Below are 72,089 nucleotides of genomic sequence, written 5' to 3'. Positions count from 1 at the left end.
CACGCCATGGATATGTGCTTACAAGGTTTGGTGCCAGTTGGCACCATGCATTTCCTGCTTTGTTTCAGCTATAGCTTCCTCGAGCGTCCATGGTGTGCTATAGATGGGCTCTGCACACACGGCGCAAGCGCGTACGAGTAAATGCGTCAGTATGCACCACAATATACGCCCATCCGCGAGCAGTGTTTGAGGCACTGTAGATGAATTTTTGAGTCATCTCTGTCTCTCTGACCGAGCGCGAGATGTGGGGACTTCGGCACTCGAAACTATATAAATGACTCGAAGCTTCACGGCGTGCAGAGCCGTGGTGGTTCTACAAAGGTTGATCCATCGACGACGACTTCTGGAGGAGGCCACAAGCCTGGCGGGAAGACGACTTCTGGGGGAGGTCACAAGCCTGGCGAGAAGACGACCTCTGGGCATGCTCCAACCCATGGTGGAAAGACCATAAGACCCGGACCTATCGTGAGAAATCCAGGCACACTGGAGCCCGGTCACCATACCAGTGTTGCCCCCAGAGGACCGACCCATAAACCTACGACTACTACTCCACCTCCAGTCATCGGTTTGTATCTGTCCGGACATTGTACAGCAAGCAAGGTTTTCTGACGCTGTGGGGACGAGTATACAAAGTAGCATAAACGCGTCCTCGAAAAAACAATGATACATTCTTTAGGCTGTCTAAAACATATTTAAATAATCTATAGTCTGTCTAAATCAACTTTTGTAAGGACAGATGCAAAAAAAAGTGGGGACCCGAGAACTTTTTCATAACAAGATGTAAAAGGGCGCTTTTTATGTACCTATGTTTTTGCGTCTTTATGTCTTATACCGCCGAAGAAATATCAAAGCATCCTCCTGTAGCATTTTGAGGCAAATGAACTACGTAATCGCTGGTAGATGATGGGCTCTGGTGTTATGCGCATTGTAGTTTCTGTAAACACTTGTTCCCGAGCTTCCTGTCCCTCTCTTGCCTCCCATTCCCCATTCAGGTGTAGTGTAAAAACTTGAAGATATTCTCGTGAGTCTTCCCGTATCTCTCGCATTTCATATTTCTCTATTTTGCTTGCACTGTATATAACTGATGCCATGAACAACATATAATTTTATCCTTAAGAACAAGCCTATTTTCTAATGTTCATGGGCCCTCCACCACCCCGCGTTGAAAGACGAGGGGGTGGTTTTCTCCTTTCTTTCGCTATTGTTCACACAAACAATGCATCCTCCTCACCCCTTACTTCTTAAAAGCAAGTGAACAATGTCAGCAATATGCGCTATAGCCTATCAAGTTTTAAAGCTTCAACCTCTTTTCTCCTCTTTATCCCTTCCCCAGTGCAGGGTAGCAAACCGGATGTGCGTCTGGTTAACCTCCCTGCCTTTCCTTGTATCTTTATCTCTCTCTCTCTCTCTCGGCTAGATGCTGTTAGCACCGCTTGCGCAGTTTTAAACAAACCAAATGAAGTGTTAATCGATCCATCTATCGCGCACGATATTCGTGCGAGAAAAGAAAGAACAGATGAACGACTGCTTAGCGAAATAGTGTAGGAGACAAATGACACTTTATATTTCACGTATATGAACCAATCGAGAGAATGTACGCTATAAACGTCACGGGAACTGCTGTCTGCGTCACAGAAGTGCACAAGAAGGATAATAAATATCAGGAGAGAATAATGCACTTGCTTATTTTTTGTATTTTGGCAGCCGGGTTAGTGGTCCTTTAACGGAACCCTCAACACTGCTTCAACTAGCTATAGAATAGATTTGCTACAGGCACTCGTGAATTCACCTTGCCTCGTGAATTCACTGCTGTAAAATGTTTTAGAATGCGCCCCCAACAAGCGGAGTTAGAGTTATCGCATGCTGCAATTGCATTCTCTCTTCTCTCGCCCCAATGAAAGCGCTGGAAGCTAAGCAGGGAGGGATGGCATGGAGAAAGCAGGCATGTCGCGCGCGCCTCACGACTATGAGCACTTTTTTCTTTTTTTTTCTTTCAATACGCGGCTTCTCAGTGGGATGGCAGGCGTGTGTGTGAACAAGTCGCGGCCTCCCGCGGCGATCTCTGTAACGACTGAGCGCGCCATGTTTAATTCAGCCAATTGCTCAACCAATGGCTGTGACGCGTGAATAATGAGCATCTTCCGTCATTTGTCAAGAGAAGAGAAAGCAATTCTTTGAATTTGAGAATTCAAAAGGAGTTCCAGATTGCGTGCTCCGCTATATTACGCTGGCGTGTATTCTGGTAGACTTGATGCCTTCAGGTATTAGAGAAAGATTATTGGTGAGCTGCCAGTTTGTGATATGATTACTTGCCACGTGACGCCCACTGGCTGACAAAGTGTGTTCTACCCTCAGCGTCGTGGCTACTAGTGGCACTGGAATTTTTTAGAGTTGAATGTACCTATATGCCCCATGATGTGGACGGGGTACGCCTGCCGCTGTAGCTCAGGTGGTAGAGTGTTACAAATTACTTGCCAGCGCAAGGAATTTTTCCTTCTGCTTTTCTTTCTGCCGGTTTAGATTACATTTACTAGATGTAACATTCCGCATACTATATTTAAACTTTTGTCTATTAGTTCTTGCTAATATTGAGTCTGACAGACACGATTCCTAAAATTTCCCCTTCTGTCCTTTAACACGAAAAGGTTTACTTCAAACACGGGTCTGTGTGTTCACGGAGGTTGATGTTGCTGAGATATCTCTGACACGTTGGCAAGCCGCTTTCGCTAGGAATACGTCAAATGTTGGGACCAGCAGACTTTTGCTCTCACGAGATGTTTTATCATGAGACATTTTTGTGGTCCACAGTCCTTCATTGTTGCGCTTAATGGTAATATGGCCCCCACTTTCAATCATAGTACTATTTTGTTTCGGTGCGCATTTGCACATTTCAGCTAATAGAACTTTCAGAATTGTTCTTGCCCCGCCGCGGTGGTCTAGTGGCTAAGGTACTCGGCAGCTGACCCGCAGGTCGCGGGTTCGAATCCCAGCTGCGGCGGCTGCGTTTCCGATGGAGGCGGAAACGTTGTAGGCCCGCGCGCTCAGATTTCGGTGAACGTTAAAGAACCCCAGGTAGTCGAAATTTCCGGAGCCCTCCACTACGGCGTCTCTCATAATCATATGGTGGTTTTAGGACGTTAAACCCCAAATATCAAATTGTTCTTGTAGAAGTAGGGACACGAATTTTGGTGCATTGTTTTAAATGAGAAGCCCAGTGTCGCATACTCTAAAAAGAGTACCGTTACACTTAACAATACACACACACATACATACATACATACATACATACATACATACATACATACATACATACATATAAAAACTTTAATAGAACAATGTATTGAATATATTCTGACTACTGTTAACCTAAACTATTGATTTCGATTTTGGTAAGGATGCGGTGGCTTTGAACTGACATGTTAACAGAAGTCTGACGTCATTAAAATACTGCAACTCACCACACACTAGCAATAGTTGTCATGTTGCTGTCAGTCACAGGTGCTTCACCTAAGCAACGATGAGTTAATTGCCATCCGGAGACCCTGACAGCAATTTAGGCGATTCGGGCGTCATGCAGGGCGCAGACTTCGAAGCCTAGTTAACTGTCCTTACTTGTGATAATGTACGTTGAGATAGGGCATGGTTGCAGATGTTTGCAGGAGAAACCTTTGGAGTAAATGTTTGATACGTGTTGTCCCTCTCAGTTGTGTGGGGGAGAGTGTTGATAGCGCACACAATGGAAATGAAACTGCCCTTTTTGAGATAGCTCCAAACCATGTTAGTACTTGTTTAATGTGATGTCTGATGGTCCACGCATCTTGTAAACCGGAGGGTATTTTCGTTGAAGTGAGCTAAAGTTGCACGTAGTTGAAGCCTTTGAGCTTCCAAAGACGGGCACGGACATACATGTTCCCCAAAGCCGTCAGTGCTCTAGATGGTATCGCCAGAACGTTCTCATGCATGTCAAAGCATGTCAGTACTCTTCTATTGCGATGTCCCATGGTCCGCGCATCTTGTCAACTGTGAGGGCATTTTCGGTGAAGTAAGCTAAAGTTGCATGCTGTTCAAGTCTTTGATCTTCCAAAGAGGGGCACTAACATCCATGTTCCCGAAAGCCGTCAGTTCACTAGACGGTATCGGCCGTAAAACGCTTGCTTGCTTGCTTCTATATATGCATGGGCGAATGCTACACGAAGACACAGATGTAGGTTGGCTAATCGGCCAGGTGTAGGGAGGCCAGTTGTCACAATATTTGAGGTGGTATAGTTATGTGGAATGTACGAATAGAACAGAGGTCAGCGGTATAGACTTTTTTACCAGTGATTTCTGCGCTGAAATCAGTTCTTTTGTCCCTGCACGTATTTCTTTCAAAAATGCGCAAGAAATTTGCTCCAGATATTGTTGACAAGATTTACTGGGCATGGAGCTCCTAAAAAAAAACTGTAGGAACGTAGTTAACAGGGCTCATTCATATGAATGTATTGTCATCACAGCGTGAAAAACAAACAAAACCGCAAACCTGATGAAACACAGCAACTCGAGCAACCGCTCACTTTCAATTGAAGCGTTAGTTTTACAAAGAGGCACTTATGAGGAAATACCCGAAATCACGTAGAGCACGTGCAAGAAATTTTTTTACACTATGCCTACAATGAATCCCCTAAATTTCTACACGTAACTAAGCCTCGCCCTCGCATGTTTGCCAGAAATGCACTCGCCGTTCAACGGAAATGGAAGACCAAAATGTGTAATGTGAACGAAATTGCATAAAAATACATATTGGTGCCTGCAGAAGTGAGTGACTCCTGTTTTGCCATCTTGTGCAGCGACAAAGATGCCCCTCGTGTGCACAGTGAGCAGCGTGGGCAGCGCACAAATCCTGCTGCCTCAGTTGCATGTGTGCTCTTACGTCTTCTTCACGCACGTCATGTCGAGGAACAAACGCCTGTACGCCTCGGATGGCAGTGGGGCATTTCAGGACTTCGCTCGCGCCATAGAAGCGTCTGGTGGCTACACTGGTGGAATCTCCTTTGACATGCGGTAAGTGAGCATAAGACGTTCGGAAAATACCTTTTGAACCCCCCGAAAGTACCATCGACAGCATGAAGACAAAGTATTCATGATTAAAAAGAAGCAGGACAGCGGATAAAGCTATATGGACGTACACTCAGACATATAATAACGCTGTTTGTCTGCGCTCGCTTGTTTCTGTTTGATAGTCCATCGTTTTTTGCACTGTTATATTTTTTGATCATAGAAAACCAACTGGCCTGATTTAATGCACTCGACATGTAATTCAAAACATAATTTTTCTTTAAAGTGTTTCGGTTCTGACGTGATCGCGCATGGTGATCTATATGACAAGAACACCTGTAGATTATATCGTCAAATGTAGTTCGTCACGTACCATGGCGTCATGCGATGATGTTATTGCTTGACGTGGTTCTTTGGTCAAAAGTAGGCTCATCACGGAGGCAGTGCGAGAAGCTGCCCGGCGAGGTGCAGGTAGCTTGCTTGGCCATCGATCCAAGAGGCAATGCAAAACGCCGATGAGCACCGAAAGCCTTCGGAGGAGAAAGGGGCAGGATAAAATGGTTTTCCCCCTCTAGTATTTTCAGGCGTATGTATGAGGAACATTGAGTCTTTCTTAACATGGCTCTCGTACGACTGTTATATGTCACAATGACACAATATAGGCTACTTTTTTTTATTCGTTATCAAAATCAAAAGTTGGTGCGACGCAAAATGTTCGATAAAGACTAGCGGTGCCTTGAACATTTCATTCGATGCCGGAATCAACCGCAGTAGCTTTACAGAGAAAAACATACAGGCACACACCAACTTTTCATGCATGAGAAATGGCTTAGGCCTTCTTTTTCGCAATAGGCGGCCATAAGTACGAAAGTTGTTAAATAGGCGCGGCGTTTTGAGGAGTGCAGTTATGCTTCAGGAGCACAATGAGCTGCACTCTGTATGGTGATAAGCCACAGTAAGTCGATTTAGAGTTTGCAAGTTTTCATATGCATATAAAGTGGAAATACAAGCGGAACCTCTTTGTGCCCAGGTACGGCATCAACGAAAAAACTGGGGCAGCCTTACTGCCTACTGCCTTGGAGGAGACCCGCACTGAACTGCTCGAACTGTACAACAAGAGCAACATCAAACACTACGGCATCCTCAATTGCATCACAATGCCAGGTCTTATGAGCTATCTCGTGGCGGTTATGCCCAGCACGTTTTCGGTGAGAAGTATAGTCATGCCTGTCGACACGCACAAGGACAATCGTTTCTTACTTGTTTCCGCTGTTTTTGCCAGCTTTTCTGATATTTATTTTCCTGTGTGTGCAGTGTACCAAATCACTAGTGGTAATTAACAATACTTGTGCCTAATTGGCTATGGTAAAATCTATCTTATTGTAGCAAGTGGCTATATATTATTCTTATTTCATCAAAAGCATATTCTTGAGTTTTCAAAGAAGAAACACCTTAAAGTGTCGTCATTATTATTTTCATAATAATTCTTCGCCTATCCTAGGTCTACTGCAGGCTGAACGCCTCTGCCAACGATCTCTAATTTACTATATGTAGAGCAAACTACATACATTTACACCAGCGAATTTATCAATTCACCTCTTTGAACAGGGTAATGAATGATAAAAACACACTCACTGCCAGAACGAGCCTTTATACGCTGTTTTGTCCGAGTCCATTGCGGTGGATTAGCGATTACGGCACTAGGCTGCAGACAGGATGGCCGTGAGGTCGATCCCAGTCGCAGTGGTCTTGTTTCGATGAAAGCAAAATGCTACAGGCCTGTAGGCGTGGGTTCAGGTGTACATTACGTAATCATAGGTAGCCAATACTTCTGGAGCCATTTAATACGGTGCCTTTATTATTCATATCCTTGTTTTGGTATTCACTACTTCAAGACCTATAAAACATGGCGTCTAAAAACTTGTACAGCGGAACAAGCCAAACGAATGATGCCTAGTTTTGAAATCTTTCACGAAGTTTCATTACAGTTCTAATTCACGAATCGTGGTACGCTGTTCTTTTAAACTGAACAGGGCGTATACTGAAAGGCCTCTGAATTCCTTCGGGTGTTTTTCAATTGTTGATTACTTGCTCAGCGCGAGTAAATAGGAGCTAAAATTTGTAGTATAGTGGAGCCACCGTAAAAAAACAACTTCTTGAAAGAATTTCCTTTTCAAATAAACGAGACGTGCAACTTGCACCAGCTCATATATGAAGCCATTTAAAGTTCTTCAAATGAAAACAGAGAAGCAGGGTAATTGAATAATTTACTTATCAGCAGCCTTTCTACCACAGTGGATTATGAAACTCAAATTCAACTCAGAATAAGGCACTTTGTCTCTTATGCAAGAAAACACCACGAACAATGAGGTGCTTGCATTATGGCAATGTAATGAAGAAGAAGTAGATCGGTGCAAGGACAGCAACATCGAGTGCGCAGCAGAGGCTAAAGTGCTACTGCACTGTGCACAGTACTGCAAACTATAGCTCAACAGATCTAGTGAAATGAATCATTTTATTACAGTAACGCTATAATTACAAGATTTACCACCCGTAAAAAATAATGTCGTTAGGATTTCAAGTATGTATACTTGTGTACTGCTGCGTCGTTTCATTTACCATAATCCACACTGCCATCAACTACAAAAATGAGCTATTTTTATTAGGAAACAATGTAGTCAAATCTATAAAGCTTCGGTTGCTACCTACGGCAACTTGATTTTTCTTCCTCCGCAATCCTTTCCCAATTACAGTTCAACAGTTAAAGCATCCATATACTTTGGCATAAACGTCTCTTGCCCTCTCTTTCTTGTGATTTGGTTAGGTGGCATTGACATTCACAGTTTATGATGTCGCATAACTTACTGCTTTCGTCGCAACGTCCAAGCCAGAGCTGGACATGGAAATGACTCGTGCGCCGTGCGTCTTTTTTCACATGTGCAGAAAATGAGATCGCTGCAGGGAGGCGACCCGAACAGTGTGATTGTCTTGGCCTTTGGCGCATTCCAAGTCAACGTCTCTTCTGACTGGACAATGTATTATCGGCGGTACTTCCAGGAACTTGGAAAGTGAGGACATCACGCACGTTTGTTTAGAGGTGTTCGATTTGCAGAATTACGTTCCGCAAAACGATGTGCTATAGTTTTTCAGTGTACAGTCAAAAGTCCTAATAACGAAATTATCGCCCTTCGCAAGTCGTTTTGTTAATGAAATTGGTCATTCCGTAGAATCAAGACGGAAACTTTTTTTGTCCTTCTAAATGCAGAACTTTAATCAACCGTCATTGTTTAAAGCTATCAAGCACCGGACCCGACAAGAACAAACCCATACAAATCACACCACATCCAACCCGCCTGTAGTGATTTATTTACGCTGATATACTTAAGACATCAGGAAGCAGGCGCAGGGAAGCCCTAGCTACCGACGCTAGCTTGCTTTATTCATGAGTTTTAATTCTTTTTGGCCGAGCGCTATCGACCAATGCTATTTCTTATTAGCTGAGTGCTTCCACACACGCCTACTGCAGCCGTTAAATTAGTACAAACTTCAATGACTTCCCCTTTCGTCTTGTTACAATTAACACGTATCATATATGCTTATTCAAACACTGCACACTTCTGTGTACCTGCTTCCATGAAAGTTGTGCAGATTTACCCAAGCAGTCACTTGTTTCTTTTTTTCAGTGACGAATTTTATTGAGGAACAGGAGTGTGTAGTACACGGAGGGGTGGCTGGCAGGTCACTGAGAGCATGATCACTCAATGTGCCACTACAACGCGGCATGCTTTGGGAAAGCAGATGGGGGGGGGGGGGGGTGATGAGTAAAATATACCATGGGATGAAAACTTTCAAAGCCCCGGCATTCTTTGCAGGACAGCAGAAAAGTACGCATATAATTGGCCAGTCAGATGTTAGCCATTATTTCAATGCACAGATATGTAGTACAATTGTCGAATGACGCACACAGCTTAAGCAACGGCGTACTCTTACTAGCCGTCATCCTCGCTACCGTACAAATGGCGCATATACGGCCAGCCTCAGCGGCGTCGAACTACACCTGGTTGCTACCATCGCCTCCGCACTCCTATAGGCTGAAACAAAAACTTAAGAAAAGTGAAATGAATGTGGCGTTTCAAGTCGTCCCTCTCGTTCCGTGCCTACTACGCTTTTTAGGCGAGAGCAGTTCACTTGGTTGATTTCCTCTACTCTCGGCGGCGTGAAAGTGCTCTAGCTCGTTCTGCCACTGTGTGACGGTGGTAGAGCGAGGGTGGTCTGAACGAGTACATATACTCCGGTTGGAGCCCCAAAATATGCTGACACACTCTGGCAAACGAGTTTATGAGTGATCCTGCCCTCTCAACGAAAATCGCCGTACAATTGTAACTTACCGACATCGAAAAGCGAACGCGGCGTCAGGGCCCATTCCGCAAGCAAGGATCGAAATCGGCCTGCTTCGGAAACAGGTCAGGTGGATGCAGGTCAGTCACGTAAAGCCCTGACGGTCTGCCGATATGCCAGGATGCGGAGAAATCAAGGGATGCTTTTGCGAGTAGACGGATCGAGAAAGTTGCAAACAGACCATCAGGGTAGTGAGGTCACCGTAGCCTCTAGCATTATGTGGTGCGTACGAACGCTATTGATCTGCAGTCCGGTGTTCCCTTCATGTACACGGCGTGCAGCATGGTCAAAGTAAAAGCATTACAGTGGCAAGGATGCCCAGACGTTTTTAATGCGACAACGTTACAGCGTTGACTCGGAGAAAAACCGGTCTCTCTTTAAATTAAGAAGAATTAACTTTCGAGGCTGTTTCAAGAAAGCACTTCGTTTAGGTGGGTTTGCTGACCACATTTTTTCACTAATGCTTACGTATGAGACCTTAAAATCCCACGGATATTTATCGGGGAATGACATTTTCTGGGTTTGATGGAAAACTGTAAATTAAGCTTGGTTATATCTAGTTCTAGATTTAAATCCGGTAAGACTTCTCTTTGGAGTTTAATTGAGCTTGGAAGTTCACCCAGGTTCAGAGTCGCAACCATGCTCTTTCTTTTTTTTGCCTTCCATGTGTTTATATGGTCGTCCTTTATGAAAGGGAACACACGAACGCGTGGCCGGCACTCTGCGGAGGCTGCCTACAGCACCATCAACCGACAAGTGAAGAAAGCACGTTCGCTTTTGGCGTCCTCTATTGCCAAGCAATGTAACGAGTCATGGCCAGTAGACAAGCGCTGCTAGATTACCTTCCCTTCCTCCGCGCGTGGTGAGTGATATCGGGCGATTACTGCTGCTTGCGCCGTAGCCGAGCACAGCGTTTGATATTTGATACGATGGCAGTGGACTACGCTAGGCGTGAGCAGAGAGCAAGTGCAATCTCTCAGCGCTTGTCTACCCGCCATCACTCGCTATAATTATGTTTAGGGGCGAAACAGAGAAGTTTATTGCAAACTGGTAACAACATTTCAGGTGAGTACAACCGTCTGGTGTAACAAAATCACTTGAAAAAACTACTTTTGGTGGCACCCGTTCGTCCCTCGTGGCCGTAGTAGTAGTGTGTAACAAGCATAAATTTTGACCTCCAAGGTGGTGCCGGTGAGAAATTTCTTCTGTGCGTTGTTTAACAATAAAAGATAGTGCTCAATGTACATGCCAATGGCTGCTAAGGGGGAATGAGAGACAGGAGAATCCGGCTTTTAGTTAACGCGCACGCTGCGAATTTTTTATTGTTCAACAACGCATAGAATACACGAAAGGTTTGCAACGTTATACTCGCTAGGCGTAACCTGCTAGGTTTCAGAAAGGTTTAACGAGCGTCGGGCCACAGTGCCATGAATACAGTGAACTAGTATATACCATTAACTTGAGGTGGTTAAAGGTGGAAAGTAGACACGAAGCGCAAGCCGTGAGAAAGTGTGCGTGTGCCTCCTCTCGTTGAGTCCTTGGAATGTCCGCTGGATGGCGGTGCTTCTATATGAGGAATATATGATGAAAAGATGCGAAATTGTTGTACTTGGAGTGTTGAATAGGTGGACGAATGGACACAGAGACAGATGGAGGATGGACGCACGGATGTCTACACGGACGAATGGACGCATGGACGAGCGCAGGCGCGGATGCATGGAAGAAAGCAGTGACGGACGCACAGATGAACGTGCGGGCGCATGAACAAACACACGCACGGACGGGTGGATGGACGCACGGGCGGCCACACAGACGCACGCATACATGGACGGAAGCAAGAACGAACAAACAGACGGATGCTTCGTCCCACTATCCATCATTCTCTCCGTGGATATGCTGTTATTTTTTTCCAACAGATGGCGCTGAAAAGGAACGTGTTTTCTTTTGCTGTCGGTATATTGTGCTGTAGGCAGCCACTGCAGAGCGCAGGCCACGCGTTCGCGTGTTCTCTTTCATAAAAAACGACAGTGTACAACTGTTTGTCTTACCAAAAAAAAAGAATTATATAGACAGCGAATTTTTTAAGCAGTGTTCTTCAGCAGCGATTTGAATTCAATCGAAGAATAATAAGAAATTCCGCATGATTCAATTTGAGCTTATTGATTTAAGTTCGCTTTTTTTATGTTAGCAATGAGCTGTTGATTCTCTTGAACTTACTGCTGTTCGCAGGACAGGTAGAGGCATCCTACGCCGAGGTTTTTCCGCATGTTACTTATGTCATCCGGAAATAGATGTAGTGAAAAGCTGTCTGTACGTAGGACCCCTTATTCTTTCATTAATTGATCATCATGTACGAAACTTCAAGTCAACGCTGTGCCATGCCTTCTTACAGCGCCTGATCTTCTCATTTATTTCAGAAAAAGTAGCAGCAAAAGGCGAAATCTTCCAGGGTAGAAAAGCTGTGATTGCTCTGTTACGTTTGACAATGAATTGAGTGCCGCCAAAAGCATAAATACTACTGTGCACGTAATTAGGAAACGTGCAAGAAGCAGCAATTTACAGGTGTAGCAGATTAAGTGTACTGTTAAGAAGGCAAATGTGGCGTACTGGTATTTCAACAACATATCTAAAACGTTTTGACTACCCCAGACAAAGAGCCTACAATGAATTTAGGAGCATTACGCATAGCTGTCAGTGTACCGGTAAACAATCAACTTATTACGGAAAAAAGTTTGATTTTGTTTTTTCTTAGGGTACACTAAAATACATCATGCAAAATTTTAGAATTACCTCGGGCAGAGAACCGTCATAAAACTGTGGTGCATTAAGCATAACTCCTCTTAACTAAAACAGCATTCCAGTAAACACTAAACTTATGAGACCACAAAGTTTGATTCCGGTTTTGTATTTTTTTCTTCTCATTTCTGCTACAAAGCTGGAAAGAACGGAATGTGCTTAAATGAGGAGCATGACGAATCGTTATTATTCATTGGTTATTCAGATCTTACTTTTCTGTATTGTAGTTAGAGGAAACTCAGTGTGCTAAGTGCATGTTTTCGATGTGTCGATAGTGGCGTTCTTTGTTCATCTCGTAATCTGTCAAACACGCTCTCTCTCTCTCTCTCACACACACACACACACACACACGCACACGCGCACGCGAACGCACACACACATACACACACACACACGCACGAACACAAACAAACAAACAAACAAACCAACAAACAAACTCAAGCGTTCCTTCCGAGAGCACTTTTAGGTTGACAAATATGCTGTTATTTCTTTCTGCTTTCCTACCATCTCAATGACAAACAGCTACGACGTGGATATCCTGATCGCGGTTACCAGTGAAGAGGGTCAGATAGGAGACAAGGTCTGCTACGCCGCACCGACGAGCGTCTGGAACACTACAAACTCCAACTTCTCCTCTATCGTGAGTACCCGCAAAATTTTCCTTGCTGCCGATGAATAACAACAAAAAACCCTACGTTTAGCATGTAATCTGTCCTACAGAGTCGTATTACGCCTGTTTATTCGGTGAATAATCGCCAAGAATAAATAGTACCTACGGCACACGCACTATCCAGCGCACTTTGAAGATCGCATTGTGCACTTTCAGGATGGGGTATTCATGATCTTTTTTGGTTTTTATTTTTTGAGCGAAGACGAGCAAACGCACACTGGTAGGCGAAACTAGACAAGTGGCAATGGTTTTCCCTCAAGCGCACAATGGTCTATGTGATGAAACACGCAATGCCTCAAACGGTAGATCGAAGAGGCCACGTTTTTCGGCCTCTGCCTATGATTGTCGCTATATTTGTGCTTGAACACTTTTGTAGCTCTGACTTTTTATAAGCTTTTATGTTGCTAGTTTTATTGAGGGGAAAGTAGGCTGGGCTCACCATGTTTCCATATTGCCACCATTGATGAATGAGCCAATGGCTCATACTCGTTTTGGGGCCGTGAAGAAGAAGAGAACATTTTGGTTGCTCTGGTTTAGGTGAACTCCTGACTGTAGGTCTTGTTTTGCTCGTGACATTACTGATGGAGGTGCTGGGTAGACCTGAATAAGAGCAACCAAAATGTTCTCTTCTTCTTCGTGGACCCAAAAAGAGTATGAGCCACAGGGGCTCGTTCATCAATGGTGGCAATATGTTCTTATACAAAGTTCAGTACAGCGGAAAAAAAAAATATTTGAGAACAACAATCCTGGCACTCGAATATCTTTTGGTATTCGTGGATAATACGGTTCCCAGGCGATCTCCAATTATTCTTCTTTTGTGCGAGTACCTTCCTTACACATATTCAAACGAGTTATGCCGCCAACGCGGGTTCCAGTTCCAAGGGTACTTTCAGCTTGGACATTATCGCCTTCGCAGGAGAGGCATTCCAAGCTGCTCCTCGACTCGCAGCATTACCCGAGAAGCAGTCTGTACGTGGGCCTTTCGTTCGAAATGGGAGTCAATTTGTACAAGCTGACGCATAATGATACTGCAATAAAGGATGCTCTATTTGCTCCGTGCGATCAGTACACGCAAGTCGGATATGAGCAGGTAAGTGTAAAGAGCCTGCTTGACACGGTCGAGCCGCTGATGGCATATGACAGCGCTGTAATAGTAAAGCGATCCCCACATATGTTATAGTTTGACCACTTCGCATGACGTATGCTCAGTCATATATCGCTATGAAATAGAACGCAGCAGTGTAAACTGGTCCGGTTTAGTGGAGTCCCTTTTCGAGGCTTTCACGTAGCGTGTGAGCAGGACCAGGCCTGCTTTAGGAGGAGGCACTTTCGTGAAATTAAAAGTGTTCAGCTGTGCCCGTGTAGTTTACGGAAACAGGGAGCAAGTGTACCAGTACCATGCCGTGTAAACCTTGCCATACGTAAAATGAATATCAGAATTTGCATGTTTCGATACTGTCTGTTATGTTCTCAGTACAGTGCAGCCACGCTGTATAAATGACAGCGTAGTAGTTGTCGTGCGGTGAAGATTGATAATGACGCTATCTATCGGCTACGCTGAAATAGCTCAGCGAAATTTCGTAATGCCAAGCAACTTCCACAAAAAGAACCGCCATCGTGAGCCCGCTTGCATCGAGATGCCACACCGAAAATTAACACCCACTTCTGAAAAAGAAAACTTCTGCCGACAGACAAAAACATTTTTCGACGCCGCACCGTGTTGAATTTCGCACAGAACTAGGTCGTTCTTTTTTTTTTCAATGCTAAATTCTTTACGATTTTTTTTCGAAGCTTAGTGCTGAAATCGAGTAGGCGACGTCCGTTCATTTCATATATTATTGTAGAGTTTGATTGACAAGAAGCAAGACTAATTATTGCCAACAACGTGGACATAAATGTCGAATAGAAGCGCATCATGGGCTCCTCCTTAGACAGCGTAGGCACTTTGTTTCTTGTTATCATCATGTTTTGACACGCTGAATTTTACGCAGCCCTATGCGTTTTTTTCGCTTGAACGATGTTGCATAGAACGCCAAAAAAGTTGCGTGTTTCCGGATTGGCGTTAAACGCATCGTCACTGCCTAAATTGGCGTTGGCTAATGCCACAGAGTCGGTGATTAGATATCCCTATACCTGTACACGCAGGTCTGTGATCCACACGTGAGACTGAAAACTCTTAACAACGTCATTGAATCGGGAGGCATCTCTAACTATGTCTTCTTCTACGACAGCTGGGATACCATAAAAAAGAAGGTGAGTTTGCGAACGTATGCAGACGTTTTTTGATCATGCGCTGATGGATCTTTTTTTATGCTGCTTAATTTAGATATTTCAAGATGAAGATTACTAAGTTAGTATTATGGTGACTTTGTTTTTTGAGATATTTTTCGAAAACTGAAATGTATACATGCAGCTAAGAAGATGAAAGAGCAAATTCGAAAAAAATTGGTTATCTGAATGTTCACTAATAATTCCAGCTGTTTAGAATGACACCGGAAAATTATTGTGTTGCAAAAAAGATTCTGCTTTTTAAACGCTATATTCGCATTTAGAAGAGTTTCAAGTATTCCACAAAAGATTGTGATAATTTTTTCGCAACGCAAACCACCTTTTTGCACAGTAGTGGCTTTAATGTAATAGTTACCGGTAACATGGCAGCTGCGGATGTGGCACATAAACTTTGAGAAATTACAGGAAGTGTCACAGTCATCTTAAACATGCTCTCGATAAATTAAATAAATGGGTATAAATATGCTTTCTGTCAATAATATCACATATATGAGGAAATTCGCTAACACTGGATCCCTGCAATTGCTGTATTTCACTCCACGCATGAAATTCTCTATTTAAAAAATGGACGCTGCTAAATCAGGATACTTAAGTCATCGCTTCAAGGATGAAATGACCAGACCATGTTATGCGTCCACTTGTGACAAAAGCGGTAATGGCGTTTGAAAACACTGCTCTCGAGATTTGGACAAAGGCTGCATTTGCTGAACAGAATATATACTTCCGAAAAGGCAATATGGCGACAGAAAAGCAGCCTAAGAACAAGCGCATTTTTTAGTAGTTTGTATACTTTCGTACTAAGGAAGTTTGAAATTAAACTGGTGTCAGTATTGTCTTATTTGTTAGACCAAGCCTGATAGCAGCGAGGGCTTAGATATAGACCATTTTATGAATGTGTGTGTAGGCCGCCAAAGTGGCTTGTTAACCTAAGTGTTTTGTATGTTGAACACCTCAACGAACATTGTTAGAATAGGCGCATACGCACAGAAACAGTTGGGTTCGTTCATATGATGTTTCATGGGCTTATTAATTCCCGTAGCGATGTGCAAAAACACGAAAACATGGGCTTAAGAGCCGAAAATGGTGGCGCCCATTTGCCTTGCGGAAAATAGTCTACACAGTTACATGCCCAGACGCTGCCTGGACTGCGAGCCTGAACAAGGCTCGCAGTCCAGGCAGTGTCTGGGCATGTAACTCATAAGAAAGAATCGTTCATTCATTCATTTTTCATTTCATTTCACTTTATCTCCAATTCCAACATGATAGATCAAAAAACTGTTTGGACCCATAGCCAAATGCTAAAATAGGGTCCAATGATGCGATACAAGATGGCACAGTATCGAAACGATAGCACAAAGCAACAATAGTGGGTACGTCCCAATGAATAAAGGGGAAGAGGACGCACGCTGTCGCCTTGCTTTCAGGGTTCCTGTTAATTACGCTCCTTTCGATCCCTACAGTATTTGCGATGAAGGCGAAAATGCTCGAGACCCGGGAACTATGGGGTCACTATATAAAACAGCTGGTGACCGAAATTTCCAGGTCCCAGCACTGTACGCAGCCTCCCAGAATAATTTTGGGGTGACATTGACAGCCAGCAATTCCATTACAATATATATGCTTTTGTGTTGACTCATTGTCAAGGTAGTTCATTTCACGACAGACGTTCCCTGCAGTAGAGTGTAGTGGTGGTAGAATAATATATGACGGTATTTTACTCCAGTAATACTTCCAGTGATCGCGATCACTCTATATAGTATATAAAGAGAGCTCTGTTTATATTTTTATGCATTCTACTTTCAGCAAGGATATGTTTACTGTTTATTTTATTTAAAGTACGCATTTTTGTATTATGATTGCATTATAGCGAGATGTGTTTACATTTTCGCGTTATCTACTCACCATTATTTCTGACACTGGAATCCGTGTAAAATAATATGTACTGTTGAACTTTCCGCTTATATTGTACACTGATGTGTTCGTTTTGCTTTGCTCCCGATGTGGCTCCACTTTTGTAGTCAGGCAATTACTCAGCCTTACACGGCAATTTTGTATCAAATATAAGTTTGAATAAACGAAGCGTTACTTACCTAAACCTTACTAACATAAAAATGGTTCATTACATGTTGACTGCTTCTGTTGCGACTTCTTGTGACAGGTTGATGCTGTGTTGAGCCTAAAATTGCCACCAAAGATCGCCTGGCTCTTGTACAACACTCACTTCTCTATGACTCCCGGAACGTGCATTTCGAGCTTCGACAGGGAGCGGAAGCTGCGGGACTACCTGGCCAGCAAATAATAAACATTAACCGCGGAAGTCCCCGTAATGGCACGCATCAATATATGGTTTACGATGAATGTGCTTTTGGTGCTGTGTAAGTGATGTGTGAGCGCGACGTTCATAGCCCCTAGATATTTCCCCTTTACCTAAGTAAGCACCAACAACGGCATTTTCTCTCAGCCCTCTCTCACACACAGCCAGCCTCTGCCACAATTATTTGTCTAACTATGTCTAAGTACATTAGCGACGCATACTTAAGTAAATGAGATGTGCCTTTCTCCTCCGGTGAGCATACGAATCGTTTCACCAGGCGCTGCCAAAGGCTTAAGACGACCATGATTGCCGAAAATGAGCGTTAGGCAATGAGATTCTTCTGAGGTTCCTCGATGGTTGTCGGTACTAAAGAAAGAACAGGGAAAAATGTAGGCACTTTAGTGGCGTCTTATTTCGTGGCAGCTGCTTTTCATGAAACCCCTTTTGGAGGGTGGCATCGATTAATCGCATCTTTTGTCTTCTCTCTGGCGCTCGTCAGAGTTTCAGTAAACTGGCAGGCGCACTTCCAGGCCACCGACCCGCGTCCATAGTCAGCGTCGAGAATCTAAAAGAATTGAATGCTAAAAATAGATAACTTCAGTGGTTTATGTATAGAACTCTTTTTTTCCTTTTTGTGTGTTTATTAAGTTTATTTAAGGTTCTTCTTTTAGAAATATAACAACTTTAAATTATTTCCTATATTACCTACTTAATCCGACCCTCCCTTTCAACAAGTGAAATAATTTAAAAAGCAAGGCACCGTCCCATTCTTGGCCTATCCCCCTGGGTGGGCTGCGCCAAGGTGTTGAGAAACCAATCAACCAACCAACACCCAAAGTTTGAGCTTCACTCAGCGGCATGGTAATGCGTTTTGGGTTTGCATCGTGTCTATCTTGTGTTGGTTCGAGCTTATCGAGCGATACATTTTACGAAGGTAGCGAAATAAAGAATCGATGTTAAGTAATGTATTCTGAGCACTAATATCGATTGCGTGGCTTCTCAGGAAGTAATGAAACAGTATACAACGTTTACCGTTGAGAAAAATAAAGAATGGCGAATCGTCAACAAAGAGCTTTCTCTTTCTGCACACATGCGGCCGCCATTGCTCGTCAGAATTGATCCTCGAGACACCTTCAGATCTCAAGCCTGTTCGGGAGCAGACAGACTCACAAAGTGAAGGAGAATCGTGAGTATCAGAGGTCACTGTGCTTCCACAGGTTTACTCCAATATTATTATGCTATGCGGAGAAGCGTTGGTATCAACTGGCACTTCAGATATGTAGAGTTTAGGGAATAAAACCGTTACAGATGTGGAACTGTTAGCCTGAATTTATGGTGGGGCACAACAAATCCTTGTCGTACGTCGGTGTTCAAGTATATTTTGAGCAGTGTGAGGTTTGTATTTATTATCACTCTGTGCTAAACTGGTGGAATCTTGAGCCGATGGTCACGCCAGCTCATTATCTGAGATATCCTCTACATCTTGGCCCCACATAATGGCTTTTTTCTTGTAACAGATTGACGCTGCACATTCTCGAGGTGGCATTCGGTTGTCTACCACGTACACACAATCTATAGGCCTCCAGAAAATCAAAGGACTACCGCGGAGGTGTTTTATACTTCGTTATCTCTATTAACTAGAGCAGTAGCCGCGGATGCCACATTTGTGGTACAGGTTGTTTCAAGCGGAGTCGCGCCAGTTTCAATGGTATGCGGCAAATTACCATGACGGCTGCCTTACTTGATTCGGCAGCCTTGTTGTAGACTGCCTCACTACGTTAGTCAAAGTATTTTCAAAGCTGTCGAGCTCTTAGCTCGTCTTCTCGTTAGGAGGTACAATTTGCCGCGGGGTTTCGTATTGTGGCAGATCGTTGCGTCGTTGTTCCCTCGTTGTCGTAGAAATGTCCTCCGGCACAGTTTGTTCAAGAACACTTAAGCAAACTGGGCATACTGAACATACATGAATTAAGACATTGCCGAGGGGTTTGAGACACATCTCTCACGAATAACACTACCTTTTCACTCACCTTACACGACTAGCAAAAAAATTTGCTTCATACATTCCGACATGTTAAATACAGAAATAATAGGATAAGGAGAAGGTAGGGTTCACAAACACTGTGTGATCAAATTAACACACTATTGAAACAAGAATATTTGAACAGAAAAAATATTGACAAATTTCCAAATATTGATGACCTCCAAAATTTACTATGGAGCATGTTAGCAATAGCAATGAAAGGATCAAGACAATCTGTAGTTGACAAATGCTATACTACCAAATTAAAAAACTGTCGAACAACAAATGTATAAAAGGAAGAACTGTTAGTTAGGAAAAATAGAGTGATAATAAATCATATACTTTTTATAGCTATTCGGTGTTGCTGTGAGTATTGCGTTTTGTTTGTGTTCAGTGATTTGTGTTTGCGGCGATGATAATACGTCGGCTATTCTATGTTGATCAAAATTGTACTCGCTCTTTTATTTTAACGCGTTAAACAGGTGGCTATGCAAAAGTTCCGGCGTAGGTATTGGTGTCGCTAGTTGTGAGTCAAGAAAATACCTTGCGTGACCAAAAAATCAATAATGATTCAAATAAATTTATTAAAGTATACGTGTTAGAGGGGGAACATGGGTCTTTGCGCGGAAAGCGGGTGTTCTACCACACAACCATGCCTCTGCTTGTGAAAAACCCTAGTGCACCTTTAAGGCCACGTAGTTGGTGCAAGCAAGTTCGAAAAGGTTTCATACACCAAGTGTTTGAGGTACGCACTAGAAACAGAATATCACTATCGCTTTCAACTCTTCAAGGGTCCCCCGATTTTTCTGCATGTTTTTATGCAAACTTTTGGCCAATTTAATTTTTTTTGCCAGTGCTTCTGAGTGGGCGGTTGTTGTTACAGGCACAACGACCCAGTCAGGTGCCACGATCTTTAGTCCTCTTTCCTAAGTGTGACCTCGCTTATACTTGAATAAAATAATTAAGTTGAATTTTGTTGAGATAGACCTGGTAGAGTGACCGAAGCGAATGAGCTTTTCTGTGCACACTTTCGTCAGGGATAGCCGATCCTTCTGCCAAAGAAGCATCGCTGCCGCAAGCTCTTCTAAAGTGTTGTTCCCACCAAGCACTTCTCCTTTTTCATTTGTTGCATTCAGCTTTATACCTAGGACAATGAAGTTTCTTAGGAAAACGTGTAGAGGCGAAACTGGCTTTGTGAGCTCCGCTACGCTGGTGAACGCTCGGATCTGTCGGATTCAAACTTGGCTTGATTTGCCATCGTTCGCGAGGAACCCGAACGCGTATATAATCGAAAGGCATGCCGCGCCCTTATTGGCTGAAAGTGATCACGTGTTGTACGCGTGTTTCCAGTATTCACGTTGTTTTTCAAGCTAGTTGGCGGTGCCTATAAACGCCGCAGTGAGGACGCCAAAACGTTTGGCTTTTCGAACAAGTGTTGCTCAAACGGGTGGTGTTCTTACGCAACTGTGTTGTTCATTTGGGCTGCCGGGCGGCACTTACGACTTCAGATGCTACCTACGTTTTAACTTGAGTAGTTGTTTCATTTCTATAACTCGTGCTGCGGTCTTCTGTTCCAGGCGCAAGGCACCTTAGTCGTCATCTTGAAAGATTAAGGTGTCCCAGATTAAGGTGTATCAGATTGTTACTGCTTGACGAAAATAGTTCAAGTGGACTCATTGTTGGCGTCCCTGAGCTTGCTTTCCAGTTTCGTCGAGGTGGTCACCTACGAGGGTGGCATGCCTGGAAGTGCGTACATGAGTCAAATTTTAGTGAAGGTGAATGAAATGCTGATGCCATAGCTTCCTTGGCTTGATTATTTGTTGATTTTATTTATTAGGCGTACAACTAAGCGACATATGAATCCGTCAAGTCTGATTGACCTTTATAGGTGCGCCTACGAATTAAGTGTGGAGGAGGTAATCGCTGGTCTGAAGAAGAAAATTGTATTCTGATTACTTGCTTCAAAGTGTGCTACAGCAGTATAGGCGTCGCAAACTACCAATTTCAGCACATGTACCGCTGAAAAGAGGCGGCTAATTGCATTGTGAGCGTTGCGTCCACTGTTTCGTTTTAATCAGTGCATCTGTAAAAGTACACAATATAAAATGATCCTTTTAGTGACAAGTTTTCCACTATCCTCAATGTCATTGCTCGGAATATTAATCTTCAAGCTTTTAGTACCTTTGTTATTATAAGATATATTTTCAAAAACACCACGCCAACCAATTTTCTGCATCTCTCACGACAAAGTTACGTTTCGTTTTTTAACTCGAAACGGGGAATTCCTTTCCAGTTGAACTTTTTGGAGTACGTTTAAAAAGCGAAAATAATAAGATATGGTAAGCCTGTGAGAAGCACGCAGCACAGTTACAGCCGAAACTTGAGGAAAAACATGTTGAAGTTTGCCGTTAACGCTTATGGGATGGTATACTACAAGTACAGGCAAGCAAGATATCCAATGCCGTAACTAATCATATTTTAGTGAAGTATGGTAGTACCCACTGTGTTATTACTTGTGAGGCTGCGGAGAAGCGAGGCAACCGCTAGACAACTGCAACGCGTTCTATGCGTTTGTTGTTGTTGTTCACCTATTGATAGCGGGGCATACCCACTATGGGGGATTGGCCAAGAACCGAGTGGGTTTAAAAATTACTGTTCAGATTTAGAATATTGGAGGTAAAACAGAAAGATTACTGATAGCCTAGTAAAGTGTGGTGCTTAATGTAATGCATACAAATATTTACATAAACAAGTTTATTCTTAGAATAGAGCAATAACTTGATTTCATACGTATATAATTGTGTGGACATGTTAGGATAATAGAACTAGTTAATTAGTCAACCTATTAGTTTCATCAATATAGTTCCGGACGGCCGCGCATACTGTCGCATTAGAGAAACCAGAAATAGAAGCTACAAAAGACAAAATGACAGGCACAGATAAGTCCATACCAATACCACGTAAAGGTATTTCTAAGAGGGTTTTTCGTAATGTGTTAGACCACCGGCAGTTCAAAAAGAAATGATCTATTGTTTCCAGTTCGTCACAGAATGCGCACAATGGCGAAAGTGCGCGTTCTGTGTTTATGAACCGGTGCTAATAGAAATTTAGATTTCGTACCCGGCAGCGCAGCTTTGTGATAGCTACTTCTTGTTTACGAGTGCGGCAAAAGTCTCTTCACCTGAGATATAATAAATGGCGATATTCTGTAGAGTTCGTTAGTGCTGAACCTTTAAAGACTTCCATAAGCGTACGTCTGCGGAACCGAGCAGCAGACACATAAGCGATGATGGACAGTGCGGTGGAATCGGTTCGCTGACCGACGACTTAGCTATGAAATCGGCTATTTCCTTTAGAAATAAACCTTTATGTCCAGGCACCCAAATTTAATCGTAATTTTCTCAAATGCGCCAGTACTAGTGCATGTAACGCCTTTGTTACTTGATTATCAGCACCAACAGAAAGTGTCGCACAGAGAGATGGGAATCTGTTATTATGACAGCTGATGTAATTGCTGTATCTAACTTGTGTAAGGCAAGCACTGCTGCCGAAAATTCAGCTATAAAAACGGGTATGAAATCGCGTATTCGAAGCGAATATATTCAATCCGACATGGGGCTGAAAATACGAACCCCTGATTTTTCTTCATATTGCGATGCGTCTGTAGCAATAATAACGTTCGTTGTAATATTGCGCAGGTGATCTTGTAGTAAACCATCCAAAATATTATGGAAAAGTAATTCGGCATTATTAGAAAAAATGTCGTCAAATGGATTTCCACCGGGGCTGAATTATCAGGACTCGGCATGACGTCGCATATACGTACGTTTAGAGGCTGCAGTAAATGTTGCACAAATATAATTTGTGGGGTGTGAAATCGCGGCCATCTAGCACCAAAAAATAAATCTGGGGTGGAAATAAAGGCTGTTTTTGAATGTCGTAATGGTGATTCATAAATTCTTAAGAATGTCTGACCAGTCAGAAGGCGAATTCTACAAGAAAGCGGAGGGAACATTGAATCCAGAAACAACACATTGTTAGCAACTGTTTTGGGAAGGCCAAGGCATAAGCGCAAAGCTTCTTTTTCCAGAATAATTAGAGGCCGAAACTTGTAAGCTGGAACTCCAGAGAAAAGTACACAACCAATTTCCAATGTAGGACGAACGTACATGTGATATATCATTACCAATATGTCACTTCTCATACCTATGTGGTAGTTGTTTAGCCTAAGTAATATGGCAATGGCCCGCACACCTTTTCTGGCGATATATTTGATATGAGGTCGCCAGTTAAGCGATGTGTGATAAATTACTCCAAGGTATTTAACAGATTCCACCTGTGGTATATCCTCATGATGGTAAGACACAGAGATGTTCACAGAGTATTGCAGCGGGAAAAAAAGGAGGGCACATTTACTCGGATTAAGTAGAAAGCAGTTGCCATCGATCCAGCTATCCAATACATTAAGGTAAGTATGAAGCCGTCTATATAAGGTCTGAATGTTATCTGCCATTGCAAAAAATGCGATATCGTATGCATAAACATAAGTTGTTATATCCTTTTTACGTGAATTGGTGCTCATTAGTAAATTAAATAGCACCTGGGAAAGCACGAAGCCTTGCGGTACTCCCTTCGTTTGGGTATGAGTAGATGATGAAAACTCATCTCCCATCTTTAAGGAATGAAATTTCCTGTCTGCGAGAAAATTGTGAACCCACGCTACTATGTATGATGGAAAATCAAGGTATTCTAGTCAATTTATCAAATTACAGTGCTCCATGGTATCATATGCTTTAGCGATGTCTAAGTTACCTAAAGCTGCATAATTTTTATGTAGCTGAACTAATTGAAGCAGACTTTCTAAATCAACGTGGGCATCCCAAATTGAACAACCAGCCCTGAACCTAATTTGACAGGGGCTTAGAATTGACCTCATGATAATTAGTTCATTAATTTGTACATTGATGGTTCTCTCAATCGATTTCACTATGTTTGATGTCAGTGCGATCGGCCTTATGTTATCCAACATGTATGCTTCATTTTTATTTTTTAGCAACAATAAAATTTTGGCATGCGTTTCTCGATTGTATGTCAAATACCTGAGTATATACGTGGCTTAGCTCTTTCTAGTGGGTGGGAATTTCAATTTAAAAACATTCACGGGCATCACGTGACGTCTGGTGATTATTTTATTCTTCTACAATGATTTATTTAATATATAATTACTCCTTCTTATCACTGACTCATTCAAATGGTTATTTAGCGGTAATCTCGTCCATGATTTTGTTATTAATGAAATTGTTTGGTTGTGTGTTCTCATGGTGGCACTGTATAATGTGTGATTTTGCACACCACCTTGCAAATTTGACCTTTTTGTGATTTTAATCATACATGATTTACTGCAAAAAATACTACTGTTGATATAGCCTTCCTTTTATATTCTCTGATGGGACGAAAAATTATTGAATTTCAGTTATTATAGCTCCTCTCCATTTGTACAAACTCCATTCACGATGTGATCACGCTATGCAAACTGGAGTGTGCCCATAGAATGTGCTAATGCGTTGTAAGCGCTATAGTATTTATACGTATATAATATCTGCATAAAGAAATATACTACATACAGAAAGCATGGCCACTCGAGCCTGTTCACGAACGAGCGAAAAAGGGTCAGACAACCGCTAGGTGGCGTACCCAGGCTCGCTTTTACTCTTTGCGAATTTGCATATACAAGCCAAACTGGTGGACTGGTCTGCTCGTGTTGCGGCCCCTTGGGCCCCAGCCTCGTCCCCGTCAGACTTGGTTTCCCCCATTTCTCTTCCCCTTTCTGAATAATAAAGTTTATTCCTCCTCCTTGTCAATTCATGTAATAGCCGTCCCAGGAAGATAACGAAAACGTTTTGCTTTGTCCGTGGCGCACGAAAGAAATTGGTTGTCCAGCCAATCGAGTGCATTGAAGAGCGACTGTCTCTGCGAGCAGTACTGGGGTCATTCGCACTAAACTTTGGGCAAACCTTGAAGTGGTAATGTACAGCTCATCCATTAAAAATAAAGGGGAGAACTATCCACCTGATATTGACAACTTCTTATATCAAGCAAGCAAAACAAAGGAATTTTACCAAAGTGCGTATTCGTGTATATGTTTTCACGTTTTATCATCACTCTGCTGGTACAGATTTATTGCCACTGTGCCCGACATTTGGAGCTCATAGGAGACTATTTTATTCAATTTTTTTTCATCAGTTAACTCTGCTCAAGCCAAGTCTTCAAAAGTGGTTTGAAAGCAATGAAAAGCCTTTATTGGCGCAGACTCTTTCTTGGGTGCCTGCTTTCTCCGGTGCGGAATCACAATATCTCTCGGCCTTAGAAGAATTTGAAATTCATTTATGGCGGTTCACAAAATACGTTCGTCTAAATTATTTTGCCTTGATTTGATTTTGTTTAGGCCTATATCAAGCCTATTATAAACATAGCTTATTTATAACGTCAGAAGAAAGGAGTTTATTTAATCTGGCGGGTATGAGCGATCATTAAAGTGAAAAGAAAGAAGACCAACCAGTCAGCGTGCGTCTGAGCTGCCCTGTTCTATCCTTGCCGGTCTTCGAGAGAACCCAAAGCCCTCAGTAAGTAAGAACTGTTAGTGTTTAAGGCTGAATCTGCGAATTGTGACGTATAGGCTGGGTCTTACTCTTGTATTTGTTTATCGTCCATGTGACCCCCACAGCAGCAAATATGTTCAGACTAATTTAACCCGAGTGCAAGGAAGCTTCCAGTCATAGGATTTCTTTAATAGCACCTGTATTTCGGATTTTCAGTGTATGAATAGCTACAAGTTAGTGTTAAATAGCTTAGTCTCTTGCCGGGCTTGCTTTTCCGTAGATAAATACTATGCCTATTAATTTCATTTTCACCCACCAGTGTAGTCTAGCGCTCATGAGAGCTTACTGTAAGGGGGGGGGGGTGCGACTAAAATAGAGCAAGTTACCTAAACTATCAGCGATGGCAGCCACGTTAGCCAAAGAGAGAAATTGCAAATTATCTGTGTATTTATTCTTAGGAGCACAATAGTGACCACTGGGTGCATAAATGACAAAATTAAGTCGCGACTTTGATAACAAAAGTGTGCTGTTCCAAACGAAATCCTTATATCATTTTTACTTTGCCCCGTAGTCCATGTTCTGATGTAGTAAAGGTCTTTAACCGAGCAGCGGTCAAGGATAAAGTCCGTTTCTCACGTCTTTTTCCAATGGAAAGAAAATCCATGTTGACGTCACAGGCCAGGACTACCAACGAATGACTGGGACTATTTCTGTACATAGATATGTACAGTGGGGACAGGAGGACAGCTTGAAAGTCTCCTTTCTATCACTTTTGTTCACAGCATGCTTGTTTAATATGTTTAATATTTGATGACCTACAATTAAAAAAAAATATCGAGTAGAAAGGTTGTCTTTTTGTCCCCCAACAATAATCGTCATCAGGCTTGCGTGCGCTTCCTTTCTTGAAAACTCGGCGCTGGCCAGTTTCCTATCGAGAATGCAATGTAACCCTGATAATGGGCATGTCGATCGTGACCGGAATGTACCAGGCGCGGTGTGATAGCGCAAGGATGGAACGCAATATAGATGACGATTAATGTTGTGGGAGGACAAAAAGACACCCTTTTTACTCGCTCTTTTTTTAGAGTGTAGTGTACGCTAAGGTTATGTATATATATATATATATATATATATATATATATATATATATATATATATATATATATTATATATATATGTATATATATATATATATTATATATATATGTATATATATATATATATATATATATATATATATATATATATATATATATATATATATATGTGACGCAGGAGGCGTGATGGCTGTACGATGAGCCATTTATTTGTCTTCGTCTTCCTCCTTCTCTACCATTCCACCACACCGTTCTCGTGTGGTTCGTCACATATATATATATATATGTGTGTGTGTGTGTGTGTGTGTGTGTGTGTGTGTGTGTGTGGTGTGTGTGGTGTGTGTGGTGTGTGTGGTGTGTGTGGTGTGTGTGGTGTGTGTGGTGTGTGGTGTGTGTGGTGTGTGTGGTGTGTGTGGTGTGTGTGTGTGTGTGTGTGTGTGTGTGTGTGTGTGTGTGTGTGTGTGTGTGTGTGTGTGTGTGTGTGTGTGTGTGTGTGTGTGTGTGTGTGTGTGTGTGTGTGTGTGTGTGTGTGTGTGTGTGTGTGTGTGTGTGTGTGTGTGTGTGTGTGTGTGTGTGTGTGTGTGTGTGTGTGTGTGTGTGTGTGTGTGTGTGTGTGTGTGTGTGTGTGTGTGTGTGTGTGTGTGTGTGTGTGTGTGTGTGTGTGTGTGTGTGTGTGTGTGTGTGTGTGTGTGTGTGTGTGTGTGTGTGTGTGTGTGTGTGTGTGTGTGTGTGTGTGTGTGTGTGTGTGTGTGTGTGTGTGTGTGTGTGTGTGTGTGTGTGTGTGTGTGGCTAATTCAGGCCGCTGTACACTGTACGTGTACATACGCATAGTTTTTTTCGCAATAAAAATGATTGTGAAATAGTTATTCCTGGGAGTGTGCGTGTTCTATGTGCTGTAATGAATTCAGGCTTCGCAGTTTATCATGAAATGCTTATTTCAAATGTAAAGGCCAACACGACGAAATGAGTGCTAACAGCGCTAATACAGTTACACGTTTTGAGATATTAAACGAGAAAACATGCCTTAATTATGAGTGTTTTAATGGTACTTGAAATGATTCTGGCAACGTGGTGATTTGTAGTCACTACAAGAACTTGCCCTTATGTCCTTGCGCTGCGTTGGAACATGGTTCTCAGCAAAAAAATTAAAATAAATATTGCTGCTCTAATTACGGTGGTGTAGAGGATCACTTGGTTCCTCTAAAGCACCTATTTGTTTCCAGGCTAGCGAGCCTCCACGACTCCGCACATTTTTTCGAGCTTATTAGGCAGAGGCTGCGTGCGTACTATAGCCCCTATCTCAGCTGCGCCTCGCCAGCACCCTGTTCCTTGCCATTTTTGTGACATTGCTTCATAAAAACCTGGTAACAGATCTTACACAGAGTTCTAGTGTTTTTGTAACAGTGACCTGACATGTTACGTTTTTTTTTTTCAGAAAGGGCTGAGCAATCAGAAATGTCGGAGTACGCTGTGGAATCGTCTGAGATGGCCGGTATGTAAATACTTACTTGCTTGTATTAACAGAAAAGTAGCATCGTTTGGAGCATCCTAGCCTGGTGCACGTTAAAGAACTTCAGGCGATCGAAATTTCCGGAGCCCTCCACTACGGCGTCTTTCATAATCATAAGATGGTTTTCGGACGTTAAACACCATATATATATATATATATATATATATATATATATATATATATATATATATATATATATATATATATATATATATATATATATATCTTGGTACACCCTTATTGTGGTAAATTATAATGGCTCTATTACTTCCGTCTGAACATCTGTCGGAGAATCTAGAATAGAAAGGAAGAGGAGGGCTGCATTCGTAAACTAAGGTTCTGTTTGAAACAAAAGTTAGTGGGTATAAAAGTATTGTCATTTATAGACGTTCGCATATTATATGATGTTCTACAGGTTACCCTATATTCAATGCATCTTTTCAGCACTTTATGGGCTGCTAAATTAGATTTACGCTGCTCCTCATCCTGTATGTAGACTTATTGTTAGAATATTTTGTTGCTAGACAAGTAAAAGTCGGCGGAATATCTAAAACGAAAAATTAAGGTTCGAATAAATGCCAAAAGAAGGGCGTTTTTGTAAGTGATCGCATGATTACAAAGTAGAGAGCCCTCCTTCCCTTCCAACCTACCCATGTCGCAACCAGACGGGCTAATTTACGTAGAAGTCACTGCGTCATATCTGAAGGCAAAGCCCACCGTCGTTAACACAACGCGATTGAAAACGATTTCAATATTTCCAATCAGCACAAAGAACTTCTGAAGAGTGTTTTTAAAAAGGACACGTCGTTCTACTCAAGAAAATGAAATAGTGGACAAATAAGCATAACAAACTGTGCAGCCTGTGTGACTAAATCGTGACGTGCTGTAGTCGGAGCTTATCAAGGGGGCCAGGTTTATTCAGAATTTAAATTAGCCTTGCGGCTACAGCCTCTGTTTTTTTTTGGCTCAAAAATGCTATTAGCATTCACTTTCCCGTTTGAGAACTTCTTTATCATTTTGTGAATTCTGCAGGCGTTGGACTGTGCTTACATGCTCCGAAGTAATTCCTAAAGTGCTTCAGGTTCCCTTGAAGTGTATGATAAAACATCGCTTTTTTCTTTACAGTTTCGACTGAAGATTCTCAGCAAGCAGGTAAATGAACACTTAAGAAGTGACATACCGATACATTGTATTTATCTCACCAGAACTTCATCTTACCATAACCCTTTCAATCCCAGCGCACACAATTGTGTACGTAAACATTGAAGGCGCGTCACACGCCACATATTTCTTGAAATGGCCTGAAAAAATTGTGCACGTTAGGCAATGTGCAATGTGAATTCTGCAGGCTTCCTGAGTGGCCAACCAGTGGTAAATTTAGATTTTAGTGCTGCTTAATGTTGTAACAAATCACTTTTCCAGAGACACTGCCATGTTGGACAATATTTTATCCCGCTGCGTTCTAGGACAACCGAAAAAACAGTTCTTTTCTTTCCACTGGAATCAAGTACAACCAAAAAACAGTGTGAATGTTTGAGGCCCAATACTTGATTATTTTTATCATACTACAAAAGCTGACTGGTGGCCAATTAATTACATAAATGGTTATATGCTCGTCTCCATGAATTGCTGAAACTTGCAAAAAACAATCCCTAATTGTATGTTATTTATTATAATACTGAGTACCTTATAATTATGCCATGTAGATTTTATGCGTTTCTGGCACGGCATCATAATTCGTTACTGTAGGGGATGAAAGTAAATAGGAAAAAAAGTACTGTTTTATTTTCTGAGCTTTACTTTGCTTGGTGGGAGATGATGCCGTCACCAGAAATTTGTGGGCGAAAACCAGCGGCCAAATTACGTAGTTTTTGGTGTAACTGAGAAACAGAAAAGCATGCAGTTTGCACGAGTGGCACACGACAAGAACCGGCAGTGGAGCTAGTATTCGACCTAGCTCAAGGTTGCCAGTAATGCCATGCGTTGGTAGAGACGTTAATTTGTTTTCTAATTGTGCTAGCTGGTAGTACTAAGTATTTAGAGAATTGGCTGCTCACCCATGTCAGTTTGTTGTCCTATAAGTCACGTGTCACGTGTTTTGGTGGCAACGTGTCATGTGATTAGTTACGTTATGTGGCATGATTCTATTCCCATGACTAGTACACACCTGACGTTACGTGCCTTCAGTCACGTGACTTGCGGTTACGAAGTTATTGGCCAGACAATGTCACGCGACCAGTTCTCACGTGATGTTACGTGATTGTAGTCACGTAACCAATTGCTTCATAAGCTGTATTTTGTCACGTGCATAAATATTACGTGATTTTACGTGAACTTTTCGTCATGTAATTCGCTCGCCTATCATAACTAATGCATTCCACGCCAAACCGATTGGCACACGTGTGGTGGGAGCGGAGAAAAAGTTGCAGAGGGCGAAGTCTCTTAGTTCACGGTGATCATAATTCATGTTTACCCTACCCGGCTCACTGAACAAGCTATTATATCCATACTTACAGTCAGTTCGATGGTCTGAGCTATCGCCCCCGCTATACCACTTCGCAGCAGATGCATGATCGCTGCGACCGGGCACCTTGAAGAAGGGCCTCGAAAAAAATCACGTGATAAAAATTTCCATGCTTCTGACTAACACGATGACGCATAATAATGAGTGGCATTACCGTCGATGTTCTTGACTCCACATCATCTCAAGTTTAAGTGTTCGAATCTACTAGGTCACAAAAGCATGGCCGGTGGAGCCAGTTAACAGCTGAAGAAGTTCTCTTCGCAGAAGGAGTCACTCCAGCGGGGGAACGCTGACTGTCCCAGTTGCCAGAAAAGTGAAATGTATAGCGAGCGGTTGTGCAGCTTTGATAGAGTGGCGGCAGTTGTGGCGTGACAACGTACACAGAGAAGCTATGCAGAATGGCCTGAGCTTTTCGCGAACTTTAGTTAGCCTCGAGCTCGCACTACGTCGGTCACAACAGGTGAGCAGCGCGGAGCGTGTGAAAGCAGCATTGAATAAAAAAATTAGCGTCCCAAATGCATGTCTAGTAGCAATAGAAGAGGTTTTCGCAGGGAAACCACGTGCGAATGCGTCAGCGCTGCCACTCAGTCAACATTTCAACAGTGCAGCAAGTCACTGTGATTGTCGAACTATCTGTACGAGATGAATCTCACCGCTTACCAGCATGTCCGTGGGCGTTAATATACCTCTAGGTGAGGCCTTTCGTTTCACCCCGAGCATGGAATTTTCCACTCTCGATTACCAAACGAGTGCATACGCAGCACTTTCGTGCTGCTCGTCTTGATTCTATCAAGTATTACACGCACATAAATTGACAGGTTACTGTTATTTACAATACACGCCTTAAAAATTTTTCTGGAGAAAAGAATTAGGAGAAGCGATGCCTCGAAAGTCGTTATTCGCCACAAATGTCAATGGGGTCGGCCGCTTCATCACAGCAACGTGGTTGTTAGTGGTACTTCTAGAGCGTGGTGAAATAGATTGCGTTACGTGGTAGCTAAGTGATGAAAGAAATTATAGAGAAGAACTTAAATGAATGAAATTATCCCTGTTTTCTTTGTTCGTGAGTGCATTGCCTGCGCAATTGTCTTACAGCTGAACCATACCGCTCGCTGGCGAAGTAGCATGAGCACAGATCATCTGCAAGCGCCAACGTGGTGGGTGGGCTCAACCTTGCGCTGGGCGTATGTTAAACTGGTTGACAGGTGAACTCGGGTTCAAAACTGTTCATTCTAGAATGCTCCCGTCCAACTCGTGACTGCCACAAGGCCGGTAAACTATCAAGCGTCTCCAACTCTAAAATATCAGCGGACAAACACTGTTCGCACGCTTGCAGGTCCTGAGATTGGCCTAGGTGTCATAATAGTTCTTATGAAGATTGCAGATATCGAGACAGCAGCAATCGAAATAGAAGCAAGGGGCACGCCGCAAGGGGCAGTGATTTCACCGATGCTGTTTAACATTGCCATGATTGGACTGTCAAAGAAATTATCGAGCATTGAAAGATTGAAGCACAACATCTACGCAGATGACATTACCATCTGGTGCACAGGTGGAAGCGAGGGGCTGATTGAGAGCGCTCTGCAAGAGGCGATTGACACCGTAGAAGAGTACCTTCGTTCTTCCGGGCTCAAGTGCTCCTCGAGTAAGTCAGAACTTTTACTGTATCGGACTGCACGCTGGAGACCGAAGCCCAGGGGATGGAAGCCGTTAAACCAGATAGACACCCACCTCCATACAAATCAAGGGGATGCCATCCAAAGGGTCGACTCCATCAAAGTCCTGGGCATGCTGATAAAGTCTATCGGCGCCAACAGCAAATCTATAGCCAAGTTAACTTGGAAAACAGACAGTGCGGTGCACCTCATACGCAGAGTAGCCAACAAAAGAACTGGGATCAAGGAAGACAACCTCATCAGGTTGATGCATGCGTTTGTTCTAAGCCAATTCACGCACGAGGCAGCCATGAACAACTGGTCAAGAGCAGAGTCCGAGACACTGAATGTGCTCCTCAGGAAATTTATCAACAATGTCCTGGGCCTACCCATACATACCCGCACCGAGCGTCTGCTTGAGCTTGGCATTCACAACACGCTCGAAGAAATAGCAAAAGCCCAAGTGAGAGCAGTTTGCAAGGTTATCTACAACAAGGTCGGGGAGAATGATGCTGCAGAAGCTGGGCCAACACCCAATTGCAATCAGACGCAATTACAATGATATCCGCGACAACATCAGGGGGAAGATCACGGTGTCTCCTAAACAAAGAAACATGCATCCAGAACACAACGTCAAAAGAAGTGTAGCGAGGGCCAGGACTATACTTCGTCAAGTCTCAAACGAGGAACGAGGGGTCGTATTTGTTGACGCGGCTTCCTACGCCAATGGGAAAGCGTTTGTGGCAGTGGTGGTCGATGGGGCTGGCCATGTCGTCAACTCAGCGACGGTCAAGACGAAAGACCCAATCATTGCGGAACAGGTGGCCATCGCCTTAGCACTCAAGATGGACAACATTCAAGTCGTCTACAGTGATTCCATGCCAGCACTACGGGCGTTCGCCAAGGGGACAGTCTCTGAACAAATGCTGAGAATACTGCAAGGCAAGAAAGTAACGCATCATCTTCTGAGTTGGTTCCCAGCTCGCCTTGGGCAGATCAACGATTCCCCTCCCAATCTCAATGAAGCAGCAGACGAGGTGGCGCGAGAACTCTCCAACCGCGCCTCCCCGGGGATGCGTTCTACCGGTGAAGGGAATAACCCGGAAATTCTACAACATATAACGAGCTCACTAAACATTTCTACCTGTCTAGAAGGATTTTCCCTCCACCTCACTAAAAGCTAACCCGGCCCCAAGCACTTACATTAAGGCTTTTGCAAACGCGGATGTACCCTACTTTGAAAATGTTACACATCATGTACCCTGACCTATACCCAAGTAATCTTTGTCCACATTGTGGGGAGATAGCTTCATCAGAACACATGCTCTGGCAGTGCACCAAATTCGCTCATTTATTGGACATCACCTCTGCCAGATGGGAGGCGGTAATCCGCAGCCCGTCCTTGGCAGATCAGCTCTGGGCTGTGCACCAAGCCCGCGAGGCGGCTGAGGAGCTTGGCATCTCAGTCCCCACGTGGGAGCTGCCCACAACACAGGGATCTGTGTTTTGGAGGACCAAATAAAAGTTTATCCAATCCAATCATAGTTCTTATCTCTACAAAATCTATTGAGGCATGCACTGTCAACTTGAACATTGCAAATGAACTGAGGTAACATGATCGCAACAGTTAGGTGTCTTATTGCTTTGTGGTGAATTGTGCATATTTTCGTTTATTTGGAAACTCTCCCTTCTTTTCAAGTGCGTTAGCACTGCCTGGTAGATATGAGTATTTTTGGGAGCCCCTCGTTAATTCATGTTTATATAAAATCTAGTTTAAGAGTGATGTCTAAGACGATGTTTTATGTGTTAACTGATGTGAGCAGCTAGTCAGCGTGATTTCTGGAGATTTTCGTTTACTCTGGCATTTGTGTGCAAATCGTTCATGTGAAGAACGATTCGGCGGTTCATTTCTCATAAATGCAGTTATTAAAACAAGATGTCATTTGTTCGATAGAAACTCGCACTTTGTTCCAAATAAAATACCAGCCATGGCCAGTGTCCACTAATCGTGTCACTAATTGCACCGTCAACCCTTTTGCAGAAAGCACGTAAGTCATGGAATGTTGATCTACTTCTTCATCTTTATCAATTGTGCTGCCCTTGAAATCGAGAAAGCGTGATTGGTAGAGAACTAAATATATAAGCCGCCTGCAACTTTAGGCTCGTGGGCTCATATGATGCGCGTGAAAGAGCAGATTAAATGTACTGTTTTCTTGCCAACCCTGTCCTATACACTGGCTCCCCAGCACTCATTTGCGTTATTCTCAGATTTTAATATTGCTGTTCTAACACGCTATATGAAACTTCTGTACTCACTTCAGCAATGCACTATGTCCGTCTTCATAGATAGATTCGTGGCTGTATGTTACGTATCTATTGAAGTGCTTCTACAACATTTGAAGTGGAAAGATTATCTGAAGAAGAATCTACGCTTGCGTACTTCGAGAGATTATCTGAAGAAGCATTTACGCTTGTCTTTCCACACGAAGACTTTTATATAAGCAGTCATTAGAAAGAAAAAAAAAGAACAAACATTCTGAGTTTCTTAACAGAAACAACAAAAAGTAGCACTAAATAGAGCTTTGCGTAGCTTTTATGAAAATACCACGGCAATCGGTGATTGAAATTCCTGATTGGCTACGTCATCACATGCCAGGGTCCACCATGGCTCCACTGACGTATTGCCGTCATGAATATGACGTTGTAAAATATATGCTGACTGATTGCAAAGAAAAAAATGTGGCTGATTCCTGTATGTAATAATCGGTAAAACACGAAAGTGAAGCATGTTTTTACGGACGTAGTTTATACTTATTCGTACAAATACTTCAGAGGTCCCTACGTTTGGAACATTGTAGGAGGGAGGAAAAAGACAGTAGTAAACAAGAACTAGAAAATGGTACAAACTATGACGAATTCAAAAATAAAATACAAAAAATGGATGATTAACAAAAACATTGATAGGCATGGAATGAAGAAAAGCAAAACACGCGTTGCTTGTGCAGTTCAGCGTTTATTGTGCATTGTTTCGCCACAAGGCCAAATGCTACCACAACAAACTGCGAAATCATGCGAAGAACGGCAAGCATCAGCAGCTCGAAATTTACAGAGCGCACCTCAAGCGGAAACCGTGTATAAAATGAGCATACACAGTACGAGCATGGACTGACAACTGTCACAGCTCGACTCTTAAAGCGCGCTCTACAAACAAAAAGAAAGGCGCACGAAACGAACGCTCATCTATACACAAGACAAACGCAAACACTTCTTTGTGTGCGACCAGCAAGTTCCTTTTGTAAATACGGCCGCAACAGCGAGCGAGGTGACCTTCGAGCTCACTCGAAACACGAGCCTGATAAGCGTGCGCGCAGGAGAGACCACGCTCCTTGGAGGCGGCGCTCTCCAGAGAGGCGACGACTTTGAGAACGGGCCCAACGCGCGCTCACCACGCCAACTCACGACTGATGAAGAAAACGCAGTGAATCTGTGGAGCTCTGAGGACCGCCAAATAACATATGGTGTATATGTATAAATGGCGTACTGTTAGCTCTCTTGCCTGCATGCGCACTGCGGCGTGGTGGCTATAGCGCCGCGCGCTGCTGCTATAGAATTCACTGGTTCGACGTCCCGGGGTAGAGCTGCTGCATACCGATTTTTTTTTTTTGCGATCTGTTGTATAGATTGTACAATGTCATATCCGCGACGGAAAAACGTGAGTGGAGCTGCGGTAGAACCCGCATAGAACACATTCGTGTTAAAAAAAGAATACGAAAAATTCCTTTGCGCAGCTTAAAACCCGACGTCCAGGAGGCCATCCTGGGTTAGGCAGAGATGGTTGCAGAGGACTACCGAGCGTAGCAACCTCTTCTTATTTCTGTCTCATTGCCCCTTTTCTTTACAAAGAAAAATAAAGCTTTGCCTAACTAACTACCCAGCGTGGTGTCGAGCCAGCAACTTCTGGATTCAGAGCGCGCGGCCCTAATGCCTATGCGACGAAGCGTGAGTTGTCGAAGATGCTAACGGCAAGCCATTTATATACACAATACACCGTTCGGCGGCCTTCAGAGCTCCGAAACGTTAGCGAAACGAAAGCGAAGCGTGTAAAGACACGCTTCGCTTTCGTGTTATACCAATTTTCAGAAAAAGGAATCAGCCAAGTTTTTTGAACATTTCGCAGATTTGAGCACTACTTAGACATACCAGCATATAATATTGCTCTCATTTTGTAATTTCGCGAGCCTGAATTGGGGGAACATGTCCCTAATTGCACGCATTAAGAGATAAAAACATGCATGCTTATCAAAAAGTACGTCCACGTGTAGGTATACTTGTATAAGCATGTCTTGGGGGGAGGGCATGGTGTATGCGTGTGTGTATCAGTGTACTTAGACTGTTTTTACAGAACCCTGTTTGTGACATTGTAATGCAGCGTGAACACACAAAAATACCTTTCCGTAATTTGAAATGAACCAACGAAAATTCTGATGTTACGCTGCTATATAGTGAGCTATTTCTGTAGTTTGCTTCGTACGTGGTAAAGTAGGATTGTAGGTTTTTAGGCTTCAGATGATTATCGGTTTTTCTTTTTTTCGATGTAAAAGACAGTCAAGAAAAAATGCCGCAATTTTTGAATACCTAAATCAAAATAAAACTACGTGAGACCTGACAGTTTAAGGAAGCAAAACTAGTACTTTCATTCCCAAGTTGCGCAGTAAAACTAGCGAGGGCACAAGTTAACAATGCTGCCTGTACGGCTTCTCTATAAAAAAATTTACACAAACTAGCCTATAATAGTGAATAGTATAGGTCGATTTGTAATTTATTTATTTTTTTCGAAAGTACTGATTGTAGAAATCATAGTAAAATTTCAATACAGAGTAGCATTGATGAAAGAGTGTGTGCGGACATAAAAAAAAAGTATCATCCAAACTTGCTCCTATAAAACCTAGCTCGAAAAATTTCTAGAAAGGCGGATTGAGCGAATGCTTTCCTTGTTATGATTGGTGTTTGTTTTGTAATTGGCAATGTGCTGTAGGCTCTATATTCCTGATGTCGCAAAATATGCATGGATGCAGGTGTGCTACAGATGGAACATGAAGCATTCAATTATGTTCCCGTTTGTACAAAATTATATAGAGCCATTACATTAAGAATCAGTTAAAGTTGACGTCCACCTTTGGGGTGCCCAAATGACTTCTTCGGAAGGAACCATTGGCTGGGAACGCAATAAGGACCGCATTATCTTGGGAAGAACATTCTGGAAAATGATAGCAAATTCTAACTGTATTATTGGTATGCAGTTATGATGCTTGGTATGTTTCTTTCATATGACTAACACTAGTGAATATCTTCGAGCAGATGGTTCCTGTGATCTCGTTTTTAGCCTACATTGTTTTTGCTTAAAATTTGAGAAATGCTTTTTAAGCTTTGTCACACAATGCAACAAGATGTGACACGTTTATCATTAACTGCAATGAATAAAGGCATAATAAAAAGACAACGAATAGAGCCATAATTTACTGTTGCAGTGTATAACAAAGGCTGATTGCAACAGTTACGTCACAACCATTACTTTTACCGCAGACAACTTCTCAGAATGAAGAATTTTTTTCAAATGACTTCGACAGGGGCCAACTTCTTTCTCCGTAGCTCAATGGTCATTAAATTATATGAGGTATATTGAGGCAGTTCAGGCTCTCTCATATTTGTGGTTGATTACTACATTTGAAACGCTTCGTTTTAGTTGCAGATCTATTGAACTCCAATGCACGAGTTTACGAGAAGCGATGAAACGTTGCAGTGACACTAAATGGTTAAGCAGGCCTCTCCGTGACAATAAGTTGTGTTGTCAATAGCCAGTTTGGAACAGTTATTTGTGCTTAAAAACAGAGGTAATGGAAGGATCGTGCATAGAAACATTGTGAAAGGAATTATCTCCAGCACCATTCCAACAGAAACCATTCTCATGGTGGTTTCTATGGCAATTGAATAAAGCATTAGCAAGCATTGTTCGCGCTCGAAGTCAGTTTATATGCTGGATTGTTCCGAGTTGCCCCTGACGACTGAATTTGTCATTTTTCTCCGGACAGTGACAATCGAAAGATTTGGGCGGGATTGTGTTGTTGTTTCCTGATCGCAGCCCTTGTTCTATTGTCGCTACTGTCTTCTTCGGAGGAGACTCGTGAGTATGCGAATTTTTAATTACGAAGTGGTGTAGAATATTATATTTCATATTAAACATAGAGATTAAAAGGTGGGTTCTTGTCCTAATGCTCTATGGAAGGCTTTTTTTTTCTTGGTTCACTCAAAAATAGGCTCAAGAAACTGATTCACCGTGATCTGTTTCTTGTACCCGTTGCTGACGACTTTGCCGGTTTTGTAAAACTGCATGCACAGTGTAGAGGCTCTGTATCTCCAGAGTGATAAGTGACGTTTAAGGAAACGCGAACGCTAAACTTCTTCTTATTCACATTTTTACAATAACAAGCAATTACTGTATGTACGCAAAACTAATCGCCAACGTTACGCATCACTTTGAGAAATGACACAGACGACAGCAATCTCGTTTTTTTTACGTCCATCATTGCGAGTTTGTTTATTTGTTTAAGGTTGCATATATTACAGACTACAAATATACATTGTCACAGAAACATATACGTGAAGCAATAGGCTTAATTACTGCAGGTGCCTCAATGTTGCATTTAGGCTCGAATTTCGTCACCGTTGTTCTTGATTGAATTATAACATTTTACATAACCAGGTCAGCGCGTAGATGTCCAGTAAAACTGCAAAGCCATAGTGGCTGAAAAATCTCTAATAACACACCATGCGACGTTCACTTTTGTCAATTTTTGTGTCAAGAATGAAAAAAAGTCAATGTCACATGGTGCCTTATTAAAAATAAGAAAAGTCCGAGTAATCTTTTACAACGTGTGCTATGAAAGTGGGTGACGTTGGTTGCTCTCTTGAATATTGTGTTCTATTGCAAAGAGATAGGTTTGCTGCGATAGAATTACGAATAGCATCAATTTATATATAGGCCAACATGTACCAATTTAGGTGCGTCTTCGCAAACGCCGAGAGGTTTTGCGTATTATCTGGCTTATTATCATAAACCAGATCGCAAAATTGCCGGCGCTGTTCATTACAACCCTACACCCTATTTATTTAATAGTTTCTGGAATTATATGACAGGGGGAGGGGTAATTGAAATGAGCACGAGCTCATTTGCTGGCATACGCGTGTCAGTTGGTCGCCGTGGAATTTATCCGTATCAACTGTTGGACTTCAGCTGTTTCGTACATCAGGCGCGACGCTGTGTATGCTAGGGAGGCTTCTAACAGTATAGGCATTCACTTCAAAAAATAGTCCAATGACTTTACCACCTGTAAAATGATTTCATTTCCTCTTTAGGTTGAGTAATAGATTTAAGATGATTTGCTCGTCAGATATAAACAAACACCGCCATTGCTTTAACATTAGGTCGTTTTGGACCACTTGGAGTCGCTTTCTTTTCGCTTTTTAGTGTTGTATGTGTAGCGCGTCGTGATGAATCGTGTGCGCACACATGCTCGGTTTGGACGAGCGTTTACAACGACAAAAGACAAGCGCAATGACACATCTCGCTGACTGAATTTTTCGCAAGGCTTCCGCAACGTTGCACCTGATGTATGAAACAGAGTATAGTCGTTCACCTACCACCAAATAACTACATCGCGTATTTTAACTGACAACGCTCATCCTACAGTTAGCTGTTTGGTGTGCCATTGTCTTATCACGTATAAGGGCACATTTCAGCAAAGGCTATAAATTCTGTTAAGCCATGTTTATCCTTAGGCATAAATAATGTTGAAAATTATATGAAGTGAAAATGCATGCAAAAATAGAAAGCTTGAAGGCGAGTGTGCTCATTGATTGATATGATTTTACTTTCAAGTTGCCGGTGTTCTTCTCAACGTAATGAATAAAATAATTCCTAAGCATTTTGATTCACTCTAATCACGTTTGCCCAATTAGATGAGTGTTATTGTGCCTTACCCATTCAGAGAGTGCAAGTTTGAAATTTGAATGGCTAGTGAAACGGTAAATACGTTGCACTGTATGTGAAACAAGTGAAACTCAGATTATGCGGAGCTCAGATTTTGGAGCAGTGTCAATCACATGAAATTAGGCTCGACATTTTGTAGCATTTCGGATCCACGCGAAGTAAATTGGAATGCAACTCGAATCAACGGAAGAAAACCGTAACTCTGAAAGAAACTTCGCGATTTTCAAGAAATATAAACTGCGAAGATTCACGGCCCTAGTGATAAAACTACAATTTCTCGTTATACCGGTCATTGCGACGTCCGTGGGGCGACACTATAACTATTCGCTCATTTTCTTCCCCATAGACGTGACTGATGAAGGCGGTGATGGAGGTGATAGCGATGCCCGCTACGCTAATTATCCTCCGTCGTCCGGCAACACACCTCCTGCCGTAAGTAACGGTCAGCGCTGCATGAGTTGCGATTTTGGCAACAGGGACAAGTGGGCTAGTTGGTCGTATTTCATAATGAATGGCAGCGCAAGCACACGTCGGCAGGGAAAAGAAGGCACCCGAATCACAGCGCATAACTCGGGAGTGAATCTCGTATTTCATAAACGACACTTATGACAAAACCATACACGTCGCGCAAACTGAAGGAATTAAAAAGGGGTATATAGGCGTGTGTTGCCACCGCGGCTCTACGAAGAAAACACGATCGGGACAGAGCAACGGTCAAGCAGGTGCCGGCGACGATCAGCACGAGGCGAGCTAGAGGAGCCCAGGACCCAGTACCCAAGCGGCAGCGATGTTCTTGCCAACGATGCGTTTTTTTTCTTCACGATTTGCCCCCGAAAAAAACGAGCCATCCTGGCGACCGAAGAGTCTGGAGGCATAGGGATGTGATATAGCTTAAGGCGAGGGACGTGTACGATGTCACGTCCACGCCTGCGCATGTCGTCAGATGGGGAAAGATGCTCAATGAGAAAGTTCACCGGCAAGGTTTGTTCCAAAACGCGGTAGGGGCCCTCGTAATTAGGGACGAGTTTCGAGGAAAGGCTGGGGGTTTCATAAAGAGCAGCCAGCCAGACAAGTGATCCTGGAGAATAACTGTGGCTTCGTGAAGAGTCGGCGAAGTTTTTATTATGGCGCTGCTGTTCTTGTGCTGTAAAGGTGCGTGCGAGTTCACGACACTTTTCCGCTTTTCGGGCAGCTTCCGACTGCCCATAGATGGGCATTAGGATGTGTCAGGACGGTATGGAAGGAGAGTGTCGATAGTGTGGGAAGGTTCGCATTCACCAAAAAGAAAGAAAGTTGAAAATCCAGTGGTAGATTGTGCCATGGTGTTGTATGCGAACGTGATGAGTGGAAGAATGCGATCCCAGTTAGTATGATCAGATATCACATACATCGCGATCATATAGCCGACGGTGCGGTTAAATCTCTCCATGAGCCTGTTAGTCTGCGGGTGGTATGCGGGTGTTAGTCTGCGGGTGGTAGTCTGTGGGTGGATGAACAATATGGCATTCAGAAAGCAGAGCCGTGACGACTTCTGATAGGAAGGCTCGACCTCGGTCACTTACTAGTTCTCGAGGTGCACCATGTCGTAGTATGAAGCGACGGAGGACGAACGACGCTACGTCCTGCGCAGTGGCACTTGGAAGGGCGGTTGTCTCAGTGTAGCATGTTAAATAGTCCACAGTGACTATGATACACCAATTTTCACCTGATGTTATCGGTAGAGCACCATAGAGAATAATTTCGATCCGATCAAAAGGTTTGGCAGGGCACGGAAGTGGCAGAAGCGCACCCGACGAGTGGAAAGGCGATGATTTGCGGCGCTAACAGTCAGGGCAGCTCATAACAAAATTTCTAACAAAATTAGACATGCCGCGCCTGTAGAAGCGATGTCGAATTCGTTCGTAAGTTTTGAAAACTCCGGCATGGCCACATTAGGGATCGTCATGAAAGGAGGCGCATATTTGTGATCGCAAGTGGCGGGGGACAACGAAGAGCCGCTGACGACCTTCAGGGGCGTAGTTGTGTCGGTGTAGCAGCTGATCACGAATGGCAAAATGAGCAGCTTGACGTCGAAGAAATCGTCATACCGCAGTGGTCGACGATCAAGAGAGACAGTCAAAGAGGGAAGCGATCCACTGGTCCTTGTGTTGTTCACTGGCAAAAAAGTCAAGGTCGAGAGATGCGACGGAGTTGGTACCATTGGTTCCGCGGGCCGAGTCGGGAGGTAAGGGCGAACGGGACAGGGCGTCGGCGTCAGAGTGATTTCGTCCGCTGCCATAGATGACGCGAACGTCGTACTCGTGGATTTGCAGAGCCCCCCGAGCTAGGCAGCCAGAAGGATCTTTGAATGTGGCGAGGCAACAAAGTCCACAGTGGTCCGTTACCAGGTCGAATGTGTGACCGTACAAATTCGGGCGGGACTTGCGAAGCACCCACACTAGCGCTAAGCACTCCTTTTCAGGGAAGCTGCAATAGGCCTCAGCTTTAGTGAGCGTGCGACTCGCATAAGCGACGACGTATTCGGAGTAGCCCGGCTTGCGTTGGACGAGGACAGCGCCAAGACCAACCCCACAAGCGTCTGCGTGAACTTCCGTCACAGCTGTTGGGTCAAAATTCCGGAAAATGGGAGGAGAGGTTAGCGGACTACGGAGCGTAGCAAACGCGACGTCGCAGTCGGGAGACCAGGATGAAAGGTCTGCGTCACCGCGATGGAGGTTGGTCAGTGGTTTCACATCATCGATGTGAAATTTTGAACGAAGCACTGGAAGTACGAGCATAGTCCGACGAAACTGCGTAATTCTTTCAGTGTAGTATGTTTCGGGAACTTTTTGACTGCTCAAAGTTTTGCAGGATCGGGTAGAACAGCATGCTTGGACATGATGTGTCCTATGATGGACAGCTCTTACGCAGCGAAGCGGCATATTTTAAGGTTCAGCTGGAGCCCAGCGTTGGCTAAACACGCCAGAAACAGTGGAAGCCGAAGCAGATGTGTAGGAAAATCGGGAGAGAAAATGGCAATGTCGTCGAGGTAGCATAGACACACAGACCACTGCAGTCCACGCAGTGTGTTGTACATGAGTCGTTAAAACATGGCAGGAGCATTACAAAGCCCAAATGGCATTGCGTTAAATTCATATTGGCCATCTGGTGTAATGAACGCAGTTCTCTGGCGATCAGCTTCTGCCATAGTAACCTTCCAGTATCCAGATTGTAAGTCTAAGGAGAAGAAGAATTCAGCTTCTGCCGTCAAGGGCGTCGTCGATGCGCGGTAATGGATAGATGTCTTTTGGCGTCACCTTGTTTAATCGCCCATAGTCGACGCAAAATCGAATCGATCCATCCTTCTTCGTACTAGAACGACATGAGATGCTTAAAGACTGTGCGATGGCTGAATAACGCGACGGCGTAGCATCTCTTCGACCTCGTCGTTGGTGAGGTGATGTTCTGCAGCAGAGAGACGGTATGGTCTTTGACGCAATGGCTGATGTGAACCAGTGGCAATGTAGTGGAGCACAGGGGAAGTGCGACCCAATTGCGGCTGAGAAGTGTCGAACGAATTCGCGAAGTGCTGGAGGAGATGAAGAAGCTCGGAATGTGCTTGAGCACATAAGATTTCGGCAATGGAACTCAAGAAAATGTCATTCGAAGAACATTCCTGTGGGAAATGGGCATGAAGTTCGGTCGAGGCGCTACTGGACATATATCTGGCATGTTAAAGAAGGAAGAAGAATTAAGGTACTCCACTCGACCGAGGCATTCGCCGGCAAGTAGCGTACGCGGTGGAGAAGGTGGTTGTGGACGAAAATATTGCTTTGGCCAGCAGTGACGTCATGTGAAGTGAAATGCAAGGAAATGGCTCTGCGGTCCATGAAAATGTCCGAAGGCGTAAACGTTACTGTAGCATCGTTATGGTCATCGACACAAACAGACACAACGGTAAGAGAGGCTGGAAGAATTTCAGTGTCCTCCCGCACGACGAGTTTTGGCAACCGCTCAAGAGTTTCGTGCAAAGGTTTGTCACACAGGTGCGAAAATTGAGCTTCACCGCGTGCGCAGTCGATGACGGCATGATGATGTGATAGAAAGTCCCACCCGAGGATAATGTCATGCGAGCACACCGAAAGGACGATGAACTCGACAACGTACACAGAGCCTTCGATGAATATGCGGGCCGTACAGGTGCCGAGAGGTCAAACTGGTTGTGTGCTAGGAGTACGACGTGATAGTCCACAGAGTGACGTGGTCACTTTGCGTAGGAAGTGGCAGAGCTGGGCGGCCATAACAGAAGCGGCAGCACCTGTGTCGATGAGGGCAAAGGTAAAAATATCATCAACAGATATGGCGACGACATTAGCAGGTGAAGTGTGAGGACTTGGGCGTTTCGACGAAAGCGCAGTTCTTGCCCCTAGAACTGCGGCGTTCAATTTTCCCGGTTAGAGGAAGCGGGTCGGGGACGCATTGGGGACAGTGATGGCCTGCGGGGAGACGAGGAGCGGGGACAGTGAGTCTGAGATGGGGGCTGGGGTGGCTGAGACTTGGGAAGGTTAGTGTAGCCATACTGTGGTAAGGGATAGGGAGCAGGTAGGTGCATTGGCTGTGGGTCATACGGGAACGGCCGAGTAGCGTCGTGGAGTGGTTGGAAGCGACGGCGACAATATCGTGCCCCGCATCTTGGAGTACCGCAGGCGTAGCAAATCAATCATTGTCAGAAGTTCGCCAGGAATTGCCGACTCGCAGTGCGGCCCAATGTCTTGAAAGAGAATGGGAGCGGGGAGAAGTGAAGACATGGGCAGGAAATGCTGCTGGCGGGGTCTGCTGCGTACCACCTGGGCATACGTAATAGGCGCGGCTACGGGCTGCATAGCAGGCGCATGCTGAGCAGGCATGGCCACAGGATGCTGGTGGGCAGCGACGGGAACAGCCTGAGCTACCTCTTCGGCAATAACGTCGTGGAGTGGTGAGGGCAGACGAGAGGATGGCGGCTGCTGCATGAAGGGAATCAACGACTGTTGCCGAGCTACTTCTTCACACACAAAGTCTTTTATCTCTTGCAGAGTTGGCGAGTGATCGGGAACAGAAGTAAGAATAGAGAGCGAGTGGGCGTGTGAGGAAAATGGCCAAGTCAGGGTGCACTGCTTCCTCAACTCGTCGAAATTTGGACACAAAGTGACAATTTGCGCAACGGTGGCAGGATTACGGGCCAGGAGCATCTGAAATGCGCCGTCATTTATCCCTTTGAGGATGTGCTGAATCTTCTCCGACTCGGGCATGGTGGTGTTCACATGGTTGCAAAGACCAATAATGTCTTCAATGTAGCTGGTGAACGACTCCGTTGGCTTCTGTGCGCGAGTCCGGAAGTGTTGTTCGGCTCTGAAATTGCGGACAGCGGGTCGGCCAAAAACATCAACAAACGACGTTTTGAAGATGGACCACGTCGTAATGTCGTTTTTGTGGTTATACCACATTTCGGCCACGTCAACGAGGTAAAAGGTGATAGTCAACTTGTCCGCGTCATCCCACTTGTTGTTTGCACTCAGCGGCTCGTAGTTAGTGAACCAGTCTTCCGAGTCAGTCTCATCAGCTTCGCTAAAGACCTTCGGCTCTCGCAAGCGAAGGACGCTGGGGTTGCTGGAGGATGGAGTGGAAGAGCCAAGTTGTGCGTTGTTGGTGGCCATGATGGGAGGTAGCGTTCGGGTGCGCAGATCCAGGTTCAGGCGATGGCGAATGGCAGCACCCAAGTTCAATTGGCGGGGAATGTAAGCACCCTCCACCAATTGAAAAGGGGTTTATTGGCGTGTCTTGTGACCGTGGCCCTAAAATGGAAACATGATCTGGACAGAGCAACGGTCAAGCATAGATTGATGATTGATTGATTGATTTGTGGGGTTTAACGTCCCAAAACCACCATTTGATTATGAGAGACGCCGTAGTGGAGGGCTCCGGAAATTTTGACCACCTGGGGTTCTTTAACGTGCACCCAAATCTGAACGGTCAAGCATATGCCGGTGATGATCAGCACGAGGCGAGCGAGAGAAGCCCAGGACACAGTGCTTGCTAACGATGCGTTTTCTTCTTCACAAGATTATATATATATATATATATATATATATATATATATATATATACATATATGTGACGTATGAAGGTAGCGATGGTTGGTAGAAGCCGAGAAGGAAGAAGTGCTTATAGAATAAACATGGGGTATGAGCCAGGCCACGTCTCCCAGTCATCATAGCGTCACACATATATATATATATATATATATATATATATATATATATATATATATATATATATATATATATATATATATATATATAGAGAGAGAGAGAGAGAGAGAGAGACAGGCAGACTGTTTGGCGTGTGGATCCTATTAAGCTTCAAGCCACCTTACCTTGACAATCCCAAAAGCTTTTGAACGCCTTTTATTTAGACAAACAAGCTTCTACTTCTGTAAATGATTTTGAAGGGAAATACCACAGTACAAACACATAACTTCTGAAGTGGTAGTTAAATGTTAATTACTTCATTGTAATGTGGTGGTGACGCCTATAGCGAATTACTCATTGAGAGAATTGCCCTACAGAAAAAAATTATTGATAGATATGTGGGGCTTAACATCCCAAAACCACCATATGCGTATGAGAGACGCCGTAGTGGAGAGCTCCGGAAGTTTGGACCACCTGGAGTTCTTGAACGGGCACCCAAATCTGAGCGCGCAGGCCTACAGCCCTTCAGACAAGGCCCCGCGCAAGCAAACGCAGTCAGATAATAGGGGAGTTTTCGAAACCGCAAGTTTTTTAGGGTGCTTAAATCTTCTATATAATCTTGTTGGACCGTAGACATAACTTATAGGTATTTAATGGCTTTCCTTGTGTGGCCAGCAGACACTCTGTAGTAACAATTATAAGTGATGCATTAACTTCAGTGTAACTAGAGCAGCTTTTGTTTAAAAATAGCATTTGCTTCACCCAAGTCTTTTCAGACAATCGACGTAGACGTTCTCTAATAGCAGTGGGAACACCAGATAGGCCGCTTTCCAATGGAGTGCACCGGCGGAAATACACTGCGATTGACTGTACATGCGCGGGCTTTTGTGTTTAAGGGGCATTATTCTGAGACAAGCATTAGGGACCTACTAGCGTTAGGTCTCCCCACAGCTCCTTCAGAAAAAAAAAAGTCACAAATTAGCCGCAAAGGCGAATTAATGAACGTGATAGCAACAAACTGGAAGGTCATGCGCTGAATGGAAAGCATATCGAAAGGTGCCCCGTGTTTCTCCCACACAAAATATGCACGAAACGTACAAACAGGTACAAATGCACGCGAATAAGCGTCTCAGCTCTTACTTCGATGTGACTAAAAGCGAGCGCCTTTCACAAACGGAGATTGTAATGATTGCAGTGATTTTTAATTGTGCTCTGAGTAAGTACAACAGAATCGTTTCAGTTAAGGCCCGAGGCCAGCCAAGACGTATGACTCTCCCCTCCTTCCCACCGCGAGAGAAGGGCGCGCGAGGAAGGGTCGCCTCCCTCCTCTGAGCGGGACTAAGTACGCGTGGAGGATTAGAACGCACGCTGCCGCGCGATGTGGTAACGTACGCTCATCGCGCCACCTTGCTGGTAATACTGAAAACACAATTACCCCAGATATGCCCGTCAGCGGCGGTAAGTGGTAGATATAAATAGCTTGCCGTTTGAACAGTGGGGAATGTGCTTCTCGGTGGCGCAGTAGTTAAAGCCTTGCACTCTCGATTCAGAGGACCCAAGTTCCGTGCGCTGAAGTCTTTCTTTCGGAATTTTTTCTTGCAATTCTAATATATAGATACGTATAAATTTATGTTGAGTGACGGTGACGCTAACGCTTACGCTGGGGGTGAAATCCCGCCGAGAGGGTCCATATAATTGCTATCGCAATTAAAAAAAATGCCAATGCTACAGTCGCAGTCACGTTCCGAATGTACACTGACGAATGAGGTGAGTGGTGCTTATATAATTAAGTGGTACTACATTGGTGTGATCGCATAGGCCTTCCAATGAACGTGCATACACAGCATGTTGCAGGCTTGATCTGGCCAGCTGGTTGCTCTCAGTGAAACTACCCAGACACCTAACTCTTGCATATTGTACCGAGGTATCACAAGTGTTGTTTCAACTTAGAGCGGTGCTTCTTTGTTCTAAGGAGACTGAGCACGCACACGTATGTATGCGCATGAGGGGACCGCGTAAAGGAAGGCGCCCACCGATGTGTCGAGAGGTTGTGTTTCTATTCTTGAAGAGCATCGTAGACAGTCTACGCAGACAGTCTAGAAGACAGCACCGAGCCCACGTTGTCCGAGATATGAAACATGTCTAGACAGCTTCTACGCGATGAGGCGCCACCTAGCGTTGAAAAGAAAAAGCTAAAATAAACTTGACTGTTGATTTTTTTAGCTTATTGTGAGTCAAAATCTAAGAAAAAATAACTGTACTCGCATTGAGTGTCTGGAGAAGCGTTTGTTTGTTTGCAGACGGCTATTCCGGCGAGATACGAGCTATCCGCTACAACACGAGTAATTTGCTCAGCCACCTACACGGAGGAAGGAAAGGTAGGAAAGGCCCTGACTTCACTCTTTGTGAAGCCGCGATGGAGCCGGAAGTCAGCCATATTGACTGGGCAAATTCTCCTCTCTTCTTTACATTCGATATGTAAAGCAGAAGGCACGGCTCTCTTTCCGGCTCGGAAAGCCCGTGAGCTGCGCAGCGCGCGTGTCTTGACGATTCGAAACTAAAACTAATGAAACGGGGCTCAACACTCTGGGCCAGTGCAACATCTTCGGCGAAATTATTTCGTCACAGTATTAACAGTGAGTAACAGCTCACCGAAAACGAAGCAAGTACAAGAGAAAACCGCACTAGAAGCATTGACAAGGGTGAGTGTTTTCACGTAATTAATTCATAAGCTGTACAGACAACACGATCAGTCGTGCGCCTTCTACTGTTGCAATCCGCCACGCGACCGACGCAGCGTCCTGCCACTGTGTCCGTGTTCCGCGTGAAACTCACCGGCGTCAGCTGTCTGCGACCGTGGTGACTTTGAGCACAGTGCAAGTATCACTTCAATGCGGTTGCTGTTACGTGTAGATTACATGCAATGCTTGGGGAGAGTATACGAAGCGGAAGGGAAAAGGCCTTTTAATACGCACATGCAAGTTGTTACAGTACACACACGGCATGAAACTACATATGTGCACATGTTCCTCATTGCGTCTTGCTGGGCTCAACAGCGTCGTCCGTTGTCACAAGCAGGAGCACTGCCCAACCGTCACTGACCTGCAAGGCGTTGGTTGTCGTTCCGCTTCGTCATGGTGCCCAACGCAATTTCGCTGAACACTAATTGCTTCATCCGCGGCATCCGCCGCACGACATATAGATATGCACTCGTTCTACGCACTGTTAAAACCCCGTGATGGAAAAAAGGATTTGTAACGTTGCTTAGTGTACAGTAACTCCCAGGAGAACATTGCGTAAACAATAACGTGGCGCCGAGCACGGATATTGTCCGCCATGGCTCAGCACGAGACCTGGGGAGGCACACAAGCCACCGCCAGCCACGGCCGCTCACTGCTAGACCAGCCCCAATGCGCATCGCGTAACCATAGCAACGCCGTCATTGTGCCCAGTGAATATGGCCGCCATGATGTCATTTCCTCCACACTTTTCACGCCGTGCGCTGGCTAGGCATGCCCTCTCCTACCTTTCCTTCCTCCGTGGCCACCATCTTGCTTGGACAGCAAAGTAGCCTGCATCGTATTTGTCTATGATGCAGTCTTCTCGAAGCCGTCCATTTGCCGGCTAAGTCAGATTTGGAATCAGACTTAAGATGGCCGCCGCCATGGTGACTTTCTGAACACACCCTAGAGATAGAAACCATCGCGATTAGCGCAACGAAGCAGGACACATGAAAAAAAGCCCCGCAAAAGAGCACTCAAACAACTGATTTTGTTGAAATCATCCGCGAGGAGGGCGCAACGTTAGTGCCGTGTGATTACTCAGTTATGGCCATGCACATTCTTAACAACAATTGCAGCCGAAAGTCCTGATGAAACGTGTAAAGAACTCTTCGCTTGCCATTTTCATTTCAGAAAAGCGAACACTGAGAGGTATTTATCAGAGGCACACCATCGATTTGTTCTCAATTTTTTTGCAGCCATCGCAATGGATGTAGTCTTTTGACTTGGCCAATGGCAGGTTAGAGCTGTGGGATCCCACTTTGCACCCCCCCCCCCTCAAAAATGGGGAACACTGCGAACGCTTATGGAAGCACAGACCACGTTACATTTTCTTAATCTGAATGCTCAGAGAGTGAGCACTCACCACACTCGTGTTGCTAATTAATTCTGGATAGCGCAAGTATGTTCATTGTCCTTACTTTGACAAAGACACTCGGGGACAGCAGGCAAACCGATGGAAAGTGACGTTTACATTTGAACCAGGTATTTAAATTTGTAGTTTGCCCAAAAACTGAAAATCGCATATTCCGGAAAACACCACGACAGACTGCCTGTACGCGAATAATGTGGCAAATCCGGCCAGTGTATCCTTGTAGACAGCATCCATAATACTGTATGAGTTAATGACGAGTTCTAGTGCATACACGACGCTGCTTAGTGTGCAGTTGGTCGTTCAGCTGTTCAGCTAATCTCATATCAAATCTTTGTGTGGGCATTTAAGATCAGAACATGAGCATTACTGACATGCACTAAGACTTAGGTGCCAAGCGTCAGGTGAGCCCTGGATAAAAAGTTATAGCATATCCATGGAGTGAATGATGAGAGGGACGAAGCGTCCGTCTGTCCGTCCGTCCGTCTATCCGTCCGTCTGTCCGTCCGTCCGTCCGTCCGTCCGTCTGTCTGTCTGTCTGTCTGTCTGTCTGTCTGTCTGTCTGTCTGTCTGTCTGTCTGTCTGTCTGTCTGTCTGTCTGTCTGTCTGTCTGTCTGTCTGTCTGTCGAAAGAACTCGAACGATGTGCGCGCCATCTTGTGAATACTTCGCGCACAAGGAATGGCTACGGCAGACAAGCCTTACGCCTTATGAAGCTTCACCCCCCAAAAAATGCTTCTTCTTTTTATAGCGTTGCAACTGTTTTCTACACAGCCGTAGCTCTGCTGATCGCTGGTGTCCGTAATACCAGGACCGGGCTCAGCTTTTACTTTTCTGTTCGTGTATCAGCTTACTGGGAAATTTCATATAACATTTAGCTGAAAATTGTCACAATCTACCATTTTTTTTTCATCCAGACACCGCCTTCGACTGAAAAACCTCCTCCACCTCCTCCTTCAAACTCAAGCAAGTCCACTACAACCGAAAAGACCACACCATCTAAGACTGCATCAACTAAGACCGGATCAACTAAGACTAGAAAAACTACGACCACGAGTAAGTAGTGCTTACTCTTAACAAGCAGATAAACGGCTAAGATAAAAAATAAAGGCTAAAGGAGGTCAATGAAAATAGGGTAGAGCATATTCAGCAACATTTATCAAATAACTAATGGTAGTTTGTCTCTATCACTCAAGATGAAGATATGTGACAACCGAGTGTTTCCCCTACTTACCTGCGATGCAGAAACCTTGTGGACTACAACGTCGTTTGTACTCAAATTGAGGACACCGCAGCGAGCAATGACATGAGAAATGATAGGTCTAACTTGAAAAGAGAAGTGGAGTGCGGAGTCAGCCAGAGTACAAATGAGTGTTATGCACACCTCAGTTTAAATTAAGCAGAAGAAATAGACGTGGGCCGAGCACGCAGCATGTAAGAAAGGCAACAGCTGCTTTTTAAAGAGGACATGAAGACCTCCTCCAGCCTGTTGAAGTAACAAATCCGTTGGAAGGCAGACACGGCTATTAGCTGCTTAGCCAAATATTGCAGTCATCAGCGCTGCGTAACGGTTACAAGCGGAGCGTAAAGTTGCTGTTTTGTCAGTCAAGCAACTCGCAAGCAGAAGCTGCCTGCGTCGGCGTTTTCGAGGTTAGAGAGGGGGGAGCATTGGAGCGGAAAGAAGGGGTAGAAGACGTGCATGCACTGCGAAGGTGGTCACGCTGCACACGAGATTCAGCTCGGCGCTAAGGTGCTTGGCCTCTAAATCTGTCACTATTATCGGCGTTGTGATATTTCAAAACCTTGTGCGACTTTCAGTGCAGCTCTGACATGTCTGTCTAAATGCTGCGATAATTTCTCCTAACTCTCTGACTGCTCTGACCTATCTATTGTCTAAACTGCTCTGACCTCCATTTTGCCACCATATGGACCACTTTTCATTCTAAATATTAGTGTTCAGTTAAAGGGATCCGAAAAATTCGCCATTACAGCCACAGACTCATCATATACACGGAATTTTCCTTGCGTTAGTTCTGTCATATACATTTCTTTCACAGCAATATTTTTTTCCTCCATCTTCAGCGAAATGCTTATTCTTGTATTATTGAAATCAGAGTGAAGTGACAATTGTTTACGCGAATGCAGCGACGACTCCTCCTCCACCACTGATGTGCTCGGTCAGCGAAACAGCCACTCATCAGACCATGTACCCGGGTGACGGCATTTGCGACATCCTCATGTACACCGACGTGCGACTACTGAATCAGGCGTTTGAAGAGCCGATCGTGCCCGCCTCTTATCAACTGTTTCTCGAGCTCTCTGCTAAGACATACAAGAAAACGACGTGTGGCATATCACTAGACGTGCGGTAAGTGCGGCGACTGGCGCTAGCGAAAACCGAAAACTGAAGGCCGCGAGGAGTGTTTGTACAAAACCTTTAGGTAGAGGCAATGCTTTGTCGTTTATTTATTAATTTTTTCATTCCAGTGAAGGTTGTTTTGAGTGAACAAATACAGTAGATTTCAGAACGTAGTTGTCCGCCACCACCAGTGTCCTTAACCAGCAACGCGCGAAATAAGAAAAAAATGGCCGGTGATCTCCGCGCTTCGCTGCAAATGTCCTCCATATGGACAAATTTCACGGGACTTACGTCACAAAAATGCGGTGGCGCTGTCTTCACACACAAAAGGTGCTCTGCCTACCACAGTTTCTGCTGGGTTTGCAATAGTGCATTCAGTGTCCTCAGTCATACAACGAGAAAAAAAATTGGCAGCATATCCACGGAGTGAATGATGGAGAGTGGGGCGAAGCATTCGTCCGATCACTTGTTCTTGCTTCCGTTCATCCATGCGTCCATCCGCCCGTCGGTGCGTGCCTCTGTTCTTGCGTACATCCCTGTGGTTGTCCATGCATCCGCCCCTGCGTCTGTTCATGCGTCCATCCATGCATCTGTCTGTGTGTCCGTTCGTCCATCTATTCAGCACTCCAAGTACCACCATTTCGCATCTTTTCATCATATATTCTCCATATAGAAGCACCGCCATTCAGCGGGCATTTCAAAGACTAAACCAGAGGTGGCACATGCACACTTTCTTACGGCTTGTGCTTCGGGTTTACTTCCCACCTTTAACCACCTCGAGTTCATGGTATATACTAGTTCACTGTATTCATGGCTATGCGGCCCAACGCTCGCTAAAGCTTTCTAAAACCAAATAGGTTACACCCAGCTAGTATAACGTAGCAACCTTTTCTTGTCAGATAGTGCTCAATGTACATGCCCATGGCTGCTAATGGGGATCGCAGCGTGCGCATTAACTAAACGCCGCATGCTCCTGTCTCTCATTCCCCATTAGGAGCTTTTGGCATGTACATTGAGCACTATTTTCATTGTTCAACAACGCACAGAAGAAATCTCTCAACGGCACCACCTTGGAGGTCAAAATGTTATATTTGTAACACACTACAACGGCTACGAGAGACGAACAGGAGCTTCGCCCCTAAAATGGTATGCCGACAAACTGCATCGCGGTGGGATGTGAGTCGCGTCTCACAACTTAGTTTTGTTTGTTGGCAGACATCTCAGCCCTCACAGCTCATGGCTTTCACAACGCTTATGGAGTCTCACATCGTCGTTTAGTTGGCGCACATCGCAGCCCTCAGCGCTTATAGCGAAAGGTACGTGTGGACATCGCTACAATTTTAGCCATAATGTTGACATCAGCCTACCTGTGTTTACAAACATGGAATGGGTCTATACAATAATCTTCTTTCTGGAGGCACTGCGTGAAAGATGGACGCCATAGGACAAATAATCGAGTTACAAGATGTTATATTGCACGTTCCAAAAGCAATATACGAACCAGGCGCCACACAATATTTATTGCGCAACCTGAGAGAGACTGAGGGTTTCCACTCCTGCACTAATAACACCAGCACTTACCGCCCTTTACGGAGAGGAAGTATGCTGAAATATAACTTGTAGCTCATTACAAGGGAGTTTTCGAATTGGGACCCTAAAAGTTTAGAGCCCCAAAGCTCTTCGATTATGCACGCTTTGCGACAAGCAGGAACGAAGAGTTTTCGAACGGGGTCTGCGGCGCTTAGGATATTCACCCATTTCTTGGTCACATCACTTCAGTGGGTACTGTCTCGTTTGTCTGATGCAAATCTTGTAGGGCAGGCTTTGGGGTTCCCGCAAAATTCGAAGAACAGCTTCCCCAACCCAAAACCCCAACGAGGTTTGGATTTTACGCATGTGCAGTGGCCTTGGCTCTATTTTTTTGAAGTCACTATTCAAATACTCTCCATTGACGAGAGTGTTTTGCCTTGCAAATGGCAGGTAGTGACTTGTTGGCAAGACTCGTGCACGTGCCATCGCGCGACCAAGTCATCTCCGGATTGGTAGAACGAAAGGGTTAAAAGGACGAAGACATGCTCTCCATGCAGTAGATCAGTTGCTATACAGGTGCGCCCTAATGACTTCCGAAGAGGCGGGTTCATTTAACGGCTACTCTGGCCGCATCTTGCTAAAGGCGGAATCAGCTGACGCCCCGGCGCCTAGCTTTGAGAACGCATTTATGAACACCAGGCAGCCATAATAAATCTCGTGTTTGCTATGTCATGTCCAAAAATAATGCTGCGTTGATTGCGCGACTGTAACAAATTAAACAATTGAGAAATGAAAGATTGTAGGTTCAACGATCATATCAGCTTTAGTAAACGTATTCACAGTGAAAAGTAATAGCCTAAATTCGTGATAACGAAATGTTTTGAATGTATGAATGAATGAACTTTAATAGGTCCCTTAAAGCGCGATTTAGCATGTTGCGGCCGTCGCCACGTGGGAATAGAAAGACCAAGTCTCTGTGCTGTGTCGCGGGCCCGTTGGAATGCCGATAACTTTCGTTCGAGTTCAGAGCTGGTAATACCACCCTTCTATTTGGGGCTGATATGATCACCCTCCTATTTAGACGGCGTGGTGACTTCACTGCGTAGCGCGGGGCACCACCAGAGCAAGTGTTATAAATTATCTATACGATTGCAGAAGGAATATCTGGTAGTTGGCTGTATTTAGGGATGAATCTTGTGTAATAGCGCGGGGTTAGGGTACGCCCTGACTTGAAGGAGCCCGAGTGTCGGAGCTAGAAGTCTGCTTAGTTTTCTAACGATGGAAAAATTATGTTGTTAGTCTATTGTAGCAGACTATCTCCTATGGTTACGCCCATGAATGCAAAATTACTGTGATGGCTCTATTGAATGAAGCCTTATAATGCTGATGAGTGGTAACAAAAGGGTAAAATTAAAAACTTTGCTGCTGCAATAAGCTCAGAAGGGCCATCGGCACTTCAAAGAAATCAAGCAAAATGTTTTGAAACTACAAAAGGCCTAGTTTGTTAAAGATGAGAGGTCTAGCGCAAGGCTAAATACGTGACAAAGGCACAACAACAAAAGGCCTCCCGCATTGCGCCTATACCGATATCCGATACGATATCCGCTGATTACACCTATACGATATCCGCTGGTAATAAATATGTACATAAACGTTTCCATGGTAACAACGAGACATAGTTATCAGGTACCTCATAATAAAAAAAACTCCAGATCAGCTGTCCATGAACGTGCCGTGACATCGCACAGCGCCCACACGCCGTTAGTACTTCGCCTCCACTGAAATACGCCCACCGTGGTGCCCAACTAGCTGAAACTCAGATTTGCGCATGCACGTTAAACAGCTGGTGAAAATTTCCGGAGCCTTCCACTATGGCGTCTCTCATAATCATATGGTGGTCTTGGGGACGTTAAACCCCACATTTCAATAATATTGTTGGGACATACGCTATTTAGCAATCATGTATAATTCTATTCAAATCGGGTAGAAGTTTTACAAATCCACTTGCAGTGAGCGTGCTTCGCAAGCAATGGTTTAAATTTTCTTGAACGCTCTTGCATGATGGTGTGCTCTTCGAACAGCGAACGCATGCATCCCGTTTGTTCTTCCAGGTACATAAACGAAACCACTGATAAAGGCATGTCGAGTGCGCTACAGTTCGTTCAAACGAAAAAGATCAAGCATTTTGGCATTTTGAAGATCTATGGAACCGACGCTGACCTCCAAAGCTATGGCCCAGCTTTGTTGAAGAGGACAACGGCGGTACAGTGATGTTAAATTTCCGTAATATTGTGGATGTAGCTGTCGTCGCAAGGAACATTATTGCACTGATTCAATCATTCAACAATGCTGAACGAATATGTGCCTTTTTTTCGTTCAACCGCCATATAAATAAATGCTCCTGCAAAGCTTCTTATTGAAAAAAAAAGAGTAATGAAGCAAGTATTGTAATCTTCGTCGAACTAAGTGTAACGGTAGGGACCAATATATTGACAAAGTTCAAGCAGTATTTACGAGTAAGAAGGGTCAATCTCTCACAGTTGGACGACAGCACGTGCTTAGACAATCTCATGAGTATAGACTTGTACTTTAACGCGAATTCACTGCTTAGGCGAAGAAAAGAAGCGCATGCAAACGTGGGAGAACGCAGCAATGAATTCAGAGGAAATGATATGATGTACTAAAAATAGCAGTATAGTTTAGTCAGTTTGCAGGGTTAGTTCGAATGTAATGAAGTGTATGAATGTTCGTTATTCAAGCTAGCCGAACAAGTAACCGTAGTCGGAAAACGGCGCAAGCTTCGCCATTGGAAGGGTGGGGGGGGGGGTGTTATGCAGCAATAAGGCTCTCCTCTAAACAATGATAGGACAGGTCAGCCTGAGTAAAGATATGGGATATGATTGCCCCACCCCCTCGGACAGTTAATCGCTGGTGCCTCCCCGCTGCCCTACCTTTTTGAACACGCCTACGATTGTAGGAAACTTCGAACCTTGGACAAACTGATCTTAAAACAGATGAACTTCTGCTGGTCCTCGCTATTTGATACCGTATATTGAGCAATAAGCTTAGCAGACGGCACTCCAAATATGACTTCAAACTTGTTGAAAAACAAAAGAGGTTTGTAGAGAGGTCAATGAAAACTTGAGAAAAGCAAAATTTTAGGTGTAACCCTTATCAAACAAGTTAGCGCATGAAGATAATTATTCTATATTGGTTGTTTTTGCGTAATATAATGTGAAATACTTTGTGACGTGAGAAGTGCTTTTGCGTTGATGTATGTACGATGTTCTTAATGCCTCATTCTATTATTCCGCCTCATGCATCCTCTTCTGAATTCTCGCTCTAGTTTGATAAGGAATGAACTCCAGAGGAAATAAAAATTAGCATCATTCTTTCCTATGCAGAAAATGAGATCTGTCATTCCAGCTTCAGAATATGGGAAATCGTCACATATTATCTTTGGCTTCGGATACTACAGCTACGACTTCAAAGACTCTTACAACACTCTGAAGGCGACGGTGACAAAACTGACTTCGTGAGTACCCCACTGCTCTAGATATGGTATAAAGGCCGAGATATACTGTGGAGATATGATTTACCCAATGCTATTTACCGCGTTCTCACAGGAGGTTGGCAGAGGTGTAGAATGACAAGAGTTAGGTGTACGAGATAATGAAGAGTACCTTAGTTACGCGTGCTTCACCAATGACATTGCATTGCCGAGTAATTCTGTAGACAAATTTCCATTCATGATTACTGAATTAGACATGGTGAGCAGAAAGATGGGTCCTAAAATTAATCTGCAGGTAACGAAAGTAATATACAACAATCTCGTAAAAGAACAGCGCTTCGGGAGAGATAGCAGTGTCCTTGAAGTCTTTTACGACTGCGTCTAATTCGAACAGGTAGTAACCGTCGAGCCGAATGAGGAGATGGAAGTAACTAGAAGAATAAGCGACCACCATGAATTGCAAAAATCGAGGGTCCATGGCCAAAAGAAAAGCTGCAAGCTACTGAAGCGCGTGCAGTCGTTCACTTTCTGGAGCAATCAGAAATAGCTCAAAATTACTAAAAGAAAAGAAAATGTATTATCGCCACTGTTAACCGGTATGATTGAAAAAAATATTTTCGTGCTTCTATACAATATTTTCGGGAAATCCTTTCTGAAAACAGTTCAGTACTTAAGCTACAAGATCATCTTGAAAATTTTATTGAATTTTAATGTTTTGTGTGAACGCTTAAATTGGCATGATTACTTGTGTTTTTACAAACTCTGTGTGGTGTGGACGCATTTTTGTGTAGTGTGGACACATTTTTGTGTGGTGTGGACACTCAGTATTAAATACCGTGGACTATTTGGGTAAGTGTTGTGCTATGTAGATATCTATAGCCTTGTGTTTGCTACAAAATGTGCGATGTCGACTTTTGTGCAAGAGGAGCAGCTGGCGCCACTCATAGGCACCAACCTCTCTTTACATACATTTCACAAAAAAAGGGGTGGCGCACATTCGAGAAGGAACCTCTATTGACAAATAGTAGATTGCCATTATCCATCAAGAGGAATGTATAAAAGAGCACCGTCTTACCTGTACCTACCTATGGAGCAAAAAACTTGTAGGAATACTGGAAATAGGCATATATTTATATATAGGGCCGTGCATGGTCGAAACGTTAGTCATGAAGTTCTTTCCCGCTTCTTTGTCGCTACGTACCGGATGTATATATATATATATATATATATATATATATATATATATATATATATATATATATATATATATATATATATATATATATATATATATATATATGTATATATATATATATATATATATATATATATATATATATACAATGGAGTGCTAACATAGGACCCAGAAGTAAGGGTTCAAAAAAATCAAGCACGTAGAAAAAATTGTTTTGTAAAGGACGGACGTTTCGGCTGCGGGACCGGCCTTCGTCGGAGTGATGTGAACATGCGACGGTAACGCAATATAAAAAGGCCAGTAACGTATCATAGCGCTGTTAATGGCTGACAAGCGGTTGTTAAAAGCACGTGGGACACAGTGCGCGTGATAAGACAAGAAAAAAATGAGATTACAAGCGTGCGAAAACGAAACGAATAAAAAACCATTAACATTGAGTAAAAAATTATGAAGCCACATAACGTGTGTATCACTGGCACAACTATCAATACACGTCATAGGTACAACTGCGAGCAAGTCATCGATAAACATAAACGCGGGTATAACATCTTGTCATGATCCGACAACAAAGCTGAAACGGGGAACTAATCTATCTGCGTGAAAGCATAGCGGCAATAATAGCGGTGGTAGTCAAGGGTGTTTAGGAAGCTAACTGGGTAAAAATGAAAGTTTGCCAGCGCTTTCATTCATACCACAAGTGACATTCATACCACAATACGAGTCTCGAAGTTCTCTTTCGTGGTGGGAACGGAAACCCGATTGAAGGATTGTAGCTGTAATACTATCAAATGAGTGGCCCGGAATGTGCACGTGTTTTGATAGCGGAAGGTTAGGAATGGTGGCAGCATGACATTTGTGGTTGTTAAAGCGATATCTGAAGGGCGTTTCGGTTTGTCCAATGCACTGTAATTTGCCGACGGGACATTCGAGCAAATAGATGCAATTGTAAGTGTCACACGTAAAATTTCCTTTAATTTGATAGAAGAAATCAGAAGCAGTGCTTTTAGCAGTGTGTGACGTCGTCATATGCGCGCACACCTTGCATCGTGGTTTTTTGCAAGGTCGACAACCAACATTATCGGGAACCCTTGTTTTAGATGAAGTTAGGATGTCATTCAGATTGCGAGACCGTCTGAAGACTACCCGAGGTGGCAATGGAAAGATTACTTTGAGATGAGCACTCTGCACTAGTATGTTGAAATGTTTTTTGAGAATTGAGGAAACGTTCGGCACCGATGCTGAGTGTGTTAGAACTAGATTACTTTGTGCCTGAACGGCGGGTTGCTTTTTAGCGCTGAACAAATCCTTGCGATTCAGCGCATCGGCTCTTTTGACGGCATCCTCAACAATGCGGGGTGGGTATTCCTGCTGGATCAAAGATTCGCGGAGTTCTACGCAGTTTGCATAAAAGTCTGACTGCTCAGAGCAAATTCTCTTAAAGCGGAGCGCCTGACTGTACGGTATACTGGTTTTCCAATGTTGAACATGTGAACTTTTGAAGTGAAGATAACGGTGCCTGTCTGTAGGTTTCCTGTAAAGCCTAGTGGTTAGTTTGTTGTCAGAGATGCAAACTGTGACGTCCAGAAAGTTAACGGTAGAACGAGAGTATTCATGCGTAAACGAAATAGACTGGTGAACAGTGTTGAAATCAGCTATAAAAGAAAAAATTTCATTTTCACTATGGGGCCAAATAAAAAAAATGTCATCTATAAATCGCTTATAATAAAGAGGATTTAACGTGCGGTTTCTCATAAAATCATTTTCCAGAACAGACATGAAAAGGCTAGCGTAATTAGGTCCAATGCGAGTGCCCATTGATGTTCCACTTACTTGAAGGTAGTGGGAACCATGAAATTCAAAATTATGAAGCTGTAAGATTAATTTCAGTAAGGTAGCTAATGTATCACTTCCAATGGGCTTTTCATCAGATAATTCTTCGTACGCTTGAATTGCTGCATGGATGCCATCTCTATGGGGTATATTGGTATACAGTGAAACCACATCTAATGTCACGAGCATGGAATTATCTGGTATCACGAGTTCATCAATGTCCAACAAAAAATGATTTGTGTCTTTGAGATAGGACGAGAATTTACATGGAAGGCTACTGATTATTACGTCAACGTAGCGGGAAAGTTGCTCCGCAACAGTGCCAATACCCGAAACAATGGGGCGTCCAGGACAGTTTTCTTTATGTATTTTGGGCAGCAAGTAGAACCTGCCAGGGACGGGACTGAGCGGGACGAGGGAGCGTACTGCCTTGTCGCCTAATTGATTAGCTTTTACGAGATCGTTGACGGTATCTTGAACAACTGCTTTAAACTCTTCAGTGGGATCATATTCTAGGTGCTTATAAAAAACCGGATTGTTAAGATGTCTATGGGCTTCGCTTATATAATCCGTTTTATTCATTATAACAACGGCACCACCTTTGTCGGCTGGCTTTATCACGATATCACTGCGTTTAGCCAGTGATGAAATAGCTTTCCTTTCCTCAAATGAAATGTTTGATTTAAACGGCTTTTGCTTTTCGTAGACTTTAAGCGCGTCGCGTTGGACGGCTTCAATATACATATCTAGATATTTGTCACGTTGGGCCGGAGGGGTCCAACGGTTGTTGTTAAACACAACTGGCTGCCTGTCGCTAGTGGACGGATGGTCATGGAAATATTCTCGTAGGCGCATGTTACGTGAAAAATTCTCTAAATCCTTAGCCAATTGAAAATCGTCATATCCACCAGTTGCAGGACAAAAGGTGAGGCCCCGTGACAAGATGCGGAGTTCATCCCTATTTAGACTTACATGCGAAAGGTTCACTACGTTGGTGGACGGTGGCGTGCTATTATCCAGCTCAGGAAACGAGTTTGTCGGGACCGAGTTTGTAAGGATTTCATGCCATTGAGCGATATTTTTAGCGGACGTATGACTTGTGGCTGCTTTTATAGAAATACAAAGTCCCCTGGGTGCAACACGAGCCACTGAATATGCACTGAGGGTTGAAACATGCAGTTCGTTTCGGATGCGCTTTTCCACGATTTTTCTCAACTTTAAGAAAGCATGGGAGGTATTCGCCTTTCTGGCACAAGGCTCACCTAGTCAGTTTGTCGCTTTGTTTTTCGGTCTCCGAGTCTTTCGGGGACTGGTCCGCGTAGTGCTTTGCGTTGCTGGTTGGGGCGGTCTAGGTCGTAGTCCGATTCCTAGTGGCCGCTGATCGGGTAGAGGGCCTGGTTGATTGGTTGGCGGGCTGGTTGGGGACACGGTAGCGGAAGCCAGCTGTTGCACTGAAGGGTTCAAGTCCGTTGTACCTTGCACGGGAGCAGGGAGGCTTAGGTGGCGGGTCGGTTGGTTCGATCACAGTCGAGTTCCTGGCGCAAGCGGCGCTGGTGGCGAAAGTTGTGATGCGGTTGCAGTTAGGGCAGGGAATTCACTGAGACTAGGAAAGTTTGAGCCATTGAGCGGCTGGCTTGCTGACCGCCGAGAGCGCATTGGCTCTATCGGCAGGCAAGAAGCCGTGTCTTTCCAAATAGAAGAAAACGCATTTGTACTTCCAAAACACAGTCTCTGGAGATGCGTAGCCATTAACGCGACGCCCTCGAAGCTGGGATGGATGCCATCAGCAGCGAGAACGCGAGCGGAAGGCAACCATTCAAACCCATGGTCGATGAAGTACACGAAACTGGAACGCCGGCAGAAGTTTTGCAGGAGGCTATTGAAAGTGCAGGCCTCGCGATTGCAGTGACGAACAAGTCCATCATTTCGCTGGCCATAATGACGATTCGTAGCTCTCGGCAAGACCGTAGCAAGATTCGTAGCTCTCGGCAAACTTTCATTTTTACCCATTTAGCTTCCTAAACACCCTTGACTACCACCGCTATTATTGCCGCTATGCTTTCACGCAGATAGATTAGCTCCCTGTTTCAGCTTTGTTGTCGGATCATGACAAGATGTTATACCCGCGTTTATGTTTATCGATAACTTGCTCGCAGTTGTACCTATGACGTGTATTGATATTTGTGCCAGTGATACACACGTTATGTGGCTTCATAGTTTTTTACTCATTGTTAATGATTTTTTATTCGTTTCGTCTTCGCACGCTTGTAATCTCATTTTTTTTCTTGTCTTATCACGCGCACTGTGTCCCACGTGCTTTTAACAACCGCTTGTCAGCCATTAACAGCGCTATGCTGCGTTACTGGCCTTTTTATATTGCGTTACCGTCGCATGTTCACATCACTCCGACGAAGGCCGGTCCCGCGGCCGAAACGTCAGTCCTTTACAAAACAATTTTTCCTACGTGCTTGATTTTTTTTTAACTATATATATATATATATATATATATATATATATATATATATATATATATATATATATATATATATATATATATATTGTTGTAAAAGAAAAGGAATAAACGTGTGCAGGCTAGTACTGCAAAAGAAGACGAAGAAGTTGAAAACGAGAAACGGCGTTATGTCTGGTTTCTTCGCCGATCGGTAGTTTTCTTTAACATTGTGGTGCCGAAACCCCTCGTGCGGACAAGTCTCCTTCATCGCACGACTCAAGGGGACCTTCTAGTCGACCACGTCGTTTTGCGGGTGGCGAGGACTGCAACGAATCGTTCCTCGTCAGCGTAGGCCTGACTAGACTCCAACACTGAATCCGATGGATCGCCTCAAGACCAAGCGCTCCGCTCGACGAGCCCAGAACACCAAGCTCCTGCAAGAAGCAAGGTCACTGCTAAGTGACCCTACCGCGGACAAGCCCAAACTCACAGGTATTTATGACCGTTTGTCAGCGAGCAACAACGAGCTCTCGAAGATCAATGATGCGCTAGAGGAGCATGTAGCGGACGAGGAGCTCGAAGCTGAGTATATCGCGGCAGCAGAGTATAACGACGAAGCTATAAGCATGCTCGCTGAGATTCGCTGCAAGATAGACGGTTTGCGACATGGAGACAGTACAGCAGCGGCTGCTCCTCAGAATGCAAACACATCACCATCTGACGTGACAACCGCAATTGGCCCAAGGCTGCCGAACCTTGGCATGCCAACATTTAGAGCTGATATACATAAATGGACGGCTTTCTGGGAGCAGTTTGAGCAAACTGTCCACCCTAACAACACTTTGTCAACAACAATGAAGTTCTTCTATCTACGTCATTATTTTGCAGGTGAAGCGGCAGCTGCGATATGTGCTTTTCCGACTTCCGAAGCCTGTTATGCAGACGCCATCGAGTTATTGAAGGAACGATTCGAAGATCGAAAACGCATCGAGCAACACCACCTATCAGCGCTTCGCAATCTACCTCACATAGAGTCGGGAAGCGACGTCCGCGGCCTTAGGCGACTTTACGATGCTGTGCAGCTGAATATCCGTTGTCTAACTGCTCTAAATGTTCCTACGCTTAGCTTTTCCGCTATGCTGATTAACATTTTACAGGAAGCCCTACCATACGACATCATTTTGGCCTACACACGTGCAAAGCGCAGTCAGGCATTAAGAGAAAACGGGTCTGCTGCCAATGTCTTTGAGCCAAGCGTGGCAGCTGCTACATCTGATGCGGAGTTAAAGGAGCTGCTAACCTATATACGTATATAACTAGAAAGTCGGGAGCAGTGCAAGCCCTTTAATGACCGACTGCTGGATGACCGTGCACAGAGGACTCGAAGCGGCAGCACCAGCACGGCTTCCGTACTACACAGCACATCGAGCAGCTGGGTTGAGTGTTTTTTCTGCAAGTCGAAGAAACATGGCACCCGCACTTGTGACGCGAACCTTGCCATTGATTCATAGAAAGGAATGCCTGCGAATGACAACCGCTGCTATCGATGCACATCCCGAGGACATCAGGCACGTTCTTGCCGCGTCGAACTCACCTGCTCGAGTTGCCACGGGAGGCACGCATAAAGTATGTGCGACCCGCACTATACATCGAACCAAACAGCGACACCTTCTCGTCCAGTTGACTCCTCCGGCAGCACAGTAGGAATGGTGTCATCACAATCAGTTATGCTGTGTGAGAAGGATTCACTGAGCGGGGGCACAACAAATCACAGTGAAGTATATCTACAAACTTTTCGCGCCTTTGTCATCAAAAACGGCAACACAAGGTATGTACGAGGGATTCTCGACAGAGGGAGCCAGCGATCCTTCGTCACGGAAGATCTCGCTAATACATTACGCCTACAGGTGCTAGGAGAAACACAAATTGCGCTGAATACGTTTGCCTGTTCATCACCAAGTACTGTGGAAAGACGGCAAGTGGTAGAAGTTCCTCTGGGTAGCCAACACGGTTCTGACACCTGCACGTTGCGCGCAATCGTTGTCCCAGTTATCTGCCACGATATTGCTTCCCCGAAAGCTGACAGCCATTTCGTTCAGAAGCTGCGTTTTGAAGGCAAGGTCATTGCGGACGAAAAGAAGTTTGATGCGCAAACGGAAAATAGCCTCAACTTGTTGATCGGTGCTGCTGATCATCTCTGGCAAATCATGTCGGGACGTATCGTCGAAAGTGCAGAAGTTCCAGGACTGGTAGCAAGGGATACACCTTTTGGATGGACGCTACAAGGACCCAGTCACCAAAAAGCCTTTCTTGACTGCAGCTCTAGCCTAATGGTCTGCATTCTGAAAGTGCAAGCAATTGGTGATGGCGAATCAACCTCGCAGACCTTGCCATCTTTTTGGCAACCAGAAGCAATGGGCATCGCAGATTCAACGTAACCTTTCTCCCATGAGCCCGTTGCACGATTACATGAAACCATTAGCAAGAAAAGCGACAGATATACAGTGGCCTTGCCTTGGAAGGAAGATAAGAAACCGCTCCTAGGGAACAACCGGGAAATACCGCTATCCCGTCTACAAAGATTAACACAGAGGCTATCAACGATAGAAGGAATGTTGCAGCGATATGACAGAGTAATCCGGCAATATCCGGAGATGGGTCATGCGAAATTGGTGCCTAAGAATACTCCTCGGGATCAAGATCACACCATATATTATATGCCACATTGGGAAGTAATAAGAGAGGAATCGTTAACTACCAAACTGCGTGTAGTGTTCGACGCATCGTCACACACCCAAGGTGTACCATCCCTTAACGATTGCTTGGATAAAGGAGTGAATCTCAATCCAGAATTGCTGCAAGTCCTTCGTCACTTTCGGTGGTACCCTGTCACCATCAATTCCGACATCGAAAAGGCATTCTTACATATTGAGATACAGGAGACTGACCGAGATGCATTCTGGTTTTTCAGGTTTGACTCTATTTCCGTAAGCCAACACCATAAGCTCGTTGAATGGTGCATGACACGGGTACCGTTTGGATCAACGTCAAGCCCTTTCTTGCTCATGGCAACTATTCACTACCACTTAGATAACGCATGTGAAGACAAAGAGCTCGCTTCTACATTAAAAAAGGCATTTTATGTCGACGATTTATTGGTGGGGGCGGAGACATTCCATGAAGGTCGACGCATCTATGAGCAGTCGAAAGCAATTATGAAAGATGCTGGCATGAGGCTCAGAAAGTGGAAGACCAATGACCATCAGCTGCAGAACATTTTTGACAACCAGGAGAAGCAAGTAGAAGGAGCATCCGGAGAAGCAGCTTCGGTCTTGCGAATGAAATGGAATATAAGAAATGATTACTTCAAATTTTCTTCCAAGTCTGTGGCCCAGTATTTAGTGGCTGGCCAGCTTGACACGAAACGTACCTTACTGAAGGTTGGTTCTCGAATTTATGACCCACTTGGCGTTCTATCGCCATTCACCAACACTGCGAAGCTTTTGTTTCAGCGCCTTTGAGTTTTAGGCCATTCCTGGGATAGAGAACTGCCCGCGGAGATCAAGACGCAGTGGGCAGCCTGGTGTGCAAATGTAATACAGCTCGGCCACATAAAGATTCCGCGTTGCGTGAGAGATGTACTGCATGGAGCACTTAAAGAGGCTGATCTGCATATATTCGTCGACGCCAGCCTGAAGGCTTATGGAGCATGTGCCTATTTGAGAGCATTTGATGAAGGTGGAAACTCTGCTACCTCTCTGATAGTAGCGAAGTGAAGAGTGGCACCTATTAAGACATTAACGCTTTCAAAGCTTGAGCTTATCGCCACGGTAGTGAGAGCCAGATTGCTAAAATACATTTGCTCCTCGTGGGATTTCAAGCATTTCCATTGCGTCATTGGGACTCACTACATGATCACACTAAGCTGGATCCGCGGAAACCATAGCAAGTGGAGTCAGTTTGTAAAGCACAGAGTGACTGAAACAACGCAAGTTACGGAAACAGCGTTATGGCGCTGCTGCCCCGGAGAAGACAACCCAGTGTTTGTACTGACTAGAGGTATACCGATAAGGACTCTACGTGCATGTCGCTATTGGTGGTGTGGACCTGAATGGTTGTCCCAGCAAAAATCAGGCTGGCCTCCAGAACCTAACCAGTACAAACCGATAAACGAAGAGGCAGAGATTGAGACGCAACATGTATTTCTTCAAGTGTCGTCCAGAAACTTACACCCGGTGATCGATATAAGGAAGCATAAAGACCTGCAGAAACTCCTGTGCGTCACCGCCTGGGTCTTTCGCTTTGTGAATCGATGCCGTGGACTTCAAACTTTGCGTGGACTTCAAATTTTGGCACGGGAGCTAAGCAAGTCTGAAATGTTTTGGGTCCAATATGGTCAGCTGGAAGTATTCGTGAAGGACGTCGAACAACTGCAGCTTGCACACACTCTCCCCAAACAGTCTGTCCTTGTTGAGTGAAAGCTCAAGACGGGAAGTTTTCAGAAAACCAGTGCAGAGATTGTACAAACTGGAATTGAGCGACGCTACTGTGGGGCGGGAGTATGTTGAAAAAGAAAAGGAAAAAAACGTGGTAGTAGGCAGGCTAGTACTGCAAAAGAAGAAGTTGAAAGCGAGAAACGGCGTTCGGTCTGGTTTCTTCACCGATCGGTAGTTTTCCTTTACACACACACACTTGCCGTGGGTAGGATCCTGCCCACGGCTAGTTATCTTTTCACCCAATTTTCTTTCTTCTCAATTACATTACAATTGGCCTAATAACTTCCTATATACTTTCCTAGGCACTGTTGTGTGTTGAATCTCATTAATATTGTGTAAAATACGAAAAAGGAGCCCTTAATTTATACACTTCTTTCTTTTGTTCATTACGAGGGTCTTGTACTGGCAGACTTGGTGCCTTTAGGTTGTATACGAGGGACTATTGGTCAGCTGGCAGTAAGTAATGAGTTCACGTGCTACGTGAAGCCAAGCAAGCTCATAAAGGGTGTCCCACACTCGCAGCCATGGCTACTAGTGGCGCTGACTGACACTCTCACGTTTAAATTGACATAGATACCCAAAAAAGTGGCTGGAGGGATAGCTGTCGTGGTAGCTCAGTAGTAGAGCATCGAACGCGTTATTCGAAGGTCGCAGGTTCGGATCCTGCCCACGGCACGGTATCTTTTCAACCACTTTTCTTCCTTCTCATTTACATTACAATTGGCCTAATAACTTCTCCTATATTTTCCTTGGCATTATTGTCGATTAGATCTCAATGATATTGTGTAAAACACGAAAAAAAACGAGCCCTTAAGTATACACTTTTCTTTTTATATATATATATATATATATATATATATATATATATATATATATATATATATATATATATATATATATATATCTTTCACTACGTGGTATGCTATAATGCTATCTTCTGTGGTCGCGTACACCACTAGCCAATCCCAAGATCACGTAAGGCACTGTGTGGAATTTTTCATCACGTCCCGTTTATGAAACTGTGCAATATCACTACCTTATGGAAAAGAAACAAGGTACAGAGGGCGTTGGGTTGCAGTGTAAGCTTAAGTGCGCGAACACCAAATACCGTAGCCTGCCTATCCCAAAGTCTCTGACCTATAGTAAGATGAATTGAAACATCTTTTTCGCCGATGTAGATACCACTGCAATAGAGGTCTCATAAGGTTTTCTCACGTTGTCACAGGGATGACGTGACCGTGGTAGTTATTATCACGTGCGTGTTGACGGTGCACAGCCTGTCAACCTGCAAAGCAATGCCTGCAAGCGCCTGGGATCCGAAAAACAATATGGTCTCATCGATGGTAAGTGAGCCTCCGCCCTGGGCAATGTCTGTCCCCTTCTTTCCATAAGCTTGAAATATTTCTTCGAGAACAACATCAAAAATAGAATAATTAGGCCTAAAAAATTTGCCAATCATCAGAAACCAGCGACGCACACATGAAAAGCATATAGAAAGGGAGGACGAGCTGCCATAACACTAAAAACGTCAGCTATTTCAAGTTGTATCATTGTGTTTGTTTCTTTGTGCGTGTAAAAAGCAGTAGTAATTTTTCTTTGCTTTCTAGCAGTCTTGGTGTAGTTTAGCGCTCAGTCTTTCATAAAGAAAGATTTGAAAGGTTGCTGTTTTTATTACAAAAGATAACTACATGATATCAAATCTACCCACTCGTGGAGTGTGTTAGCTGTGGTCAGAGTAGCACTGTATTCATTGTTGACTTGTCTAAAACAGTTGTGTGCTTCGGCTGTGGGTTTCTCCTTGTTGTATATGATGGACTTTTGTGTGACAGCTATAGATGAAGGGTGTTTTGTTCCCACTAACGAAAACAACAACAAAAAACAGATTGACATCTTTCACCCGTTGCTGATGCTTTCTTTATCATGTTGTCTTGGGACACTCATCGATGTATCGGATACCCTACGCCCAATCAGCAGTACCTGAAAAATAGTTGTTTTTTAGTGATGCGTTCCATTTGTTTTCGTTAGCAGTAGCAGTCGATGTCTTAAATGTCATGCGTGTATCCGTAATCAGTGCATGCAGCAGCAACCATTGCTCAATGTCTACAAAAAGCATGGATTTATATTCTTAAATGTTATTTAAGCGAGAAGCCACAGTCTCAAGAGCCGCTTCCACGCACAGTCATGGAAGTATAGTGCGGTGATATGTCGCTTAATTGTTGCCATTTTAGGAACTGCAACTGTAGTGAGAGTATACGAAGAATAAACTGATATTTCTGCTGCGTTCTTTCATAATTTCGAATAAAGAATTCTTGAATTTCAAAGCTATTATAGCTGACATATTTTGTAGTTCAAATAGTGCATTCAGTTCTTGTGTAAAGCTGTAAATCACTAAGAGCCAGTACTAAAGTGTCCTTTATTGGATATTAAAAAAATTGTGAAATGAATTTAGAAGATCAGTTTTGTGAAGGGGTTACGAAACTTCGCTTCTTAGGTAGCTTTTCGCCTATGGCACAGCGTGATGATTGAATAAATTTCAGTTTAACGGGCACGTACGGTATTTTTGCGATGATGCCCACATATTGTTTTTCGGGAGGCATATTTATGAAAACTTTTGTCACGTGCGATGTTCCTTGTAAAGGTGTGCTCGAAATTCACAATTAACCAATAATGACTTCATGACGACCACCTGAAATAACCTCAGTTAAAATGATTCGACTTTCTATCATAACCACGTTCAGAATCAAGAAAAAGAGGGCTTTAAAAGCGGTCTCAGTTCGAATAACTGTATATGCTTCTGACGCAGAGACAGCATTCTTTCAAGCATGCCGCGACGTAAAAGCTTCGGCAAGGGACTTACGAATTGTGCACATTCTCTGTTACAGAAGAATACGATCCCCATGAAGACTACATCGTTCGCTACCAACGCAAAAATAGTTGCTTTCGCATTCCAGATGGGCGTGTTGAATTACCATATGCCCGTAAGGTTTATGAAGCCGGAGTACGCGGCGTATCAACGTTGTACCCGTTTTGCCATAGGCAGCATGCCAGAGGTAAGGGTGTGCTACTTAGCATACGGTTTCTGGTAGTCACTGCTGCGAGTGAACGTGCACGAGAAAATTTGATTTGCGCACCGTAATGTGTATGTACAAAAGTGTAGCAAATGCAAGGCGCAGGAAAGCTTATCGTTTAAGTCTTGTGTTTCGATACACTTGGGCTTCCACTGCAAGTTAGCAACCCTAACACAAATTGCTCATTCTTGTGCCCGCATATTACAGTGCCCACACCAAATTTTCGTCATACTCTCGACAATATTGATCGACATGTGGGGTTTAACGTCCCTAAACCACCGTATGATTATGAGAGACGCTGTAGTGGAGGGCTCCAGAAATTTCGACCACTTGGG

General features: G+C 44.0%; 2 protein-coding genes across 2 annotated transcripts in view; both read left to right on the top strand.

The window, feature by feature from the left end:
* LOC142764907 (uncharacterized) overlaps positions 1-17,514 on the top strand; it is a 22,362-nt gene extending 4,848 nt beyond the window's left edge. Inside the window, exons 3-10 of the mRNA XM_075865447.1 lie at positions 301-565; positions 4,827-5,040; positions 6,065-6,242; positions 7,978-8,102; positions 12,751-12,868; positions 13,815-13,988; positions 15,044-15,151; positions 17,346-17,514. Of these exons, the coding sequence (XP_075721562.1) occupies positions 301-565; positions 4,827-5,040; positions 6,065-6,242; positions 7,978-8,102; positions 12,751-12,868; positions 13,815-13,988; positions 15,044-15,151; positions 17,346-17,486 (1,323 nt within the window). The 3' untranslated portion in view covers positions 17,487-17,514. The remainder of the gene's footprint in view (positions 1-300; positions 566-4,826; positions 5,041-6,064; positions 6,243-7,977; positions 8,103-12,750; positions 12,869-13,814; positions 13,989-15,043; positions 15,152-17,345) is intronic.
* Positions 17,515-28,672: 11,158 nt separating this feature from the next.
* Positions 28,673-70,929, top strand: LOC142766010 (uncharacterized). Its single transcript, XM_075867822.1, has 8 exons — positions 28,673-28,709; positions 41,300-41,385; positions 52,231-52,369; positions 53,459-53,681; positions 57,314-57,464; positions 58,607-58,737; positions 69,912-70,029; positions 70,915-70,929. The coding sequence occupies exons 1-8, from the start codon at positions 28,673-28,675 to the stop codon at positions 70,927-70,929; spliced, it is 900 nt and encodes a 299-aa protein (XP_075723937.1).
* Positions 70,930-72,089: the final 1,160 nt, after the last annotated feature.

This window comes from Rhipicephalus microplus, chromosome 6, assembly GCF_043290135.1.
Source record: "Rhipicephalus microplus isolate Deutch F79 chromosome 6, USDA_Rmic, whole genome shotgun sequence".
Taxonomy (NCBI): Eukaryota; Metazoa; Arthropoda; class Arachnida; order Ixodida; family Ixodidae; genus Rhipicephalus; species Rhipicephalus microplus.
Note: the sequence above shows the minus strand (reverse complement) of the source record. Positions and strands in the feature narration are given on the sequence as shown.

Excerpts from the sequence above, each read along its gene's own strand:
- LOC142766010 (XM_075867822.1), top strand. The coding sequence starts at position 28,673 with ATGTCGGAGTACGCTGTGGAATCGTCTGAGATGGCCG. Across the intron at positions 28,710-41,299 it reads GGAATCGTCTGAGATGGCCG|ACGTGACTGATGAAGGCGGT; the intron begins GTATGTAAATAC and ends TCTTCCCCATAG. Across the intron at positions 41,386-52,230 it reads CCGGCAACACACCTCCTGCC|ACACCGCCTTCGACTGAAAA; the intron begins GTAAGTAACGGT and ends TTTTTCATCCAG.